The following is a 66851-nucleotide window of genomic DNA, read 5'->3' as shown; positions in this document are numbered from 1 at the left end:
TGCACGGTGAGGTTGTTGCCCCGTGTGAAGCATTTGTCACACACATGACATTTGTACCTTGGCTCAGAGTCTCCCTGATGAGGAAGGAAGGGAGAAATGAGACCAGCTCTTCACCCCAGGGTCCCCCATACTTCCACTAGTCCTTCTCAACACCAGCCCCACTCACTTCGTGTACTTTGCGGTAATGCGACTTGATAGAGCAGAGGGATCGGGCACTGAAGGTGCAGTTCTCAAAATCACACCTGTAGGCTGGCTCCTCGCTGTGGGTATCCAGGTGCTTCTGGAGGTCAATAAGATTCTTGCAGCTGCCATGAGAAATCAGGAGGGATTGGAGGACATGGGGAACACTGGAACATGAGCTGTTTTCTGGTCTCTGGTCCCCCTTACCTGTAGTCACAACAGTCACATTTAAAGGGCCGGTCCTCACTGTGACGAAAGCGCATGTGGTTGCGGAGGGAGGAAGGCAGCGGGCAGGTCATGTCACACAGAGGGCACTTATAGTGATTCACTGAGAGAAGCAGAGAGGAGGCTGTGATGTGAGAACTTGTGGAACCTTGGAGGGCAGCAGGGAGGCTGGGGGCCACAGGCCACTCACCATGGTTGCGCATGTGGTCCCGCAACAGCCGCTCTGTGGCAAATCTCTTGGAACAGTGAGAACACTGGAAGTGCTGCTCTGGGGTGGGCAGGCAGAAGAAAGGAGGGCTGTAGGGGATAGTGGAGAGGCACAGAAAGGAGAGGGGAACCATCCCAGGCAGAAGGGAACCACCCAAGGAGAAAAGGAGAGCTTAGGGAGCTATGAATGGACACAGTATCATGGAAAGAGCATGGGACTTAGAGACCTGAGTTAGAATTCCAGCTTCACCACTTACTAGCTGTGTGATCTCAGGTAAGTGATTTAACCTCTCTGAGCCTCAGTTTCCTCATCTGCAAAAAGGGGGATAAGAAGCCTACCTCATGGGGCTGTTGTGAGGATTCCCTAAGTAACTGAGACGACATACAGTAAGTACTGAATAACAATGTCTACGAATCTGAATCAGCAAAGAGACTATGGGAGGTGCCTGAGCCCAAAAAGAAGAGGGAGCCAAAAGGCAGGTCTCTTCAGTGGCCACCCCCACTAGAAACATGCCCCTAACCCATTCCACGCAGGACAGCCTGCATCCACCCCACTTCCTCTGACTACTTACGATCCAATGAGGTCTGGCGACGGATGTGATCTAAGAACTTGGTATTGTTGGCAAACATGCCCCCACAGGTTGGGCAGGCTACCACTTTCTCCTGGGTATGGCTGCGGAGGTGTTCCCGAAGTTTACTGCGGTCCTTGAAGGTGCAGGTACAGCCTGGGAAGGAAGCCCTGTCAGTCTCCAGCCACAAAACCCCAGTTTTGCCTAGGATCTGGTACCCCCGAGTCTCTCCAGCCAGCAGCCAACCTTGCCCCTGCAGGACCCCTATCCCTTTCTGTCCCAGCTCTTCAGCAACCCCAGGGTTTCCTCCAGAGGCCAGAAGTTAAGAAGTAGCCCTACCTTTCCAGCCACACAGCACCACCGGGTTGTCCTTGCCAACTGCTTCGTATTCACAGCACAGACTGTGTGCTTCCACATGCCGATAAAACCACTCAGGATTGTCGAAGGAACTCTGTGCCAGGGGCAACTTGGGGTGAGGACTGAGGGTGGGTAGAGGGACTCACCCCTATGTGCCCAAAGAATTCTTGGCTTTCTCCCAAATTAACTTGATGAGGATGGCAAATTTTGAGGAAAAGCACTACACAGAAATAGAGGAGTGGCCAGGTGTGGTGGCTAAACCCTGTAATCCCAGCACTTTGAGAGGCTGAGGCAGGAGAATCACTTGAGGCCAAGAGTTCGAGACCAGCCTGGGCAACATACCCAGACCTTGTCTCTACAAAAAATTTAGAAGTTAGCAGGGCATGGTGGTACATTCCTGTAGTCCTAGCTACTTGGGAGGCTGAGGTGGGAGGACTGCTTGAGCCCAGGAGTTCAAGGTAACAGTGAGCTATGATTGTACCACTGCACTCTAGCCTGGGCTTCAGATCAACAGCCTGTGTGTAAAAAATAAATAAATTTTAAAGAGAGCAAAAGAAATGGAAGAGAGATACTAGCAGGAATCTTGGAAATATAAGGCATCCCTGAAAGGGACAAGGCATCAGAATTAAGACCCCCAGCTTCCTTCCACCCCAATTACTGGCACTGCCTGCTGACCTCACAGTGCTCCCACAGACACAGGAAGTGGTCAGGGATATCAGGGATGACGTTCCGGCTCTGGAAGTCCAGGATGCAGGGGCCAAGGTCAGCCTGGCTTTGCAAGGCCTGCAGCCCCCACTGTTTCAGCTTGGTGTGGTAGCAGTGGAAGTAGACATGGCGGATGAGGTCAGCAGAACTGTCCAGAGAACAAAAGCCACATTCCTGCCACAAGCAGGAGAATTCTTCCTCTGTAGAAAGGGGTTTAAAAGGAAGAGTCTGACACTTTCCAAGGCTCAGGTCACCTTCCACCTGCAGCACTAAACACAGAGTGAGGAGGCTGGACTCTAATCAAATTACCAGGAGTTCATTTAGCAAATACCAGTATTTAATGACCATAAACTGTGTGCCAGGTAGAGGGACTATAACAAGTAAAAAGTGTCCCACTCCTTGCCCTCACATAGCTTTCTGTCAGGGAGAAAGCATATTCATCAAATAATCAGATCTATAAATATAAAATTGCAACCAGTGATGAGTGTTACAAAGCGGGGATATACATGGTGCTATAAAAGTATTAAACAGAGGTAATTTGACATGGTGTTCTGAGAAGCGTCTCCATGTTGAACTCTGAAGGACGATGGATGAGTATCTGTAAATAGGTGAAGAAGTGTGGTCCAGGCAGAGGTGAGAGTGTGTGCAAGGCCTATGCCAGAAACAGACAGCAGAAATGGCCGGCATGCAAGTCCTCTGACTTGAGTTTCTGCAGTTTCTGATGAAGATGCTGCCTCTTGATCTGACACCTCCCACTTCTCCTTGTAAAGTCACCAGTCCTCCTTCCCCTCATGTTTTGCTCAAGATCTGCCTTCTCCAAGAAGGCCCCATCAACTCTTCCAATCCATTTCCTATCTCTCTAGCATCCCTAAGCACTGTATTTTCAGTGCTTTATATAAGTTAACTTGTTTTGAAACACAGATACTTTAGAAAATATAATCATTCCCCAATTTTGCTTTTGTATAAATATGACTTGAATTTTGAAACTATCAGTCATGGTTCATAGTCACCAGACTTAAAACAGAATTTGGGGTGCGAGAAGGAGAGCTGCCTCCATATTTCCTGTAGAATACAGTTTTTCAGACTGTGTTGTGACCCACTAGCAGGTGATGAAATCAGTTCAGTGAACTATAAACCACATTTTGGGCCGGGCGTGGTGGCTCACGCCTGAAATCCTAGCACTTTGGGAGGCTGAGGTGGGTGGATCACCTGAGGTCGGGAGTTCGAGATCAGCCTGACCAACGTGGAGAAACCCTGTCTCTACTAAAAATACAAAATTATCTGGGTGTGATGGCGCATGCCTGTAATCCCAGTTACTCGGGAGGCTGAGGGAGGAGAATCACTTGAACTCGGGAGACAGAGATTGCAGTGAGCGGAGACTGCAGTGAGCCGAGATCACGCCATTGCACTCTAGCATGGGCAAAAAGAGGGAAACTCTGTCTCAAAAAAAAAAAAAAAAAAAAAAGCCACATTTTCTTTTTAAATAAAAGAGAATAGGATAGAACATTGCAGAAAGCATTCAGTTAAAAAAAAAAAAGTATTATTTCAAGTTTTTTTTTCTTTAACTTTGGTGTACAAGGTTGTGATACAAAATGTATTCCTTTGACACATGTTCTCAGAACCTCCTGAGGGCTGAGTCACAGGCAAAATAAAAATATAATTAAAAAAGAAAAGAAAAGGCCAGGCGCGGTGACTCACGTCTATAATCCCAGCACTTTGGGAGGCCGAGGCAGACAGATCACGAGGTCAGGAGATCGAGACCATCCTGGCTAACACAGTCAAACCCCGTCTCTACTAAAAAATACAAAAAAAAATTAGCTGGGCGTGGTGGTGGGCGCCTGTAGTCCCAGCTATTTGGGAGGCTGAGGCAGGAGAATGGCGTGAACCCGGGAGGCTGACCTTGCAGTGAGCAGAGATCCAGCCACTGCACTCCCACAAAAAAAAAAAAAAAAAAGAAAAGAAAAATGTATTCCTGCCAGATGCAGTGGCCTACGCTTACAGTCCCAGCTGCTCAGCATGCTGAGGCAGGAGGATCACTTGAGGCCATGAGTTTAAGATCAACCTGGGTAACATAGCAAGACTCTGTCTCTAAAAAAAAAAGTTGCTTTGGCCGGGCGCAGTGGCTCACGCCTGTAATTCCAACACTTTGGCAGACTGAGGCGGGCAGATCACAAGGTCAGGAGTTTGAGACCAGCCTGGCCAATATGGTGAAACCCCGTCTCTACTAAAAATACAAAAATTACCCGGGCATGGTGGCGGGCGCCTGTAATCTCCTCTACTAGGGAGGCTGAAGCAGGAGAATCACTTGAACCTGGGAGGCGAAGGTTGCAATTAGCTGAGATCATGCCATTGCACTCTAGCCTGGGCAACAAAGTAAGACTCCATCTCCAGAAAAAAAAAACTAAAAAACCCTTTTTTTTTCTTTTTCTTTTAAATCCTGCCACACTTATTAGTACTGTGACTTTGGGCAAGTTATTTTATTCCTCTGTGCCTCCGTTTCCTTATTTGTAAAATGGGCATAATAATAGTGCCTATCCCATCCTGGCTAACACAGTGAAACTCCGTCTCTACTAAAAATACAAAAAAAAAAATTAGCTGGGCATGGTGGCATGTGCCTGTAATCCCAGCTACTCAGGAGGCTGAGGCAGGAGAATTGCTTGAACCTGGGAGGTGGAGGTTGCAGTGAGCTGAGATCGCACCACCACACTCCAGCCTGGCGACAGAGTAAGACTCCATCTAAAAATAATAATAATAATAAATAAAAATAATAATAGTGCCTATCTCATAGGCTCTTTGGGAAATAGTGCTTTAATGTAGGTTTAAAAAAGTACTGGCCGGGCATGGTGGCTCACGTCTATAATCCCAGCACTTTGGGAGGCTGAGGCGGGCGGATCACCTGAGGTCAGGAGTTCAAGACCAGGCTGGCCAATCGGACATCCTGGCTAACATGGTGAAACCCTGTCTCTACTAAAAACACACAAAAAATTAGACGGGCGTGGTGGCACGCACCTGTAATCCCAGCTACTCGGGAGGCTGAGGCAGAAGAATTGCTTGAACCCAGAAGGCAGAAGTTGCAGTGAGCCGAGATCACACCACTGCACTCCAGCCTGGGCAACAAGAACAAGACTCCATCTCAAAAAAAAAATAAAGTACCCAGCAATACTTGACACACAGTAGGTACTATAGAAGAGTTCACTACTGTTATTGTTTTCAGATTGGATTTTATTAAAATCCCAGGTATTTGCTATTGATAAAAGGCATACCTAAAACATAAGTCAGACAAAGGTTAAAAAGTGTGAGATGGGGCCAGGTGTGGTGGCTCACGCCTATAATCCCATCACTTTGGCAGGCCAAGGTGGGCGGATCATGAGATCAAGAGATCGAGACCATCCTGGCCAACATGGTAAAACCCCATCTCTACTAAAAGTACAAAAATTAGTTGGGTGTGGTGGAGCGTGCCTGTAGTCCCAGCTACTCGAGAGGCTGAGGCAGGAGAATTGCTTGAACCTGGGAGGCAGAGGTTGCAGTGAGCAGAGATCGAACCACTGCACTCCAACCTGGCAACAGAGCAAGATCCGTCTCAAAAAAAATAAATAAATAAATAAAATTGGGAGGTGGGAGTGGGGTTGGACTTGGTGGCACGAGCCAATAGTCCCAGCTACTCAGGAGGCTGAGGTAGGAGGATTGCTCGAAGCCAGGAGTTTGAGATCAGTGGGCAACATAAGCAAGATCCTGTCTCTAAAAAAAATAAAAAATTTTTTTAAAAATTGGCTTGTGGTGGTGGTACATGCCTGCAGTTCTAGCTACTCGGGAGGTTGAGGCAGGAGGATCCCCTGAGTGTTGAAGGCTGCAGTGAGCTATGATCATGACACTGGACTCCAGCCTAGGTGACAAGGTGAAGCCCTGTCTCTAAAAAGTAAGATGTATTTCTGACTGGTTGCAGTAAAAGAAAAAAAAAATTGGGAATACTAGAAGAGTGAAAAAAAAAAACAAACCACACACAACGACAAAACACAGGTTGCCAGCAACTTGTACAGAATGATTTAAAAAAAAAAAAAGCACATTCATCTGTACTTAAATATACGTAAACACATGCAGAGAGATGTCAAAAATAACGTTCACTAAAGTACTGTCAGCAATTACTTCTTGATGGCAGGACGGCATATTTATTCCTTATATCCTTGTTGACTGAGTTTTCTATAAATGAGTTTACAATGTTTTCATATACAACAAAAACACAATTAGGAAAATAAACCACCATTCTCTTAGGCCGCCTTCTCCCTCTAAGGAAAAGAAAGTCAGATTTTCCACCTTTCCTTGAGCTCCTCCCCTTCCTGTGTCCTGCTCTCTTACCAAGTGGGTCATCCTCCTCTTCCTCTTCTTCCTCCTCCCCAGAGCCATGCAGGTGCTGCTGCAGGTGCTGAGTGACATGCTCGAAGAACTTTTCCATGGCTGAGCACACAAACGAGCAGGACCCCCACTCACACTGTAGCCACAGATTCTCCTTCCGGGGAACTTTCCCAGGAGGCGGCATGGCCTTCACCCTAGAGAAAGAGGAAGAAATCCACAGCTGCAAGAATTCCACCCAGGTGCTGCTGGGGGCAAAAAGCTGGGCAGGCAGCCTGCCTAGAATCAGCACGTGTTGTTCCAGTGACCCATGAGAAACCCTGCGCTTTTACAGTAAGGATGGAGTAATTCCTTAAATCCCTGGAAGATGTCTGGTGTCTGTGGAAAGGGAAAACAAAAACTAACACTATTGAGTGTGTGCCAGGCACTGAGCTAAACGCTTTAACAGACATTTTCTCACGAAGCTTCAGAGCAACCCACCAAGAAGGAATTATTCCTATATGAGGCAGAACAATGCTCAGGTTCAAACAGATGGCTTTTGAGAAGGATCAGTGTTAGCCGGGCGCGGTGGCTCACGCTTGTAATCCCGGCACTTTGGGAGGCCGAGGCGGGCAGATCACGAGGTCAGGAGATCGAGACCACAGTGAAACCCCGTCTCTACTAAAAATACAAAAAAATTAGCCGGGCGTGGTGGCGGGCGCCTGTAGTCCCAGCTACTCGGAGAGGCTGAGGCAGGAGAATGGCGTGAACCCAGGAGGCGGAGCTTGCAGTGAGCCAAGATTGCGCCACTGCACTCCAGCCTGGGCGACAGAGCAAGACTCCGTCTCAAAAAAAAAAAAAAAAGAGAAGGATCAGTGTTCAAATCCTGGCTCCACTGTCTACCACCTGCTAGCTGTATGACCTTTGTCAAGAACTTAACTCTTAACTTCTGAATACTCTCATCTGCATAATCAAGATAATATATCTGTTTTTAATTTCACACTTACTATATGTCAAGCACCACAGTAAGCATTTTATTTGCATTATGTCATTTAATTACCAACACCACCCTTTGCCATAGGTGCTTTTTTTTTTTTTTTTTTTTTGAGATTGAGTTTCTTCGCTCAGCTCCCAGGCTGGAGTGCAATGGTTCGATTTTGGCTCACTGCAACCTCCGCCTCCTGGGTTCAAGCGATTCTCCTCCCTCAGCCTCTTGAGTAGCTGGGATTACAGGCACCCACCACCATGCCTGGCTAATTTTTATATTTTTAGTAGAGGCAGGGTTTCCCCATGTTGGTCAGGCTGGTCTCAAACTCCTGACCTCAGGTGATCCACCCACCTTGGCTTCCCAAAGTGCTGGGATTATAGGCGTGAGCCACCACGCCCAGCCGGTAGGTGCTATTTTTAACCTCATTTATAGATAAACACCTGAAGTTCCAGAGGTCAACTGACTTGCTCACGGCCACACACTAGTGGTAATGGTAGGGTCATGTTGGGCTGACTCTAGTCCATATATGGTTCTACTCCATATAGCCTGCAGATGAGCCCAGAAGCTCCTTCTTATTGAATCATAAGTCCCCTGCCAGACTTTCAAAGTGCCATACAATCTGCCTTTACCTAACCTATCCAATGATTTACTCCACCACTCTGCTAATACCTTCTGTTAAAATGTAGATTCCATTTGAACATAAAAGCCGTATCTGTGTAGTTTATACTGCACCTTGGGTGTCTATACACTGCTAGGCATGCTTAGGCATGTAATAAATATTTTTTTTCTTGAGACAGAGTCTCACTCTGTCACTCAGGCTGGAGTACAGTGGCACAATCACAGATCACTGAAGCTTCGACCTCCCCAGGCTCAGGAGATCCTCCTACCTCAGCCTCCCAAGTAACTGGGACCACAGGCATGCGCCACCACATCTGTCTAATTTTTGTTTTGTTTTGTTTTTGTAGTGACAGGGTTTTGCCATGTTGCCCGGGCTGGTCTTGAATTCCTGGACTCAAGCAATCCATCTGCCTCAGACTCCCAAAGTGTTAGAATTACAGGCATGAGCCACTGCACCCAGTCTGTAATAAATATTTATTGAAGAAAGACAAACACAAAACTGAAGGTTCTCGGCCGGGCACAGTGGTGCACACCTGTAATCGCAGCATTCTGGGAGGCCAAGACAGATGGATCATCTGAGGTCAGGAGTTCGAGACCAGCGTGGCCAACATGGTGAAACCCCGTCTCTACTAAAAATACAACAATTAGCCAGGCGTGGTGGCACAAGCCTGTAATCCCAGCTATCAGGAGGCTGAGGCAGGAGAATCGCTTGAACTCAGGAGGCATAAGCTGCAATGAGCCGAGATCGAGCCACTGTACTTCAGCCTGGGCAACAGAGTAAGACTCTGTCTCAAAAAAAAAAAAAAAAAACAACAACAACACACACACACAAACAAAAAACTAAAGATTATTTTATTTTATTTTTATTTTTTGAGACAGTCTCGCTGTCGCCCAGGCTGGAATGCAGTGGCGCAATCTCAGCTCACTGCAACCTCCACCTGCCGGGTTCAAGAGATTCTCCTGCCTCAGCCTCCTGAGTAGCTGGCATTACAGGTGTGTCACCACGCCTGGCTAATTTTTGTATTTTTAGTAGAGACAGAGTTTCACCATGATGGCCAGGCTGGTCTCGAACTCCTGACCTCAGGTGATCCACCCGCCTCAGCCTCCCAGAGTGCTGGGATTACAGATGTGAGCCACCATGCCCGGCTGGTTCTCAATTTTAGATCTGCACACGAATGTAGTTATCCAGCACCTGCCTGAGAAGTTCGGATTCAGGAAGGCAGGGGTTAAGCCTAGAAATCTGCCCTTTTTACTCAGCACCCCAGTTGTGATGCAAGCAGTTCCACAAGCATACTTTGAGTAACAATAAAAGAATAAATGAAACACAGAACAGAGGGTGACATTGCAAGCAAAACTTCTGCTAGCGAGAGGACAGTAGCCGACCTTGGCTCTGTCTCCTGAGTGTCACCTTCTCCTCAGGAATTCTCACTGATTCTTGCTGACCCCACCATGTTGCTCTCTCTGGCCTACCTGAGACAGGTGGGAACTCTGAAAAAAGGCCTTTACTGAATACTAAAAGGAAAAAAACAAAAAATACAAAAAAAAAAAAAAAACAGAAGATCCTTCATGCCTCCAATACAAGCTTTTCTGAACCCACTATACCTACTGTACCTACATAGCCTTTTCTCCTCCTCAAAGAAGAATCCAGTCATCCTTAACACTCTGGGGTGCATATGGAGTTGCTGAGCTGCTCACAGACTAATAGTGAATACCTATTACAAATATTGACTGCTGGGCCGAGCACAGTGGCTCACGATCTTAGCACTTTGGGAGGCTGAGGTGAGCAAACGGCTTGAGCTCAGGAGTTTGTGACCAGCCTGGGCAACATGGCAAAACTCCATCTCTACTAAAAATACAAAAATCAGCTGGGCGCAGTGGCTTATGCCTATAATCCCAGCACTTTGGGAGGCCGAGGCGGGTGGATCACAACGTCAGGAAATTGAGACCATCCTGACCAAATACAAAAAATTAGCTGGGTGTGGTGGCACACGCCTGTAGTCCCAGCTACTAGGGAGGCTGAGGCAGGGGAATCACTTGAACCCGGGAGGCAGAGGTTGCAGTGAGCCGAGATTGCGCCATTGCACTCCAGCCTAGTGACACAGCAAGATTCCATTTCAAAAAAAAAAAAAAAATCAGCCGATGTGGTAGCATGCACCTGTAGTCCCGCTACTTGGGAGGTTCAGGTGGGAGGATGGCTTGAGCCCAGGAGGCAGAGGTTGCAAAGAGCCAAGATCACACCATTGTACTCCATCCTGGGCGGCAGACCCAGACCCTGTCAAAAAAAAAAAAAAAAAAAGGAAGAAAGAAATATTGAATATTGACTGCTTTTATAATGTTGGGGTAAGAAAAGTAGAAAAAAGCTTCAAAAGTCATAAAATCCCACACCTCCTCTGACTATTACAGCCTGAAATGGCTCTTCTCAAAGTGGTCTCAATTTTACTTCTCCAGGTCTAGGTAGGGAAACGAACATCTATTGAGAAGCTACAGAGTGTCAGCCCTGTGGTGAGTCCTCTCTACACTTCATCTGATGTAAGAGCACCCTCATTCCAATCCAAAGATCATGCTCTTTCTCCCACATGATGCTGTTCTCTGGCTTCCTCACCCATACTTCATTCCCTCATCCTCTGATTCAGTCATCTTTGTCTCTGAATACTCTACATTCTCCTAAAACTCTCTGCCTACGCAAGGTTTTTTTTTTTTGTTTTTTTTTTTTGTTTTTTTTTTTTTGAGACGGAGTCTTGCTCTGTCGCCCAGGCTAGAGTGCAGTGGTGTGATCTAGGCTCACTGCAACCTCCGCCTCCCAGGTTCAAGCGATTCTCGTGACTTAGCCTCCGAAGTATTATAGCTGGGACTATAAGCACGCACCACCACGCCCGGCTAATTTTTGTACTGTTAGTAGAGATGGGGTCTTGCCGTGTCGGTCAGGCTGGTCTCAAACTCCTGACCTCAAGTGATCCTCCCGCCTCAGCCTCACAAAGTGCTGGGATTACAGGTGTCAGCCACCGCGACAGGCCTGCCTATGCAACTTCTATTCGCCCTTCAAACCCAAAAGTCCTCTCTTTGATGACCCCCTTCCCAATTCATCCAGGTACAGCTGGCATATCCCATCTCTTGCCCACGGCATCCACACACATCTTTGCTATCAATGCAATGAAACTTGTTTCCCCTAGACTAGGAGTTTCTCAGGACAGTGGCCATCACTTATTCACTTCTCATTCTCAGATTCAGCACAGACCTTTGCACACCCCAGGTACTCAATAAGTATCAGGAGATAATCACATTCCGGGAAGCCTTCCTAAACTACCCCATCCCTGAATCTACTCTTGCTCCTTAGTTCTATGGCTGGCACAGCTGACACCATAAAACCACAACCCTATTTTTATGTTGCCATGGTCGTTTTATGTGTTCTGGTCTCGTTTACCCAATTGGACTATAAGAAGCTTCTGAGCAGAAACCATATCACACCTGCCTGTGTCCCTACACTGTGCCGAGCACAAATATTCTAAACATACACTTGCTATTAGACTGGTGGGTAAGTCCAAGGAGGCAAGCTAGCTGGCGATACAGAATGATCTGAAACCTAGACAAAACTCCCTGACTCTCTCTGACTGTCCTCCTGCCTTCTTTACTTTCTCTTTCTGTGTCGCTTGTTTCTACTCTGAGGAGATAGGAGCATGATCTTCACTCTACCCTCTTAACACGTAAGAGGGCATATATTGTAACGCAACACAATGAATGAACTGTGGTATTCAAGAAAAAGAGGGTCCTAAACGCCTAAGAACTCATAATTTGGCCAAAAATATAAGACTGACACGTGAAGACAACAACCAAAACCAAGTACGCGATGAGGGAGACCAGGACAGAGAGACACCTCCGCGGTCAGGCGAAAAGTTAGGCTCCCCTAGGCACTGGGGCCCGCATCACGCCTCGAAGGACAGGTAGAATTTGGACAGAAGGAAGGAGACCGTCTCGTTGGGCAAAACCTCTCCACTCGCAGTCCCGCAGGCTTCCCGGAATCCTTCCCGCTAAGGCGTGGCGGCGACCGAGTCTCAGCCGCAGCGAAGCCCCTAGACTAGAAAGCTGGGAGGTTCGAGTCGGGGTGAGGGGACCGGACCAGGGCAGACCAGCGTGGCCAAGCGGCAAGAATACTCGCCGAGGTGGCTCGGGAAGAGCTTGGCCTCCTGCAGCCGCTGCAGAGCACATACCCCAGCTTACCGTCTGTCGGCTCCAGGTCTCTTCAGCTCTTCTCCCACCTCAGACCATCTCCGAGAGGCGCTTGAGGGACAGTCAAGGAAAGCCAATCGTCGTTCTCGGATCCGACTGACAGCCAATGGTAGCTGTGTCTGGCGGAACCCGTGCGCACCAAAACACGGAAGGGGCGGGAACGGTGGGTGGGGCTAGGCGTCCCGGGCGGACAGAGGCGCGACCGGATACGTGCAAAAGGTAGCACATGACCGCGCCTCGATGCTCGGGGCGACGCAAAGGCGGGGAGCCTATGGGCCTGAGTTCCCCTAACTGCGCAGACTCGGCCTCCGGGACCCAACGGGCATGCGCAGGGCTCGCGCCTGGTGCCCAGTGGGGTCTCCCTCACGTGGTTCTTCGCTTTAGTTGGCTGGTTGCGTGGGCCTCGCGGAGAAAAAGGCGTGGGAGGCTGCCCAGCGCTGTCGGCCCCGCTCGGCTCAGATTGAAGGTTCTACCCTTTCCTTCAGCCTCTTAGTCTTATTATGTTTTAAATGTTGGTATTATGTGTTTCTCTTTCCCCCCAAAACTCGGCTTCCCTTCATCCATTCGCTCGTTCAGGTCAGAAAGCTAGCAGTCATCACTGATTCCTCTCACTTGTCACATCCAGTCCATTGCCAAGTTCTGTGGATTCTACCTCCTTTTAAAACAGGATATTTCAAATTCATCCCCTTTTGTTTATCTTCACCGCCTCCCCCACCTCCCCTGTCCAGTGATGACCTCCAGGCAGGATTTATACATTAGTCTAATGGGTCCCGCTGCGTGCACACTTGCTTCCTTCCAAAGCATTCTCCGCTTTGCAAAAAGCAGACCTGATCAAGTTACCACCTGCTTCAGACAATTCAAAGGCATTCTATTGCTTTCAGGGCAAAGCTCCAAAACCATACCGAGGTTTTCTAGACACTTGAGCATCTGGGCTCTCCCTGTCTGCTTTTTTTTTTTTTTTTGAGACGGAGTCTTTCTCTGTCCCCCAGGCTGGAGTGCAGTGGCGCGATCTCGGCTCACCGCAACCTCCACCTCCTGGGTTCACGCCATTCTCCTGCCTCAGCCTCCCAAGTAGCTGGGACTACAGGCGCCCGCCAACACGCCCGGCTAATTTTTTGTATTTTTAGTAGAGACGGGGTTTCACCGTGTTAGCCAGGATGGTCTCGATCTCCTGACCTCGTGATCCGCCCGCCTCGGCCTCCCAAAGTGCTGGGATTACAGGCTTGAGCCACTGCGCCCGGCCTGCTTTTTTTTTTTTTTTTTAGTCCTTCTCGACCGTATTTCTTGCTCTCCAGTCGCAAATTTCTTTCACCTTTTCCACCACACCAAGCCACCTTTTACCTCTCAAGCCGTGAACTTGTTTTCTTTACCTGGAATAATCCCTTTCTCCTCCTCCCACATTTATTTGACTGATTCCTACTAATTTTTATGGTCTCAGTGTAGATGCTTCTTTTTCCAAAAAGTCTTCCTGATAGTCCTTTCTTGTATTTAACAATACAGCTCAGTCACATTGTATTTGTCTATTTACTCTCAGTCTGCATTCTGCACTAGACTAGTTCTCCACCTTTATAACTCCATCAGTGGGCTGGGTGTCGTGGCTCACGCCTGCGATCCCAGCACTTTGGGAGGCCAAGGCGAGTGGATCACATGAGGTCAGGAGCTCAAGACCAGCCTGGTCAATATGGGGAAACCCCGTCTCTACTAAAAATACAAAAACTAGCTGGGCATCGTGGCAGAGGCCTATAATCTCAGCTACTCGGGAGGCTGAGGCAGGAGAATCGCTTGAACCCAGGAGGCAGAGGTTGCAGTGAGCTGAGATGGCACCACTGCATACCAGCCTGGGCGACAGAGCAAGACTCTGTCTCAAAACAAAACAAAAACAAAACAAAAAACCCATCACTCACTTAGCCCAGCGGCTGAAACTCAGTAAGGGTTCAAGACATACTTGTTAAATAATATACCTTAATAAAGTTCGTTAAGATTGATATTTTATTGCATTGTAGTTTTCTGTATCTTCTTTTTTTTTTTTTTTTTTTTTTTTTTGTTTGAGACAGAGTCTTGCTCTGTCGCCCAGGCTGGAGTGCAGTGGCGCGATCTCAGCTCACTGCAAGCTCCGCCTCCCGGGTTCCGGCCATTCTCCTGCCTCAGCCTCTCCGAGTAGCTGGGACTACAGGCGCCCGCCACCACGCCCGGCTAATTTTTGTTTGTATTTTTAGTAGAGACGGGGTTTCACCGTGGTCTCGATCTGCTGACCTCGTGATCCGCCCGCCTCGGCCTCCCAAAGTGCTGGGATTACAAGCGTGAGCCACCGCGCCCGGCCCTGTATCTTCTAATCTAAAAATAAACCTATATAATTTGTGTAATCAGAAAACACATTAAATGTTCAATATATATAAAATAAAATTTAAAATGCCATTAAGATAGTAAAGTCACACTTGTGCATAAATTTTGGTTTCAACAACAGTGAGTTATAACTTGGTCCCTATTTTAAAATAGGGTTTTGCCGGGCACGGTGGCTCATGCCTGTAATCCCAGCACTTTGGGAGGCTGAGGCGGGCAGATCATGAGGTCAGGAGTTCGAAACCAGCCTGGCCAACATAGCGAAACCCCATGTCTACTAAAAATACAAAAATTAGCCAGGTGTGGTGGTGGGTGCCTGTAGTGCTAGTTACTCAGGAGGCTGAGGCAGGAAAATCGCTTGAACCCGGGAGGCAGAGGTTGCAGGGAGCCAAGATCACTCCACTGCACTCCAGCCTGGGCAACAGAGAAAGACTCTGTCTCAAAAAAAAAAAAAAAAAGCGTTTTAAAAAATGTAATTCAAAAGTAACAAAATATATCTTACCAACTTTATTCATTCAAAAATGCATATAGTAGTACTTCATGAAATGCCAACCTCATTTTAATTCAGATTTACACCACTGAAAATAGCTTTTATCTTTATTTAGCAATTTTATGAAGAAAAAGTTCATTCTTCACACAGAGCTGTGTAAACTCAAACATAGGTTACAGAGCAAAAATTTCAGGATTGCTCTGGGATCCATATATATGTTTCCAAAATTTAAAGCAGTGTCATTCTGTCTAGCATAGTTTACTTCTATCTCAATCTGCTTCTCTTGAAAATAAGCCACAATTTTGGCTGGGTAATTCAGACATATCCTGAGATTTGTTCTTTAAAAGCTGCCACAAAAACTGAAAGCATAATTCATACTCATTAAAAGCTGTGGATCTCTTCTGAAAGTGTGAAATGGATTAAGTTGATGAAAATATGTTTCGTATTTTTTTCATTCATTTAAAAATTCCCTATTTTTGAAACGTGATTAGGCTCTTCTTCACTAAAATATGTGATTCCATGGAACTCTGGGCAGCTCAGCACTGGAAGCTCAATACAGATTCCAGTTACCATCTACTCAATCCCCAGGTCCTGTAGAAATCTGAATACCTGTTCTCCCATCAACAAAAGTTTCTTGTGCAATCACAAGTTCACTGTGTTTGGTTGTCGTGTCATACTGGTAGAAAAACTGTTCCTCTGTGAACCACTAAGAGTTACATTTCTTAGATTGGGGAAACAGCTTGAAAAATCTCTTTGAATTTTCATGACCTAGAATTGAACATTTCACTACATAAAAATCAACCAAATCGATGTGTACATCAATGGAGGATTGGATAAAGAAAACGTAGTGAATGTAGTGAGTGACAAAGAAAATGCAGTTTATAAACTCCAACTTGACTTTAATAAATTAAATTCCAAGCAGTCACACAGCAATGGACATCCTCATCATCTCCCAACACACACACACACAGTGGAATACTACTCAGCCATAAAAAAGAATGAAATCATGTGTTTTCCAGCAACATGGATGGAACTGGAGGCCATTATCCTCGGTGAAATAACTCAGAAACAGAAAGTCAAATATGGCATATTCTCACTTATAAGTGGGAGTTAAATAATGGGTATACATGGACATATAGAGTGGAATAAAAGACATCGGAGACTACGAAAGGTGAGAAGGTGGGAGGAGGGTGAAGGTTGAAAAACTACCTATTGGGTATGATGTTCACTATTTGGGCGATGCGTACACTAAAAAAAGCCCAGTCTTCACCTCTATGCATGCAATATATGCATGTAAGAAACCTGCACTTGTCCCCCCAGATATATAAAACTAAATTGAAAAAAAAATATCTATACCCTCCATTCTTCCCAGATATCTCATATTTGGTGAGTAGTGTGGACAGGAGCATGGGGAATAGTAACAATTTCCACATGCTATCTACCCAAAGGCATGTGCCCTAAACACCCTGAGATGTAGGTAGTCATAGAATGTCAAGGCTGAAAGTGACCTGAATGATTATCCAGGTCACCCTTATTTTAGATATGAGGAAGTTGAGGTCCCCAAAGGAGAAGTTGCCTGCTCAAGATCACTTGGTTTGTCTGTGGCAGACTCAGTTTTCTTGCTTCCTGGTCCTGCATTCTGCCCAATATCCTGTAGCAGCTTACCTGGTTCAAGTCCTGTGTAAGATCTCAAGCACGGAAACCAGGGACACAGAGTTTGCTAGGATCTATCAATCCCTGAAATTTGCCCACATTTCAGAATGAGAGAGCTTTTATTATGTTGAAACACTTCTAAGACTTCCCCCTCCCAGTTTCTTCTGAGGCAACAGTTAACACTTACTGAGCACTTCATTTACTTCTCATCCACAACCAAATGATAGCCATGATGATTGAAGTTCCCATTTTACAGATGAGAAAACTGAGGCACTTAGAGGTTACATGACTTGCCCAAGGTCACACAAGTAATTAGAAGAGCTAGGACTCAAACCCAGGCAGGCAGTCTAGTTACAGGGTCCAAGCTTTGATCTCCATTACATCCTAGAAGGAGTAGCCTGTTCCAGCAAGGGGAATGAAGACTAACCTGTACTAGTCGATTGACTTTTTTGCTACAATTTCACACTCCAGAGCCTCCTATCTCTCCCATCCTTTCTCTGCACACCCCTTCTTCCCTGCAGGAACTTTTTAGCAGATCCACAATGTGTGTCATCTACCCAACCTCATTATCTGGGCCCCTGTCTCTCATCTTCCCACACCATCCATGTCATAGCCTGGCTGCCTACTGCCTTTCAAAGGATAACCAGTTGTCCAGTTTATAAACTCCATTTGACTTTAATAAATTAAATTCCAAGCCATCACACAGCAATGGACATCATCATCATCTCCCAACACACAGAGGTGCAGCCTTGCGTGGCTCCATCATCACAGTCTTTAAATAAAGCCCCTAAAACCATCTCTCTGGGGAAGGCTTCCCACCAGGCTCCCGGCTCCCTCCTTCCCACAGAGCCACTGCTCACAGAGAAGGCATCAAGTACAAAAAACGGTAATAAAGGGGAAGGTAGGGATGAGGAGCAGGAGGGGAGGCAGGGAGGTGGGGAGTACCTGCCCCCCATCCCAGGCCGGCCCTGCTCTCTGTGAGCTGCCAACATTCTCAGAGGCAGACACTGGTGCTGGTCTGAGTGGGGACCTGAGGGAGGTGTGGGAGCCCCACCCCAAAGGGAATTACCCACCCTCCTGGGACAGAAAAGAAGGGTCACCTGGGAGAGATGCCCTCTATCATCTGTTCACGGAGGGTCTTAAGCCACACATATAAATAGAAAAGAGAATAAATAAGGGGGGAAGGGTCAGCTGAAGAGCTGAGCACGCTGGGACTCCGCTCAGGGACCAGGCTCAGCAGGAGGCAAACGCTTCTGGGGAATGCCCACACATGCCGGACAGGGCCCTCCTCTCCCTCCCAGCCACCAGTCCCTCGTCCATGTCCTCGGCAACGGGTGCCCACCTCTCATGTGCTTCCCATTCCAAGTATCCTTCCAACCGGCCCCATGGCCCAGGGTGGACAGGGCTTCCCGGAACCCAGAGGGCTTTCCTGGCCCAGGCACTGGAGATCCAGGAAGGGGTATGGAAGGGGAGGTGGGGAATGGGCTGAGAGAACTCGTGCCCTTTCAGAGCTGGGTCCTCAGAGCTGGGGGCTGGGGTTACCATTGGCCTTGGGTTTGGATTTGAAGGAAAAGCGCTTGATAAGGCGGCGAGAAAAGCTGCCGGCCTTCTTTCGGACACTGGGCGTGGCCGTTGCGTTGGAGAGGTCATCGTGTGATTGGCTCAGGCCAGCTTCCTTCTGCCTAGGCCTCCGGCGGAAGATCAGCTTAGTGCCGCTGCGCAGGAAACTCACTGCAGGGGAAGAGGGGGAAGCTGAGGCAGAGAGGGGCACGGGATGGGGTGAGACGGGGGCAGAGACACGATCGAGAATGGAGGGATAGAGGATGTGGACAGGATCAGTCCCGTGGCCCAGAAGCCAGGCTTCCTCAGGAAAGAAAGCAGAAACATACTTCTCTATAAGACTTCGTGAAAAAAAGAAAAAAGAAAACGAAAGCAGAAACAAACATGTGCTTTATCCTTCCTGAGGCAAAAATCGTGGTACTTGTGGGGATCTGTGTACACTCCTAACTCTGCCTGCAAAAGAGATATCACGGGGCTGGCTGCTTTGTGAGGACAAACTGGGATTGGGCCTCTTTCCTATGGGAAGACAAAAGCTACCAGAAGGTACTCCCAAAAGCCTATAAATCATGAAGGGAAAGGTGGGTTGACACTGACTTGTTAACCGAATTCCAGGCTGTGAGCAGGAAGTGGTGCAACTAGAAACTTCAAAGAGGTAAATTCAGAACCAGTATAATGAGCAAGGTGCTCACCCAGCAGGCTTTGGAGGTAGAAACCTCATTATCTCAAGAAGTGATGCAGGCTTAAAAAATAGATAGATCAATCCATGGTTGATAGTCTCACTGGTAGAGGAATGAAGATGTTTTAGGGTGAGCCTCTCATCTTTTAAAGTTAGAAGAACTACCACCACTGGTCACTGCCTGTCTTGCTGCCAGATGGACAACCCAAGGGTAGGATTTCTTATACTCATGGGGGAGAGGGTGCAGAATGAAAGGGAAGAATTTTTTTTTTTTTTCGAGACAGAGTCTCATTCTGTCACCCAGGCTGGAGTGCAGTGTCATAATCTGGGCTCACTGCGACCTCCACCCCCCAGGTTCAAGCGATTCTCCTGCCTCAGCCTCCTGAGTAGCTGGGATTACAGGCGCCTGCCACCATGCCTGGCTAATGTTTGTATTTTTAGTAGAGATGGGGTTTTCCCATGTTGGCCAGGCTGGTCTTGAACTCCTGACCTCGTGATCCACCCGCTTTGGCCTCCCAAAGTGCTAGGATTACAGGCATTAGCCACCCCGCCCAGCCATGGAAAAAACAATTTTTTTTGGAGACAGGGTCTCACTCTGTCACCCAGGCTGGAGTGCAGTGGCACAATCATGGCTCACTGCCTCAACCTCCTTGAACCTCAACCTCCCAGGCTCAAGGAATCCTCCCACCTCAGCCCCCTGAGTAGCTGAGATTACAGGTGTGTGCCACTATGCCCAGCCAATTTATTGTATTTTTAGTAGAGACGGGGTCTCACCATGTTGCCCAGGCTAGTCTTGAACTCCTGGACTCAGGTAATCCACCCGCCTTGGCCTCCCAAAGTGCTGGTGTGAGCCACCACACCCTGCCTGGGAATAAATTTTTATAATTTTTTTTTTAAAGGGCAGGAAAACTGGCACTTAGACTCAGGAAGAAAGAACAATGGAGGTAAAGGGAAATACTTTGGCATCCCTTCCTATCACAAGCATGTCAGATCTAGGCCAGGAACCAAGGCACCAAGATCCCCCTCTAGGCTAGCTTGGCTGAACTAGGCTAGGAACTCCGGCTATCTCTTAGGGGAGGAAGGAGAAGGCACGCTGGCTTGAGGTCTCCCAGGTCATGACGTGTATAAAAGAAGAGATGAGGGGCACCCTGCCAACGTCCCCCTACCTTTGTGATCCTTGAGGCTGCGGGTCTCCAGGGCACCAGTGGACCCTGTTTCCGACTCAATGTCATCCACAGATGGCCTCTCAGAAATATCCGAACGGGTTGTCTCGTCTGCTTCCTGGACACTTGTGGGACTAGAGAGGGCATCTAGGGGTCCTGGAGACATGGCTGGTGGGTCTGAGGGAGGTGAAGAGGGACCTCCGCTGGTCCCTGCATCATCTTGCATTGAGGCTTCCAGGGATGCCGCATAGCCCAGGGATAGTGCCAACTCGTCCTGAGCAATGGGCACCTGGCAGGAGGGACGAGTTTTAATGGGCAGGAGTGACCGACCCATTAGGGCTTTCTCCCCATCCCAGCTGCTCTCCCCAGAGCCCTGTTACCTTGGAAACACCAGAGATGATGAGAGTGCTGCGCTTGGTGGGTGTCTTCTTGGCCACCCGCCCACTGGGCTCCGTCAGCTGGCGAATCGCTGTCTCTGCTACAGGGTCCAAGCCGTTGGAAAGGTGGCTGTCCCCTGCTAGGGGTGCAGAGAATGAATAACCTGACTTCCCCTGGCTTTTTCTTGGATTGGAACTCCTCCTATCCCACCCAGAGTACTTTTTGATGCTGGGGCACGAGGGCCAACCCACACTCATGCACCCCATTCCCCACTCACGGCTGCTGCTATGGGAGGTATTGCTGGGGCCACTGCTCTCACTCAGCACAGTTGTCGTCTTCTCGGTCACCTCCACCTTGGACGGGGAGCGGGAGGGGGAGTCTGGTGGGTGGGGGAGGGTCAGTGAGCTGGGAGGTGCTTCAGAGTGGCCCCCACCCCTACTGTCTTTGTTGAGATGCAGACTTTGGGTGACTCAGAGGGCAAGAATGATTAAGGGGTGATTAATCGCAAGGGTGATTAAGATGCCATGGGGACTAAAAGACACCCCAAGAGCTAATGGGAGTGTAGGAAAGTGCCACGGGGCCTGCTGAGGGTGTGGGGAGATGCTACGAAAATATGGAGGGGGGACAGGGGGGTACTGGGGCCCCCTGAAATTGGGGCAATTCAGTGGGGCCCCTATAATGGCAGAAGTGCCATGGGGGCCCACTGAGTGGGGTAGAAATGCCACAGAGGCCTCTGGGTTTGTTGGAGGACCCCAGGGGGAGCTGGAGGGCTGAGGGTAGCAGGATGGACAATTATAGTCAGCTGGGACCAAAGACACCTGTGAAAAGCCAGAGGGGAAGCTGGAAGGTGGGAGTGCAACAGTCCTGTGTGAGGAGGGGCAGGAGGATCCAGAAGGGTGGCAGAGTGAGAGGAATTGCTGGGGAAATGGCAGGAGGTAAGGGAAAGTTTGAAAGAGACAAAGATTGGGAGGAAGATGTGGTAGGACTGGAATGGAATGTCTGAAAACAGGGGGAGTTGGAATTAAGGCTTTCTCTCCTCTTTCACTGTCCTGCCTTGGGTCTGCAGTCCCGGGCCCCTGGCTAGAGCTGGGCTCCCAGGCTCCTTCTTTTTACCTAATTTGCCGTCTATACGGGGCCGGGACTGGACGGTGGTGACTGTGGTGACAATGGTGCCATCGGGCATGATGGTCCGGTCAAGCTCAATCTTCTTGGTAGGTGTGATGCTGGGGCGTGGAGTGGAGGAGGTGGGAGTACCCAGGTTCCGGGGAGAGCCCTCCTCGTACTGAAGCTGCCCAGGGGTGGGAGAGAGAAGAGACAGAGCCTCAGAGACTGCCCATCCCCTGTGTCCTCCCACCTACCCCAGGGGTCAGCTTCTCACCTCCACTGCCATGGTGGCTGCTGGTCCCAGGGCTTTCCCTGGCCCTGGGGTGAGTGGGCACACCTGTCTTCGAGACAGTGGTCTGGAGGGGGAGCCCACAGGCAGTGTGGCCTGGCCTAGGAGTTCGGCTGGGGAAAGGGATGGCACTGTGAGCTGGGCCCATGGCCAGACCCCACTCTGCACCCACCCAGGGGTGCCCCTCCCACCCCTCACTCACTGTCTCCACAGCTGCTGCTCCTCAGCACTTTGAGGGTCAGCTCCCGGCTCTGGGGGCCCAGATCCCTGTGGGACAAGAGGAGATGGGGCAGGAAGGGGAAGATTAGCAAGCTGAACCCACACTTGAGTGATCATAGGCCAGAGGCAGAGAGCTGTGTACATAAATAAAACGGCACAAATGCTCCAATCAGATTCTCCTGGCCTCCAAATTCTCTCTCGTCCCAAGAGAAAGGGACAGGGCCTGAGTGGAAACCATGCTTCTCAGCTGTGCATTCAAATCCTCCCTGGTCCTGCTCCTCCCGTCTTGCCAGTCTCTCAGTTGCAAGCCACCCTCTTTCATTTGCTCCAGCTCTTCCCTCTGCCGAGACTACTTTCACACTCTGATGAAATCCTACTCTTGCACTAAAGTGTGGTTTAAATGCCATCTCCTCCATGAAGCCTACTCTGATCCTTATTCCCTCATGGGAATTAATTTCCCCCTCACCTAGGCACCCTGACGGCACATTATATAAACCTCAACTGGAGCGGTTGTACCATCTTCTATATGTACACCTGTCTCTGCTTCAAGCTTGTCATTGATCTAGGGGTGGGGGCTGTATCTTGGTCAAGTCTGTATCCCTAAGACCCATGCCAGGGCCTGGCATACAACAGGGGCTCACGCCAAAGACTACTGAAAACAGAGCTGATTCCTGCAAGGACTGTGCTGGAAGGTTTGATCCTCTCTGCTCTGGAGCATGGGGTCGGGGCAGGGTTACTCCTTACAGTGCCAGGTCTTCTGTCCACTCCACCTCAGATCCAGCCCTCGCGGGCTTGGTCCACTTCTGCTGCATGGGGTTGTCAAGTTCAGCTACACAGCACAGTTCCTCGGTGCCTGTGAGGAACCAGAAGTTAGAAGATGCTCAGATCAAAGATGGGAAGTCACTGCAGAATAAAGAGGCTGTACCCTTGGCAGAGGGGCAGAGAGCATCTGCAACCAACCATAGCCTTGGCAGTCCCGCAGCCACTTCTGGCTCTCACCTTCCAGCTCATTTCCCAAGTGAGATGCCCGAAGCTGCCGTAGGAATAACCGGGTAGGTCTGGGGATGGCTGGCTGAGCCTGGGGCATCATGGGTGGCTTCTCACTCGGTACCTAAGAGCAGAAGAAGGTCCAAAGAGCAAGAATCCTGACATAGCACCCTGGGAACAAGGTGCATGCAAATCTTTTGCTTTGGGTGCCAACTCACCAGGCCTCCTGGGGCAGAGCAAGCCCTGAGGTTGACCATCATGGCTGGCTGGGTGCTGACTATGGCGTCCTTGATCAGTTCCTCAATTGTGGAGAGCTCTACTTGTTCTTCACCTCTCTGCAGAGAGAAGGGAACAACAAGGAGGTGGATCCCCCACTTCTGCCTCCCTCCCTGTTCTGCCTCTTCTCTGCCAGCCCTGCCTCCTTACCTCCCTGGCCTGAAGCTTGGAAAGCACCGTTAGGCTGAGATCTGGGCGATCAGTGAAGGCCCAGGATATGAGCAGCCCCTCACCAGGGATTTCCTCCAGGTTGACTTCCAACTACAGACAGGAACAAAGTGACTGGGCTGACTTGCCCCATTTCCCCAAGGACTCCTAATTCCTGAGGACCCTCCCTTCCTGAATTCCATCCCAGAGAGGAAACAAATGGAAGAAGCCGAGCCAACGGAACCGCCCCCTGCCCAACTCGGGTTTCCCACATCCCCTTCTACCTGTGTTGGTGGCAGTGTCAGAGTGACGTGGTAGGTCTCCATGGAGACGGCAGCGGGGGACTGCTGGGTCACAGAGACTGGGAACCGCACCTCCTCAGCAGAAAGCTGGCAACGCAGCACCTGAGACCGGCGAGGTGGGTCAGATGTGGGGGAAGGGTGCTCACCCTGCTTTCAACTGCCCTATAATAGTTCAGCAGACCCCTCCCCACTTCCATTTTCCTAAGGACTTCATGTTTTCAGGATCATAAATCCCTAAAAGAATCAGATAAATGCCAAAGACTCCTCTCCCCAGAAAAATGCATACAAACACATATCCAACATTTTGCACATAACTTCAATGGGATTCTGACTTCCTGAAGCCAACCCTTAGATCCATAAGGCATTCACAGACTCCAGGTTAAGAACCTCTGGACTAAAGGGAGCCCTTGGGGTCAGTCCTTCTTGGACCCCAAAGAGGGCAGTGCCCATCAGACCCTTACCATGGTATGCTCAGATTGGTCTACGCAGGTCACATGACTGATGCTGGCTCTGGGTGGGAGTTGGGGCACCTCCTCAAAGGCGATTTGGATGGAGCTCTGAGGGAGTAATGTGGGCATAGGATCAGGTCTCTGGAGCTGCCCCCCACAGGGCTGGCCTGCTCAGTTGCTGGCTGGACTCTGCCACTGCGGAGGCCTCAGCTGCAGGCTGGCTTCTGGCCCCTCCTTGGCTCAGGGCTTTAAGACAGGAGGTAGTCCCCTCAAAGCCTCCCTCTCCAGGGGCCTGTAGCTGCTAGGAGCCACGGAGCAATGGGGAGTTAGTCCACCTTAGAGACTAGGTCACCTTAAGCTGAAGACCCTGGCTTCCTCCTGGAATACCAGGAGCTTCCTTCTTCTTCTCCCCGCAATCCCTTTCATCCCCTACCCTACCCCCTAAAAAAACAAAAAACAAACAAACAAAAAACCCTACATAGAAAAAAGTTAAGGTGCTGGTTGCCACCTATATATAATAGCTGGGCAGAGAGGGAAAGGGCTAAGCCACGGGTAAAGGTGGTAGAGCCACTTTGTTCAAAATAAGAGCTGGAGAAATGAAGCTAAGCCTTCTTCCAAATAAATAAGATGTGGAGGCTTCAAGAGTATGATGCTTCATATTCTTGGAGATGAAGACTAGCATGGCCTTGGGGATCTGTACCAGGGGGACTGGGAAGAGACACAAGCTCAGAGGACCCAAGAGTCCAGGGGCCTGGCTAATTCCTCAAGGCAGATAGCAGGATGGTATTAGCAGAAAGCTGCTTAGATCTCAAAAGAGCTGCTCCCTCATTCATCCACAGTAATGGAAGCAACCTTCCGCAGCCCCACCTGGAGAGCAGTGCGGACATAGAATTGAGGAAGGGGCACAGAATTGGCTGGCAACTCTTCCTTGGGTCTTGAGATGGAGGAAACAAATCCATAGGGTTCATTTGCCTGGCAAACCAGGGGAAGCCAACTCCTTTGCTCTGGTAGCTGTCTCATTCAAAGGCTAGGCTAAGGAAGATGGGGAGACGGATGCTTGAAACCTCAATCTCCCCACCCTCTGCAAGGGAGGCCAATGTCCAGCTGAGTCAGCTATCCTGGGGAGTTGCTTCTGACCGAGGGACAAGGTACAGGGAGAGTTGGATGAAGAGGTGGGTTCAAGGTGTAAACTGACAGATGCCATCTGGCTTTCAGCTGACCAGCTGGACAGAGGAAATAGAGCAATTTCTTGTGGCCATTTCTGTTTCCAGCATCTGGGGAACTAGTAAGGTAAAGCCTCCAAACTCATAGTGGCTGGAAATAGAGAACCCTCTGAGTAAGGAGCTGATGGACTGTGAGAGCAAGGAGAGATTGCTGGGCCAGGATGGGAGGGAGCTCCAGAAAAGAGAGACTTCTACCTCCCACCTTATCTCTGTCTCATGACCATGCTTCCTGCCCCACTTCCTGGGAGGCCAGATGCCCATGGTGCAATGGGAGGAAGTAGGCTGGACTGGTTTGTGACTGACCCTCAAGGGGCAGCTCCAAGCTCATCTACTGGTAAGGGCACTGTCAATCTGCTCTCTACCTGAACATTCCCCAACCCCCCCCATGAACCACAGGCCAGCATGGAGGATAAGGATGTGTTTGACTGTAGCAGTGAAATTACTGTGGGGTGGGGGGTGATTCAGGCTCCTTGGGGATCTGCCTGACCACACCAGGGATTTGAGGCATGAAATGTTAAATGGGTGTGGTGGCATGAGAAGCAGGCAAATTCCTTCTGCAGGTGCACCTGTCTCCCATGCCCCAACACAACCAGCACCCAGGCAAGGCGGAAGTGCCCTCAGGCACAGGGATTAGCGTTGCTATGAGAACAGCAACTTGTGCATGGGTTTGGAGCCAGAGTACCTTGCCCACAGAAATGGAGGTCTGGGGACCCAGTTGGATTTCTACAACCCCCAGCCTTAGCGGCACCCTTTTCTCTGATCCAGGAGGGGAAGAGAAGCCATAGGGTTCCCCAGTTTATGCCCACCCTCATCTGGCCTCCTAGCACGAGCAGTCAGTCCCTCCCCTGGAAGGAAAGGCTGAAGGGACCACCCAAGCGCTTGGTCCAACTCACCCCGTCCCTGCAGGCCTGCTCGTTCAGCGCTCGCACCCAAGCCCGCTGCCAGTTCTCCCGGAAAGACTTGAAGGCGAAGAGTGACGCCAGGAGGCCCCGGACTCCTGGCTCCTCGGCGGCGCCAGCCCGAGTCGCCCGCAGCCGCAGCAGCGAGCGCCACACGCCCAGCTCCCGCAGGGAACCCGCGGGTTCCCCGGCTAAGGCGGGTCCCGGGCCCCGGGCCCCGCGGGCCCGCGCCAGCCACAAGCCCCGGGCATATTGCAGCAGCCAAGCGAACACCGTGAGCAGCGAGGCGGCGAAGAGGATCAGCAAGGCCGCCCAGCCCACGTCCCGCTGCCCCCAGCCCGGATCCATGCTCCGCGCGGGCTCCGGCCCCGGTCCCGGCTGGGGCTCAGCCGCTGCCCCGGGGGAGCATGGCCCGGGCTGGCCGCGGGACGGAGGCGGGCTCCCCCGGCGCTAGGCGCGCGGGGTCGGGGGCTCTCCGCGGCTGAGTGCCCAGGACTAGTGGGTGCCACAGAGCGAGGAGAGGAGGTCCTCGGGGGTCGCGACGCCGGGGTCTCTGTCTCCGTGGTCCGGGTCCCTCCTAGCTTGGTCAGCAGTCGGACCCCAGTTAGTCGCGGGCCAGTGCCCGACTCCTCCCACCGCGCGGGCCCCGCCAGACCCGGGAGGGGACTGGTCTGCAGAGACCCTGGGGCTCGCGGGCCGGCACCGGCTCCGGGAGGGCTGCGTGCGCAGAGCTGACACTGACAACACCGCCGGCGCCCCGCCCCCACCCGCCCTTAAAGGAGCCGCACCCGCGCCGGGCGGGGCCAGGACATCCTGGCGCTCCCTCGCTGGAGGAGGGCGGGAGGGCGAGCAGCGAGCGGAGGAGGTTCCGGGGTTGAAAATAGGCGGGATCTTTGATCACCTCGCCCCATCTTGCAATCGCGGTGCTCCCACACTCAGCTCAAGGCAAGAGTAACTTCACTTACCTAAGATGCTGCCTTTGCTTTCCCCTGTGCTTGTTAGATGTCCACAGGTCGGACGCCTGTGAGGTTAAGAAGGAGGTGACCCCTGTGGAAATCACCGCCCCCTTCTCCCAACACCCCCAGACTCAGCGACTTTTAGCTTCCCATTTCCTGGGGGGAGCTAGGCCCAGGGTAAAGAGATGCAGAGCATCCCTCCCAGATAGAAGTGTCTGGCAGAGGTCCAGCTGATGTCAACAGAGAGAAAGCAGAACCTGAAGAGCTGGGAGAGGTTGAGAGTAGAACCCCGAATTTTGAATGCCCCCCACCATCATCACCCTCCTTCCTCTTGGAGCTTGGACCCAGAAACAGCCCCATTAACCTCCTTGCTCATGTAGGTTTGTTCTGGAGATTCCCAAGCCCAGGCTGTGTGTCTGTTTTTAAAAATAATGTATTTCCATAGTAACAGCTCCTGCCTATGGAGCACGTGTAGAGGGGGTGGTAATGACAGGGGAGCTGGCAATGTAGCACTGGACTATCAATAGATTCAGCCACAAGACCTTGCCACTCCAAGTATGTGATATCCCAACAAGCTCCCAAGGAATGGTGCTGTAGGTACACTGCCCAACCTCTGGCCTCAGGAGCCATCTTTTCCTAGACTCAAGGAGTTGATTCAACCTCTACAGGACTGGGGCTCATCAATGCTTGCTGAGGACAGGGGAAGGAAATACCTGCAAAAGGATTCAAAGGAATCCTGGGGGAATTCACATTCTCCCAAGAGCCCCTTCTTCATACATGTGGGAAGCTCTTTGGCACACAGTCCCTTTCTTAAAGAGGTAGGATGGAAGAGTGTTAAGTATCTTTCTCCCAAACCCAAGTAGTTGTCTGAGGAATGAGCACATGAGAATAAGAGAATAAAACAATGCCTTCTAAAGTGTGGGGTTGCAGGGCTAGACAGAAACTGACAGGTCAGCAACAGGTTTGTCTGAGCCAGAGGAGGTGGTGGGGTAGCCTGGGCCTCCCTGGATTTCCCTGTAAGGAATGATGGGGAGAGGTGGGGGTGAATGAGGTAACCTCCTGTGGCCCTGCCCATGCATTGTCACTGGACTGCCAAATCAGCGGAGATTCCTAGAGTCTGGGTTTCTAATCTCAAAGGGAGGAGAAGGCATGAAATCAAGGGAGGAGAGAACTCAGGGCCAGAACCCAGGGATGCAGGAGGAAGCTGTCAGTGGGAAGAGTAGCTAGGGTTTAGGGGAGCAGGTTATGCAGGAAGTTGTCCAGGTAGAAGATTTCCCTATGAAGACCCTCTTCCCCCAAGAATCCTTCAGGAACCCTCAGACCCCCCAGTGATCTCCATTCTCTGACTTCTTTGATTTATTCCCTCAACTTCTCCACTGAGTGCTTGGTCCTATGCTGCCAGATACTGCTTCACAATTCAGTCTTACATGAGTCTCCCTAGTTAGTCCTCCCTCTTTTTTTTTTTTTTTTTTCTTTTTTTGAGACAGAGAGTCACTGTTGCCCAGGCTGGAGTGCAGTAGCTAGATCTTGGCTCACTGCAACCTCCACCTCCCAGGTTTGAGCGATTCTCCTGCCTCAGCCTACCAAGTAGCTGGGACTATAGGCATGTGCCATCATGCCTGGCTAATTTTTGTTATTTTTAGTAGAGACAGCGTTTCACCATGTTGGCCAGGCTGATCTCGAACTCCTGACGTCAGGTGATCCTCCCGCCTCAGCCTCCCAAAGTGCTGGGATTACAGGTGAGAGCCACTGTGCCCAGCCTAGTCCTCCCTCTTTCATCCATTACTTAGACCTCTAGCACTTACCTCATTCTGCCTTCGAGTCTAGCTGATTGTTTATATGTCTGCTTTTTCCATGCATCAGGAAGCTGCCTAGGGGTGGGAACCATGTCTTAGTCATCTCTCTTCCCTCAAATTCAACCAAGATGCTCTAAATATGTTGAAGTAGACTCCCTGGGGCAAGCAACTGCAATTATATTAGTTTGTATCCTCCACAGTACTGAAGAGCTTCCTATGCACATAGTAGGGATTAACAAACTTTGTAATTTTAAGAAGTCTAACAGAAAATACTCAAGTATGCTTTGAGAATTTCTATGCCATTTCTGTCTTTTGAAATATCATTCATGCCATACCAGTGGAATGGGAAATCCTGGGGCTTGCTTTTAATTAACAACTTTTTTCTAGACTAAGAGGGGAGAGGTGGGAGGAAAAGGAAAAAGAGTGATTCAGCTGCCTGGACAGAGCCACAGATAGAGTCCTGCAAGTATCACAGCCCCAGACTGTCCAGAGGGGTCTCATTGTCTTTGTGGCACTATGAAACATTTTTGGGACAGGCTTTGTCTAGCAATCAGATTTAGTGGATTGGCCTTGCTCATTGGGAGCCACTCAGGGCTACTTAGAAGAGATGTGCATCTCAAACACTGTCTGCTCAGTCCGGGGCCACTGATAAGTCAGCTGGTCTGTGAATCCTAGGGTCCGCTTCAGCATTCAGGAAAATGCTTTGAACTTTTACCAGGAAAGGCACACAATTTCAAGTGAAGCCAAAAGTCATGTGTGTGTTTGTTTCTCCTTCTGATTAGTCTGATCATCAACTGGGCCTTTACCATCATGAGAACAAAAATACTCAGATTATCTGACAAGTATTTTAGTAACCATTTTCTGATAGTAACATGTATATGTGGATGATGAATGCTTAGTATCTCTTGTCTTTGATTACATCCTCCCACCCTCCACAGGAGGGTGGTGGTAGGGAGGGCTAATGATCTCTGGAGAAGAAAGAGACAAAGCTTCCCAATACCAGGCTGGGAAGGAAGATTTATTAGGATTGGCCTCCTAATAAAAAAGGAAATAGATACAGACTGGCTCTCAGACCTCCAGGGAGTCTCAGTATACTCGTCATCAACAAGATAACTGAATGCTGCCTCCTCTGGGATCCCACAAGCTCCTCCTTTCCACCTGCTTCTGGCGCCTCACTGTCACTGCCTGTGAAAGGTCCTTCTACTCTTATAATCTACTGAAATGATACTTCTCTTCCTCAAGACCACTTACTCTGGTCACAACTAATTGCTCCCTCCATATGCACCTATTGCCCTCAGTCCTCCTTTCAGCCTCGGCCTCATTATGTGTGATGATGCCTTCCTTGTACACAGATGTCTATGTTCCTAGCCCCATGGGGACACCCTGTGGAAGAGAAAACACTTGCCTCCTGGGAGTTTCTAGTTTAAGAGGGGCACACGTGCATACACACAACACACACACGGAAAAATAATAGCAGTGGGATAAGTACTGAAAATCTGGTGGAATACTAGCAAGTAAATTATGAAAATTTATGTATTTTATACATATCTGGTTTTTTGTTGTTGTTAATTAGAGCCATTTTCAAGTAGAAAAGCCATTTCACATCTGATTTAGTTTGTTTGTTTGTTCTGAGACAGAGTTTCCCCTCTGTTGCCCAGGCTGGGGTGCAGTGGCATGATCACGGCTCACTGCAACCTCCACATCCCAGGTTCAAGTGATCCTCCTGCCCCAGCCTCCTGAGTAGCTGAGATTACAGGCATGTGCCACCACACCCGGCTAATTTTTGTATTTTCAGTAGAGACTGGGTTTCACCGTGTTGGCCAGGCTGGTCTCCAACTCCTGACCTCAAGTGAGCCACCCACCTTCGCCTCCCAAAGTGCTGGGATTACAGACGTGAGCCACTGCACCCGGCCTCACATCTGATTTTGAGAGAAAGAAGAAACTATCTTCGGCTTAAAAAGAGTCAACATGACCCTGACTCCTGGAACATGCCATAGAGGGAAGAGTGGACAAAGCGCTAGGCTATTAGAGTCCTTTTCCTAACTCACTGGTGGTGACTTCCTCTCTGACAAATGGAAATCATTTGCCGCCTAAGAGCCTGTCGGGGAATGAAAGGTAATAAAGATGCTGGTGAACTGGCTGGGCGTAGTGGCTCACGCCTGTACTCCCAGCATTTTGGGAGGCCGAGGCGGGCAGATCACCTGAGGTCGGGAGTCCCAGACCAGCCTGACCAACATGGAGAAATCCCGTCTGTACTAAAAATACAAAATTAGCCGGGCGTGGTGGCGCATGCCTGTAATCCCAGCTACTTGGGAGGCTGAGGCAGAAGAATCGCTTGAACCTAGGAGGTGGAGGTTGCGGTGAGCTGAGATCGCACCATTGCACTCCAGCCTGGGCAACAAGAGCGAAACTCCGTCTCAAAAAAAAAAAAAAAAGCTGATGAGTTGTTGTTTGCAGGGGAACAGGCCAAGCAAAATGCACAGCGACCTGCAGGAGGCCAAGCAAAATGCATAGTGACCTACAGGAAGAAACCTGACTGGGAGTTCCTCAGACTCACAGGAAGTCAGTTGTGGGTCTGATTCCTCTCCCTCCTCAGCGCTTTCCAGAGCCTCAGCCTGGAAATCTCCATCTCCTCCTTGTGGGAGCTAGGTACAATGCAGTGATCCAGGGCCAAGCTCAAGTCCCGAGTTAAATCCAAGACCTGAGGGTACTCCCAATCCCTCAGTGAAGTGCTGCGCTGGGTTGCCGGGCAACTAACTGCTACAGCTGGGGCAGAAGGTGGGTGGCATGCTGAGAAAAAAATACCAGAATCGAGGACAAGAAAAACAGAGTGGGAAGGGCTTTTCAAGGATCTACGCTTTAGAATTGACACTATCCTTCCAAATCGTAGCTGCGTTTCCGGGAACTGAGTTGTGTTTACCTTGGCTTCCGACTATGTTGGCAACACGTTTCCTGCAAGGAACAGGGGCGGCTCCACACCCTCGTTCCTTCTCCCCACCCCCTGCCTTTCAATAGCTATCTTCCTGGAGCCAGAGGCATCCCAGATTAAGGGAGAGGTACGGGCCCTTTAAGCTTGACCTACGGAGGCGGACGGAGCTAAAACTGACGTGGAACCGGAATGTGAGCGGTGTCAGACACGTGGTACAAGGAGGCATTCATCTTGGAACCGGGCAATTGGCATTTCTGCTCTGGGTAGTACATCTTTAACATAATGTTAGGGAAGTAGCCGTTCTTGGCTGCCTTTCTTTAATTGCGTTTCCAGTACTCTCTCGGTGATTCTACTCTCGAACATAGGATGAAATTTAGAATCACACTTCTCTTCCACCCCCACCCCTCCCCCACCTCCTATGCCCATATTAAAAATGGCAGCCACCGCCTTCCGCAGTGATAGTTGTTCAGGGAACAAGATCCGGGCGGAAACAGTAGGTAGGCCGGTGCAGCGGGGCAGAACCTAGGTTGCCTTAGAGAGGTTCTCCGGTGTCCCGAGGGCGGCTCAAGTCAGAGTTGTTGGGTTTTGCTCAGATTGGTGTGGGAAGAGCCTGCCTGTGGGGAGCGGCCACTCCATACTGCTGACGCCTCAGGACTGCTGCTCAGCTTGCCCGTTACCTGAAGAGGCGGCGGAGCCGGGCCCCTGACCGGTCACCATGTGGGCCTTCTCGGAATTGCCCATGCCGCTGCTGATCAATTTGGTCGTCTCGCTGCTGGGATTTGTGGCCACAGTCACCCTCATCCCGGCCTTCCGGGGCCACTTCATTGCTGCGCGCCTCTGTGGTCAGGACCTCAACAAAACCAGCCGACAGCAGATGTGAGCAGCGGCACACGGGTCCGGGCAGGGGGCAAGGGCTAAGGAAGGAGTGGCTAGGGCAGGGGCGGGGACCGGGGTGCTTGACCACACGTGAAGACTCAGAACTAACCCAGGCAGCCTGGAACTCGGAGAGGTGATGAGCAGAACTTACTCGCACTGGGGAAAGGATGGGTAGGGACCCTTGGGTATATCTGGGACTCTGGCAGTGGTGCTTTCCTCCCTCCGCCCGCCTCACCACTTACCAAAATAAAAAACCGGGAATGAGAAGACCACTTTGGGTTATTGTAACACCTGTACTAGTGAGTGACCACACCCCCTTTCCTCTTCCCCCTCGCCCCCTTGCTGCTGGGCCACAGCCCAGAATCCCAGGGAGTGATCAGCGGTGCTGTTTTCCTTATCATCCTCTTCTGCTTCATCCCTTTCCCCTTCCTGAACTGCTTTGTGAAGGAGCAGTGTAAGGCATTCCCCCACCATGAAGTAAGTGGGTTCGTGGGGGTGATTGCCTGTGGCTGGGACCTGGGAGGTACCTGAGAGAATTGGGGTTATTTGGGCTTGTGGGGAGGGACTAAGAAATGATCAGAAAAGACAGGAATTCTTAAAAGGTGGAATGGGAGCAGGCTTGAGTCATGGACCTGCCCGAGCCTCCCCCAGTTTGTGGCCCTGATAGGTGCCCTCCTTGCCATCTGCTGCATGATCTTCCTGGGCTTTGCGGATGATGTACTGAATCTGCGCTGGCGCCATAAGCTGCTGCTACCCACAGCTGCCTCACTACCTCTCCTCATGGTCTATTTCACCAACTTTGGCAACACGACCATTGTGGTGCCCAAGCCCTTCCGCCCGATACTTGGCCTGCATCTGGACTTGGGTAGGTAGTCCTGCCACTGCTGCCCCTATGGCACCTACTTCAGGGAACCCTTCCTGGTGCTCCACATTCTCCTCCAAGTGTTCCTTTTCTGTCTCTGTGTCTTCCTAGATCCTTTCTGGTAGCCCTTCATCCTATCCTGTCCTCATCACTTTTCTAAAAATTCTTAAATCCTCCTTCCCTAGGTGGCACTACTTCTTTTCCTACCATCTCTCCCTCCAGGAATCCTGTACTATGTCTACATGGGGCTGCTGGCAGTGTTCTGTACCAATGCCATCAATATCCTAGCAGGAATTAACGGCCTAGAGGCTGGCCAGTCACTAGTCATTTCTGCTTCCATCATTGTCTTCAACCTGGTAGAGTTGGAAGGTAGGTGGGATTGGGGGTGGGGAGAGAGAAGTCTGAGTGTTAAAGACTGGCCAAGATCCCCTCTCTCAGCTAACATGAGCGACTGCTACTGCTCTCCAATAACAACTCAGTTCCTACCACTTCTTTTTTTTTTTTTTTTTGAGACAGGGTCTCCCTCTGTCACACAGGCTAGAGAGCAGTGGCGCGATCTTAGCTCACTGCAACCTCTGACTCAAACGATCCTCCTGTCCCAGCCTCCCAAGTAGCTGGGGCTACAGGCATGCACCACCACACCTGGCAAATTTTTGTATTTTTTGTAGAGACAGGGTTTCACCATGTTGCCTAGGCTGGTCTTGAACTCCTGGGCTCAAGTGATCTGCCAGCCTTGGCCTCCCGAAGTGCTGGGATTACACTCTTGAGCCACTGTGCCCAGCCAGTTCCTACCACTTCTTAGATAAACATTAAAATGCTTGATCATAGAATTACTCTTTCTTGCTTTTTTTTTTTTTTTTTTTTTGAGACGGAGTTTCGCTCTTGCCCAAGCTGGAGTACAATGGTGCGATCTCGGCTCACCGCAACCTCCGCCTCCCAGGTTCAAGCGATTCTCCTGCCTCAGCCTCCCTAGTAGCTGGGATTACAGGCATGTGCCACCACACCCAGCTAATTTTGTATTTTTAGTAGAGACGGGGTTTCTCCATGTTGGTCAGGCTGGTCTCGAACTCCTGACCTCAGGTGATCTGCCCGCTTCAGCCTCCCAAAGTGCTGGGATTACAGGCGTGAGTCACCGCATCCAGCCATGAATTACTCCTGCTTTCTAACAGCACCCAGTCCGGAGCAAAACTACTTTCTTTCACCCTCTCCCAAAATACCCAAAACAAATGCTACTACAAGCCCCTCCTAACACCCTCTTACTGAGACATTCCGTGGTTCCCAATGGTGTGTGGTTTCTGAAGTCTCCCTTTTTACAACAAGTCATTAAACCTAGCTTTGAACTATAGATGTGTTTCTGGTGGTCTTTGGCTGATGAACATCAACAAGTGTTTATTAAAGCTAAGTACTTTTTAAACACTATCTTATTTAAATCTTGTAATGGTTTTGTGTGGCAGATGTTATAATCAGCCCTGTTTTACAGATGAGAAAACAGGCTTAGAGAAGTTAAATGTGTCATGATCAAGATCGAGGTCACAAAGCTAAGAAGTAAAGTTGGCATCCAAACTTACATCAGAATGGGCTAAACCAAATTTAAGATAGTAACTAGTTTGGAAGGCTGCATGAAAGAGGTGGAATATTGGGAATTGCCTTGGGTGACATAAAAGGGGTATTGAGTTCTTAAAAGTGACTTGGGTGAGGTGTATGATACAGCTGTAAACAGAACTTAGACAAAAATAGGACCAAGGTATGCAGAGGAAGTGGGTATTAACTTTCCCTTCTTTCTTCTTTGCTTCCAAAGGTGATTGTCGGGATGATCATGTCTTTTCCCTCTACTTCATGATACCCTTTTTTTTCACTACTTTGGGATTGCTCTACCACAACTGGTAAGTAGGCCTGTGGATAAGGAGACAACTACCTGAACACATGGCAAAGATGGCCCTTATCATAACCCACCTTGTGGTGGTGAAGCTAAACCTGTGCATACCTCTATGGAGTTTTCTGTGTCTTCAGTTGGTCGCATTCTGAAATTTCTCTCTACCCAGCAGTAGTTAGGGATGAGTGCGTGGAGGCCCCAGGAATAGATGAATTCAGGGCCTTGGATCCTGCAGAGTTGCTGCACAACTGGAGTCTCCTCTGAGTCAGAACTAGGGTCAGGGCTAGTCCAGTGCCCATAGGGTGTGATGTGAGAGAAAGGATTGGTAATGCCTCTTGCCACTGGCTCGGATCCTCTCCCCCACACAGGTACCCATCACGGGTGTTTGTGGGAGATACCTTCTGTTACTTTGCTGGCATGACCTTTGCCGTGGTGGGCATCTTGGGACACTTCAGCAAGACCATGCTACTATTCTTCATGCCCCAGGTGTTCAACTTCCTCTACTCACTGCCTCAGCTCCTGCATATCATTCCCTGCCCTCGCCACCGCATACCCAGGTAGCTGCTTTGGGGCTTGAAATGGACATCATAGCCTTTTCACTTGGGATATCTAATGCCAGCCTATACATTTGCTGTGCAAAGGGAGTGGGCCCAAAGAAGGGCTATTTCCATTGAGTAGCCCTTTATAACTTACAAAGCACATTTATTTGCATAATATGATACAATGGTTCTGATAACAGTAAGCAGCAGAGCCAGAAATAGATCTCAGGTTGACTCCACATTCAATGCTCTTCCTATTAGCCACAGGGAGGAGGGTTCAAATAGTGGCCCAGTCACATGAAGCTATCTTCCCCCCGCAGACTCAATATCAAGACAGGCAAACTGGAGATGAGCTATTCCAAGTTCAAGACCAAGAGCCTCTCTTTCTTGGGCACCTTTATTTTAAAGGTAACAGGGTAACAAGGAGGTAAGGCCCTAGGCTGCCATCCTGACCTTGAGGAATGGGGAACCTAGGCCTATATCAGATCCAAGGGGAACTTGAAAGCATTAAATAGATCCACATTCCTAAAGCATAGGTATTAGCTGAGGTTCTTTTCACCTCTGGTCCCTCCAGGTGGCAGAGAACCTCCGGCTGGTGACAGTACACCAGAGTGAGACTGAGGATGGTGAATTCACTGAATGTAACAACATGACCCTCATCAATCTGCTACTTAAAATCTTTGGGCCCATACATGAGAGAAACCTCACATTGCTCCTGCTGCTGCTGCAGGTGAGGATGGGGATCAAGTTTATACCTCCTTGTCTCCCTTTCTGCGTGATTCTTACTCCAGTCCATTTCTCCTTGCAGATCCTGGGCAGTGCCATCACCTTCTCCATTCGATATCAGCTCGTTCGACTCTTCTATGATGTCTGAGTCCCTTGATCATTGTCCTTTACCTCACAGTCTCTAGGATTCGTAACTCAGGCTGACCTCTGTCTGGTCCCAGACTGCCTCCTTGCCCAGGCCTCTCTCACTCTTCATACTCCTCCAGATTTTGTTCTCAGCATTTTCCTTTCCCTGTGATCATTGGCATCCTGGGCGTTTCTTGCCCTCTGCTAACTACTGATTGGATTTTACCAGTGGCTTTCTGCAACTTGCTACTCTCTCCCTCTCCATCCTATCTTTGCAGCCTCATAGGGTGGGATACAGCAGCTTTTTTTGCAGTTATCCACACTCACATTTCAGAGTCCTGACTCTCAAGGAACTACTGGTTTTTGGGATAGAACTTGGGCCAAGGCTAGGGACACAGGCTCCACGGTGACATGTCATTTGATTGTAAATTAAGTGTTCTGATTAGTAAGAACTAAGCAGGGGGCCACATGCTCTCAATGGAGACAATAAAGCGTTGTCTTTTTCTTATTGTTCCTGTAGGTATATTTCCTATATGGGCATTTTTGGGTAGTTTGGGAGGGTTGGTGGGGGTACTTCCTCCAACAGAATGCCTATCTCTCTGCCCCATCAGACCCCGTCTAACAAGAAGTGAACAGAACTGAGACCAAACAGAACATATTGAATAAATATCCTGATACTTCAGGTGGCATGGAGGGCCACAAAATTGAAGTTATCCTGTTTCCTGGCATGGGAGCAAACTTTCAAAGAGTCACCGGGTGCAGTGGCTCATGCCTGTAATCCCAGCACTTTAGGAGGCTGAGGCAGGAGGATTGCCTGAGCCCAGGAATTCAAGACAGCCCAGGCAACAAAACGGGACTCCGTCTCTACAAAAATAAAATAATTAGCCAAGTGTGGTGGAGCACTTGTAGTACCAGCTACTCGGGAGGTTGAGCAGGGAGGATCCCTGGAGCCCAGGAGTTCGAGGCTGCAGTGAGCTGAGATCACACCACTGCACTCCAGCCTGGCTGACAGAGCGAGTGAGACCCGGTCTATTTAAAAAAAAAAAAAAAGAAAGAAAAGGGGTCTAATTTCTTCCCGTTTTCCATTCTCCCTTTGTCAGGTAGGAGAAGGGAGGAGGGAGTGACCGGACCTGGAAGGGAGGGCTGCAGCAGCTATAATGTTGACCCCTTTCCTTTAAAAATCCTACGCCGGCACAGATTTCCCAGAAGCTCTCTAGGTGGCCTCAGACTCCACCCCTTTGGTCTTCCGGTTCTGGTTTCCGACTGTAGTGTTTAAATCTCGCGCGCTTTACAAGGATTGGCTACATCAACGGGTAGTTGGCAGTCTGCGTGCTACCCCTCCTCCTCGCCTTTTCTCCCCGGGCAAAAGGTTTTCAAATTCGACCAATCAGCGGGCGCGCTCCCTCAGCCGAGCCGCCATACCCAAGGGTTAAGCGCAACCAACCGGAGGCGGGTATTGGAGAAAAGAGCCAATCAGGAGGGCGCGGAGGTGTGTCCTGGGGGCTTATAAAGGCGGCCTCGCGGCGCGCGCGCGACAGCAGTTACACTGCGGCGGGCGTCTGTTCGAGTGTTTGAGCCGTACTTCACCGGTCTACCTCGCTAGCATGTCGGGCCGCGGCAAGACTGGCGGCAAGGCCCGCGCCAAGGCCAAGTCGCGCTCGTCGCGCGCCGGCCTCCAGTTCCCAGTGGGTCGTGTACACCGGCTGCTGCGGAAGGGCCACTACGCGGAGCGCGTTGGCGCCGGCGCGCCAGTGTACCTGGCGGCAGTGCTGGAGTACCTCACCGCTGAGATCCTGGAGCTGGCGGGCAATGCGGCCCGCGACAACAAGAAGACGCGAATCATCCCCCGCCACCTGCAACTGGCCATCCGCAACGACGAGGAGCTCAACAAGCTGCTGGGCGGCGTGACGATCGCCCAGGGAGGCGTCCTGCCCAATATCCAGGCCGTGCTGCTGCCCAAGAAGACCAGCGCCACCGTGGGGCCGAAGGCGCCCTCGGGCGGCAAGAAGGCCACCCAGGCCTCCCAGGAGTACTAAGAGGGCTCGCGCCGCGGCCGGCCGCCAGGCCTCCCCATGCCACCACAAAGGCCCTTTTAAGGGCCACCACCGCCCTCATGGAAAGAGCTGAGCCACTTCAGACTGCGGGGCAAGCGGGCCGCGGCTCCCGGCTCCCTTCCCCTCCCCTCGCCCGCCTTCGCCGCCCGGCCTCGAGTCCCCGCCCGCCCCCGCTCCTGGCCCGCACCGCCTGCCGCGTCGGCCTCGGGCCCTGCCCCGTACGCTGTCCGCCCTCCGGTAGGGCTCGGGCCTTCCAGATGCGGCTTGGGCGCTCTTCGGGGACCGCCGTGGCGCGGAAGACCCGAGCCTGCCGGGGGGAGGCCGGCGGCGCCGCACCTGCCCGCTTCGGCTTTCGTGACTCAGCCGCCCCATCCCGAGTCGCTAAGGGGCTGCGGGGAGGCCGCAGCACCTTCTGGAAGACTTGGCCTTCCGCTCTGACGCAGGGCCGAGGTGGGCAGTCCAGGCCGAGAGGCCGGCGGCCCTGAAGGTGAGTGAGGCCCTCGGCAGCTGCAGCCGGGGTGTGTGGTACTCCCCCGGCGTGGTGCTTAGCCCAGGACTTTCAGACGTGGCCGCTGGCCTGGAGGCTTTGGTGGGAGAGACACGATCGCTGATTTCGGTCTGGCGCCCCCGTTGCGGCCGGGACCCAGGCCTTTCACATCAGCTCTCCCTCCATCTTCATTCATAGGTCTGCGCTGGGGCCGGGACGAAGCACTTGGTAACAGGCACATCTTCCTCCCGAGTGACTGCCTCCGGACATTTAGGGGAGGGCCGAGGCCTGCAGTTTGGCTTCACGGCTGGCTATGTGGACAGCAAGAGTCGTTTTCGCGGAAGCCGACTGGCAGCCAGGCCTGTCAGGCACCCCCCACGCCGCCCCATTTCCCTTCCAGCAAACTCAACTCGGCAATCCAAGCACCTAGATACCAGCACAAGTCGGTTAATCCCTGTCTGGACTGAGCCTCCGTTGGCTTCCGAACTGGAATTTTGCAGCTAACCCTTCCACGACTAGAACCTTAGGCATTGGGGAGTTTTAGATGGACTAATTTTATTAAAGGATTGTTTTTCTTTTTTAATGGAGCATTTGTTTTCATTTTGCAAGAGAGTTGTAGGATTAGTGACTTTGTATACTTTCTTGATAGTAGGGGTGGGAGGGGCCATGCAATATAAATAGGCTCCACTGTTAACTGAAGAAGGGGCAAACCATAGGAATTTAAGATTATGGCTGTGTTTCTTGGTGTTCCTGGGAGACAATTTATTCTGTGTGAAATGAAAACTATTGAGGCAGAAGCAGAAAGGATGTACCAGGAGAACTTTGGGCAAAAGTCCCAGCCTCTGAGGTAAGGATGAAAGGGCTTTGTGTTTGTTCATATCTTCCCGCCAACCACACACACACAAAACACCTTCAGAACTGGTTTATTAGTAGAGTTGGTTACATTCAAAGGCTGTTGCTTGGACTTCTCTAAAGAGATGAAGCCCCCACATACTGAGGAGGCGAGGCATTAATCAAGGCCCCAAGGTGAGGCAATCCCTGGAAGACTTGAACCCTGCAGTTCAGTCTCCTGGGGTAATCACTCCCCAGGTAGCAGGGGCACTGAGGCCCGGGATGTAGGCACTGGACAGCAGCAACCCAGGCATCTGTGCCCCACAGACCAGTTAATGGGCATCGTTAAGCTGCCGTGCAACATCCAGGATGTTTTTGGCTCCTTTGCTCAGCAACAAGTTGGCCAGGCTGATGCCCAAGTTCTGGGCAGCCAACTGGGGCCCTCGTGGAATGTTACGAGCAGTGATGCCTACCAACTGTGGGTCATCCTCAGGGCCATCTTCATGCTGTATGAGGGAAGGAGGTGGGATTTGGTGAGAACAAAAGAGATGATATGCACTCTTGTTTATTACTCCCTCGCCTTCCAGCTTTGGTACCTGGGCGGGGACATGGATGGTAGCCTGCATGGTCTCTTGTATGCTATCTGAGCCGTCTAGACTCCAGACTCCTCCAGTCAGATACAGCTGGGGAAGAAAACAGTTGCCTCAGCACAGTCTGAGAGGGGACTACTTAGAAACCTGGGATGCACAGGAAGAAATGTCACAGTCCTCCCTCCCTGGCTTCCCACTCATTTCCCCCCACTTACTTGCCCATCCTTCATAGCTGTATGCACGGCTACTGGCACACTGCAGCCTCCTTCCTGTAACGAGAAGTTCTTGTGAGCTGCAAGGGCTCTTAACACCACCCTGTGACCACAGACCTGAGGACATCACTGAAAAGGCAACTGTGGGCCCAGACCTGGTCCTCTCCATACACAACATTCAACAAGAATGAGTTAGCACTATATACAGAGCATTCATGTGAGAAATCTTCCCTACCACCTTTCCCAGCTCTCCAAGTCCCCAGCCCTCCACAGGTGGAGCACAGGCCCTACCAGGTGCCTCAGGAAGGCCCTTTCAGCGATGCAGCGAAGCAGAGTCTCGGGATCGTGCAGCACACCCACCAGATCCAAGATGTCCTGGTCCTTGGCTCGGACTTCCACGCCCAAGGCCCCCTGATGGAAAAACAGCCTAGGACATCAGGCCTGATCTTTCCCCAGCCAATGGTGCAAAGCATGGGACCACCTCTATCTACTTGCTCCCCAGGGCCTTTTGGACCGGTAGCATCCCAAGGCCTGCCCCTCCCTGAGAATGCTATTCTGGGGAAGCAGATGCAGAAGGTTGTGAGACTAGCTTCTTGGTTGAGAACAAAGGGAAGGGATATGTCACCATGTGGCTTCCCTGGTCAAGTATACCTGGCCCACAGCATACATGCATTCCTCAGGGTGCAGGATCTGTGGAGGCGGAACAGGTAGTCAAAAGGGTGGATATGGGGATGTCTAAAAACACCTGGCAGTGAGATGGGGGTTCCCTATCATCTAGAAAGCCTGGGTAGGCATAAGTGTGAGTCTGGCCTCTTTTTTTTTTTTTTTTTTTTTTTTTTTGTAAATTTTCTCCATGAAAGCCTAGAGTCTGGCCTCTGATTCACAATCTTCCCAGCCTATGGTGTCAGAGGTGGGGTGGTCAAGAACTGAAGACAGATGGTGCTTGACTTACAATGGGGTTACATCCTGATAAACCCATTGTTAAATTGAAAACATAAGCTGAAAATGCATTTAATACACCTAGCCTACCTTACATGTGCTCAGAACACTTAAGATTAGCCTATTATAGTTGGAAAAAATCATCTAACACCAAGCCTATTTTACAATAAAGTGTTGAATATCTCATGTAATGAATACTGTACTGAAAGTAAAAAACAGAATGGCTGTATGGGTACTAAGTACAGTTTCTTTTTTTTTTTTTTTTTTTTTTTTTTTTTTTTTTTTTTTTTTTTTTTTGAGACGGAGTCTCACTCTTTCACCCAGGCTGGAGTGCAGTGGCGCGATCTCGGCTCACTGCAAGCTCCGCCTCCCGGGTTCACGCCATTCTCCTGCCTCAGCCTCTCTGAGTAGCTGGGACTACAGGCGCCCGCCACCACGCCCGGCTAATTTTTTGTATTTTTAGTAGAGACGGGGTTTCACCGTGGTCTCGATCTCCTGACCTCGTGATCCGCCTGCCTCGGCCTCCCAAAGTGCTGGGATTACAAGCGTGAGCCACCGCGCCCGGCCTGGTACTAAGTACAGTTTCTACTGAACGTATATCACTTTCACACAATCATAAAGTCTAAAAATCCTAAATTGGGGATAACTGTAAGGCAGAAAGGAGATGCAGATGAGCTGGGGAGAGGATAGGGGCAGGCCCTACCTGCCCCACCCGGTTGTGCCAGCCCATGCGCTGCAGGCCAGCTGTTGCCAGGATGATGGCACTGAACTCCTGCTGCTCGTCCAGCTTCCGAAGCCGGGTGTTGAGGTTTCCGCGCTGTGGAGAGTTGCTAAGGACCACAGTGTCGGGCAATCTGGGGCCTCATGTGGTTCCCTCTGCCTGAGTCTGTCTTTCCCTCTCTAGCTGGCTGACTTTCAGTCATCTTCCAGCTCTCAGCTTAATGGTAACAGCTAACAGTTACATCATACTTACTACATGCCAGACACTGCTTTAAAAGTACTTTCCATATGTCAGCTCATTTCATCTTCACAACAACCTTGTGAGGAAGGTAGTATTATTATCCCCACTTTACAGATAAGGAAAATGACATAGGGAGGCTAAATAACTTGCCAAGGTTACAAGACCACTGAGAAACCTTCCCTGACCCCCCAGACTTCTGTGTTTAGATGTTCCAACTAGAAGTTTCCAGAAAATTCCCAACTTCACTTATTGGAGCACTTAGCACATACTATTTTTAAATATAGTTTTATGAAATGTACTACATATTCATTGTAAAAGTCAAAACAATATAGTAGCATATAAAAATGGAAGTACTGGCCGGGTGCGGGGCTCAAGCCTGTAATCCCAGCCCTTTGGGAGACCGAGGCTGGTGGATCACCTGAGGTCAGGAGTTTGAGACCAGCCTGACCAACATGGTGAAACCCGGTCTCTACTAAAAATACAAAAATTAGCCAGGTGTGGTGGCACCTGTAATCCCAACTACTTGGGAGGCTGAGGCAGGAAGATTGCTTGAACTCAGGAGGCAGAGGTTGCAATGAGCCTAGATTGCGCCACTGCACTCCAACCTGGGCAACAGAGCGAAACTCCGTCTCAGGAAAAAAAAAAAAAAAAAAAGTACTCCCTATCCCTCCAGAAGTAGTCACTGTTCAGTTCAGTATAACTGCATTATCCGTAAGTAAGAAGTAAACTCTACATATGCAGGGGAATGTTTATCTTGCTCACCATTATCCCCAATGCCTTGCACTCCAAACATTAGACTATAAATGAGTGGACGGATGAGTGCATGGAAAGACAGACAGGCCACTGACCCCACGGGCTGCTTGCTGGAAGCCCCTTCCACTCTCCGGACTCCCAGAGCCCTCTAGACCTTGTCTTTTTCCTTGGCTGCTGCCCCCGTCACTCTTCTAAAAGGATCCATCACTCTTCTAGAAGGATACAATACTCCTGAACTCCAGATGCCGGAACTTTCTCTGCAGCTGGGCTGCTCTCCGCAGGGAGCTGGTTCCCACCACACTGCCCAGAGAGAGGTTACAATGAGATTTTAACACTAGGCGGTCACTGTTCCTTTCCTCTTCCTCCCATCCATGCATCTTCTGGGCACATCCCACCAAGCTGCCTATCCAGGGCCCACTTACCTCTTCTCTGGCAAGGTTTCTAAGGTCTTCCCAACAAATTTGGGGTGAAAGACAACAGCATCATGAGGGTTTTCCCGCCTGGGGGAGGAGGGAAGGGCATAGAATGAGGGAAGGGCATAGAATGAGGGAAGACATTTAAGTTCAGATCACCTCTATTCTCTCTCGATTGCCAACTCACTGGTATTTCCTGAGTTTTCTGCCACCAGTCAACACTCCTCAGGGCAGAGGAGATAACCCTGAAGCAGAGGGTCAGGTCCCAAAGGGAAAGGCAAAGTTTCACATGATGCCTACCCCTGCCCAAGCCCCTTATTTGCAAGACTCTTACTTGCAGATGGCTCCGATGGTGAAGCCAGGAGGAAGCACAGTGGGCAGGTCCTTCAAGGAGTGAACAACCAGGTCCACTCTACAGAGATGGAAAAGGGGGGCAAAGAGAAAGAGTATGAGCAGCCAGCCTTCACCCCTTCTCCACCCACCTGCCTGTACTTCAGTGGTGGAGCCTAGGGCAGTTCAGGAAGCACGCCTTCCCAAGATCTCAGAAGTATGAAACCTGCTGTCCTCTCACTCTGCCTCCTGCCCTCCCTCCCTGGCCATTCTTGCAGTCCAGGCAGCCAGATGGCTGAGAACCAGACACTCTCTTTTTCTGAAGCCTGAAAAAACCCACCTATGAGCCACCTTCAGCCTCTCTGAGGATTTAAGCCCAGCAGCCTATCTGACACCCGGGGTCCCAGCAAGAGACCTAGCGTTCTAGGGTCCCAGCAAGAGACTGGGAGGGCACCACACTCTCCTATCTTTACTTACTCATTCTTCTCCAGGGCATGTTCAAGCTCCTTGGTAAACAGGCTCTTCTCTCCAATCTGCTGGGCAGAAAGAGCCTGCGTGAATCCCTTCAGGGAAGGAAAGAAGAGTGGGGACAAGAACTGGGGAGGAAGATGTTCTTACCTTAGAGAGTGCAGTATCAAGAATCTTGTCCCCTGTGGTGGACATAGCAACTGAGGAGAGAGTCAATCAATCAGGTGCTCATTATTGATCAGCATTTACTGAGCCTAGCACTGTGCTATCATTCATGATGGGGACAGAGGCACATAATCCCTGGTTCCTGCCCTCTGAGTATATACAATCGAGCAGGAAGACCAGAAACACTCATAAAAAGACCCAAAGCTCAAGATGTTAAATGCCAGGCTAACCCAGGTAGTCAGAGCTGGAGATATTCAGAGGAAAGCACCTTTGGAACTGGGAGCAGCCCAGAGGGAATCTCGGGGCAGCGGGACGGGCTTTAGCTATAGGCAAAGCCAGAAATGTTGTGTTCTCCCCTCTCGGGGTACTAGGCTTCCCATTAGCTTCCACTCCTTTCCAGAAAACTCACTGATTTCAAACTGCAGGCCAGGATACAAGGCTTTCAATGTTGCCACCACACTGTCCGTCTGTATGCGAGCAAGCTGCGGGTAGAGATTTGGATTAGTCCTGCCCTTCCCAGCCACTGCTCAGACTCTTCAGACTCTCATAGGTTAGGCAGATCCTGAGGGACTGGAATTTCCATCTGAGAATAAGAAGGGGCCTGGGAGCCCTCTGCACTCCAACAATTTTCCCAGCCTAGGGACGATCTTGCCATAGAATGTAATCTGCCATTCCCCAGGGAACTTAACGCCCAGCCACCCCATCTCCTTCATACTAGGAACTAACCCTCCGAGTCCCCCAATTTGTGATGCTGTGAGCATCATAACTGTTCTGACAAACCTCCTCCACCCGGGCTCCTGCACCCACCTGGCTCTTGCGCGTACCCACGCGAATCACTCTCATCTTTGGGCTGTTTTCTTCCTGCAGAAAAAGTCCCCAGGTCACAGTCCCCTCTGTTCCTAGTGTTCCTCAACACCTTGTCCAAGAACCAGAATCACTGGCTTGGAAGAAAGGAACTTCAGAACCTGGCCTGTGGCCAGCTGAGTCTCACAGCAGGGAAATACTCCAAGGCTGGTCCCTTTAACCTTCCTCAGTACCTTCTGCCCTCCTCAGGGATCCAGAGAAGCAGAGACCAGAGGGAGGCGATAGTAGGACCTGCTGTTGCTGCCGCTGCAGTAACCAGGACACTGAGCCCTGAAGCCCACCTTGGCCAAGGCAGTTGTCAGTGGGAGTGCTGTGCACAGCCAGGCGGGTAAAGAGATAAGGCCCATCAGCCTGGCCACAGGAAGGGTGGGGCCTGCAGCTGGCAGGGGCAGGGCAGCCAGGACCACACTGGAGAACCTGTGCTGAGTCACTGGAGGATAAGATTCATTATCTACAACAGACGAGGCACTTGAGGAAATTTCAGTGCCATCCAGATGCCACATGGAGTAGACTAGAGTCTAAGAGCAGCAAGCTGCCACCTTCTCCAGCAAGAGGCCCAGATGTCTGGCTACAAAAGAACTCAAGAGGATGAAGATCCCACAGTGGGGAAAGCTGACAGTATTAAGGGTCCCTTAATCTGGCTGGACTGCATGCATTAAGGACTGAGGTAAACAGATCTGATGTACAGTCCTGCTCAGCCTCTTGGCTGGGTGACCTTGGGTACACTGTCCCATCAGGATCTGTTTGTTCATCTATAAAATGAAGAGGTTGGACTCAGGTTTCTTCTGCCTCAGATGTTCCATAAGACTAGGAGGCTGCGCTGCCTAAAGTTTGTTCACCTAGAGTGCTGCCTCTGGTCTCACCAACATGGAAATATTGACAGGCCAGAGCCCAAGTCAAGAACTCAAGAGGACACGCCTCTTCCTCCTGCCAGAGTACCTTGGACAAAAGTATTCACTGCTAAGCAGGTAGAACTGAATTCTTCAGTCTAAGACGGAGGTCCCATTTCTCTCTCTCTCTTTTTTTTTTTTTTTTTTTTTTTTTTGAGACAGAGTCTCACTGTGTTGCTCAGGCTGGAGTGCAGTGGTGTGATCTAGGCTCACTGCAACCTCCACCCCTGGGTTCAAGCTGGACCTACAGGCATGTGCCACCATGACCAGCTAATTTTCACATTTTTAGTAGAGACAGGGTTTCACTGTGTTGGCCAGGCTGGTCTCGAACTCGTGATCCTCCTGCCCCAGCCTCCCAAAGTGCTGGGATTACAGGCGTGAGCTACCACACCTAGCCTGATCCCATTTCTTTCTACATCAGACAGTAGCCACTGTAGATACTGATACTGTCGACAGTCAACATTCCCTGATCTGGAATGTTCATCCTATGGAGTTCTTTTTTTTTTTTTTTTTGCGACAGAGTCTCCCTCTGTTGCCCAGGCTGGAGTGCAGTGGCATGTTCTCAGCTAACTACAACCACTGCCTTCCAGGTTCAAGCGATTCTCCTGACTCAGCCTCCCAAGTAGCTGGGACTACTACAGATGCACACCACCATGCCCAGCTAATTTATATTTTTATATATATATATATATTTTTTTTTTCTTTTTTTTTTTTTTGAGGTGGAGCCTCGCTCTGTCGCCCAGGCTGGAGTGCAATGGTGCGGTCTCAGCTCACTGCAACCTCCACCTCCTGGGTTCAAGCGATTCCCGTCTCAGCCTCCCAAGTAGCTGGGACTACAGGCACACGCCACCACCTCGGCTAGTTTTTTGTATTTTTAGTAGAAACGGGGTTTCACCGTGTTCCCTAGGCTGGTCTCGAACTCCTGAGCTCAGGCAATCCACCTGCCTCGGCCTCCCAAAGTGCTAGGATTACAGGCATGAGCCACTGTGCCCGGCCTAATTTTTATATTTTTAGTAGCGACGGGGTTTCACCATGTTGGCCGGGGTGCTATGGAGTTCTTTTGCACCCAGACATCTGGGGCCTCTATTGCCGGAGCAGGTGACAGCTTGCTGCCCTCAGACTGTGGTCTACTCCATGTGATCACTCCAATAAATTAACCCTGGGAGACCCTTTGCAACTTAGGCTAGGCTTGAAATTAAACGTGGCCACCAAAATTCTGGGCCACAGGGAGCCCACAGAAAGGACTCTAAGGTCCCAGAACTACTAGGTTCAAACAATTCCTTAAGTTCATTGAATGTGCACAGCATATTCAAGTCAAACTGTTTCATTAAAAAATAAAACACTGAGCACTTCTATGTTGAAGCTATTGCTTTTGCATATTGTTGTCCTCTCAAAAATCCTATCAGGTAGACAAGACAGGCATCTTTGGGACCATGTTACAGAAGCAACGGGTGGCACCAAGGGATGAGGTGACTTGCCTAGGGTCACAGAGCTAATAACCGAGAGAGAGTTGGGGCTACAATTCAGATCTTCCTACTCGTAGTCCAGTGCTCTGGAATGACTGCAAGAGCAAAGATCCCAGCCCTCACCAACTGGCTGGACAGGGGGAGATTAGCAGCGTCCCATCTCTTTCTTATCTCAGCCTGGCAGTGGCCTCCACCAGCTCTGCAGTTTGTGCACAAGCCCAGGACTCCGCAAGCAGGCTCGTAATGTAAGGGCCCACGGAGGCCTCCCACCCACGGTAGTAATTCAGTAGGTGTGTCTCAGCTGGGGACTTGGAGCGTTGGCTGTGGCTGGGAGACCACTGTAACACAAAAAGAAGACGCACTTCTAAGACGTTTGTGTGCAGTTCGGAGGCTTGGCTTATGCTCTTCCTATGAATCAAAAGTGGAACGTGTCTTCCCAAAGGGGCCGTATCTGCATCCGCCTCGGCCCAGCCTCGAATGAAAGGACCCCGTCTGTGTAGACGAACGTTCTTGGTCTGGGTCACTAAATCTAGAGCCTGGCATCCCAGACCTGATGGGAATCCCACCCAGATGCCCGCAGGAACCGGAGTTCCGTTCCAGACAATCCTTCCACTCTTAACCCAGCATCACTGCTCTGATTTCCCCATTCCTTCCGGAGGGCAACCGAGCTACTGGCCCTTTAAAAGCTACTCGGACCAAAAAAAAAAAAAAAAATAGATAGCCGTTCTGACCAATAGACGACTGAGAATGGCAACCTGGGGCCAATCGCTGCACGGCTCGTCCAGAAGCCCAAAGTGTGCTGGTCACCGGCTCAGCACTCACCGCCGTTGCAGCCGCATTGCCGTTACCAGACATGGCTCCGCTTGGAAAGTAGGCTGTGTGTGGGTGCCGCTAAGGTCCCCCGGCCCCGGGAAGCCGGGGGCTCCGGCCGGCTAGTACCGGGGACACGTGGGGCCCGAGATCGTCCTACAGTCTGACTCCTGGTCTCCGCAGGGCCTCGCGTCACTTCCGGCGCCCTCCCTCGAAGGGGAGGTCCCTTCCTCTGGGCGGGAATTGGAACATTGCGACAGAGTGGACCTCCCCATTCGACCTCTCCATTCCCCAGCTGTGACATGAGCAAGTAGTGCGGCTTGTATGGCGCTTCCTTTGCTCTGTTCAAACTGAACTTTGCTACAACCTTGAAGTAGGCATTTTTCTTTTTGATACGGGGTCTCACTGTGTCCCCAGACCAGAGTGCAGCGGCATGACCACGGGTCACTGCAGCCTTGACCTCCTGGCTCCAGCGATCCCCCCACCTCAGCCTCCCAAGCAGCTGGGACTACAGGCGCACATCACCACGTGGGACTGACTAATTTCTAGACTTTTTGTAGAGACAGCGGGGAGGTGGTCTCACTATGTTGCCCAGGCTGGTCTCGAACTCCTGGACTCAAGCAGTCATCTCGCCTTGGCCTCCCAAAGTGCTGGGATTACAGGCGTGAGCCACTGGCCCAGCCAGCATTTCAATTCTTAAAATGAGGAAACTGGTTCAGAGAGATTAAAGGTCATGCCTAAAGACAAGTCACTGAAGTGGGAGCACAAACGCTACATACTTGTAGTGAGAAAAGGGCTTCTTATTAGGAAAAGTGCTTTCCCATGAACATAATTTTTTTTTTTTTTTTTTGAGACGTTGTTTCGCTCTTGTTGCCCAGGCTGGAGTGCAATGGCACGATCTCGGCTCACTGCAACCTCCGCTTCCCGGGTTCAAGTGATTCTCCTGCCTCAGCCCAAGTAGTTGGGATTACAGGCACGCACCACCACACCCGACTAATTTTGGATTTTTAGTAGAGATGAGGTTTCTCCATGTTAGGCAGGTCTTGAACTCCTGACCTCAGGTGATTCGCCCACCTCGGCCTCCCAAAGTGCTGGGATTACAGGCGTGAGCCACCACGCCTGGCTCCCATGAACATAATTAACAATCATGATTATTAATAATCACCCAGCTGGGTGCAGTGGCTCACACCTATATTCCCAGCACTTTAGGAAGCCAAGGCAGGAGGATTGCTGGAGCCCAGGAGTTTGAGACCACCCTGGGCAACATGGTGAAAACCTCATCTCTACAAAAAATACAAAAATAGCCAGGTGTGGCGGCACACACCTGCTTGGGTGATGGGCACCAAATCTCAGAAATCACTACTAAATAACTTATTCACATAACCAAATACCAACTGTTCCCCAAAAACCCACTGAAAAAAAATACATTTCAAAAAAAAAAAAAAAACAGGTTGAGAAGGTAAGATGTGCCTTAAGTCAAACAGCACAACTAGGATTCAAACCCAGCTTAGTGGATGCAAAGTCTACTCATAGCATAGCAGCTACAATACTGCCACTGTTTTTTTCTTTTTTACTTTTTGAGACAGGGTGTCCGTCACCCAGCCTGGAGTGCAGTGGTGTGATCAAGGCTCACTGCAGCCTCAACTTCCTGGGCTCAAGCAATCCTCCCACCTCAGCCTCCTGAGTAGCTGGGACCACAGGTAAGCGCCACCAGGCTGGGCTAGTTTATTTTTATTTCTTGCACAGATGGGGTCTCACTATGTTGCCTGGGTGGCTGGTCTTGAACTCCTGGACTCAAGCGATCCTCTGACCCTCAGCCCTGCAAAGTGTTGGGATTACAGGCATGAACCACTGCGCCCAGCCCATGGCAATCCTAAATACTACCTAAACCACAATGTCAAACTTACTTCCTCCAATTAAACAACATAGAAGATGAAATTAGGTGAGGCTGTGGGGAAAACAACATACAAGCAATTTTCAGACAGGCAGCACCACCCAAATTACACAGGGACACCTAGCAACATAAACTTTAGCTGACCATTTCAGAGAGGGAAAGGTGTTTCCAGAAAGGACCTTTTATCCTGTTTATCATCTGGTATTAAGTATAGCAAGACACCAACCTACCCATTATTTAAGGTAGGTTAAGCCCAAAGCTCCCTACCAGAATCTGCCTCCTGCTTGAATATTTTGCCCAAACTACAGCCATAGAGACCAGGAAGAGGAAAGAGCAAGAGCTGTTTCCTGGAGCTGCTCCTGGAGCTCAGTCATTAGGTCTTCTGCAGAGGTTCTTCAGTAAATTGAACTGTATGCGATGCCACAGGCCCCACCCATTACCAGAACGAGACTGAGTCAACATGGTCTCCAAGAAAACCGTAGGAGGGAAGTGGAACGCCAGGAGAGCAGAGGGAAGGAAGTCCATCATGCAGTTAAGAATCACCAGGAAGTCCCCAGAAAAAAATCCTTAAGCTCCCAAATCATTATATTCTTTTATTTATAGACTCTGAGAGCAAGGACCCAAGCACAGCCTGGTGCTCTTGGATAGAGAAGAAAGCAGCTATTGTCCACACTCAGAGGTTGCTGAGGTGCCCTCCCCCACTGATCTGGAATGATCTACACTGCTAGTGAAGAGGAGGGATGGCAGGCTGGCTAAATAAGAAGGCAGGGAAAGAAAGTCCGCTTTAGTTCTGAGGGCTGTGACATTAGATGAGAGTGGAGCCCTGGGCATGTCAGCCAGCCTTCTGTGTAACGCCCGCCCAGGTCCCATTGTGTCTGTTCTCTCGGTCCTCCACTGTTGCCCACATCTTCCTCCAGGCTGCTTAAGTGCCCCTCCTGGAGTGCATGAGCAGGTCGCGTTGCAGCCCAGCCTCCAGGCTGGAGGTCAGTCTGGCTGTGGGAGGGTCGGTCAGCAGAGTCAATTTGTTGAAAACACCTCTGCCAAAGTAGTCAGCAATCACAGAAAAGCTGTCATTGGAGCACTTGAGCTGCAGGAGAAGAGGAGGGAAGGAGTACGAATCAGAATCAAAGTACTTGTTTCTTAAATGAGGAGGAGATAAGGAAACAAGCCCTCCAGTGACTCTGTGACACTAGTGGGAATGCCCTGGCCCATCTAGCCCACTCATCCCCACCTGATGCTGGAATTGATCATGGAGATCTCGTTTCTGTTCCTGGGCCCGGATCATATCCATGACCTTCCGGTTTTCAGGGAGGCAGGTGGGGCAGTCAGCATCACTTTCCGAGTAACTCTCGAAGCAGTGTTGGTGGAAGGAGTGGCCACACAGGAAGTGGACTGAGGGCAACTCCAAGGCACTGTTACAGATGCTGCACTTGGTCTTTTGGAAAATCTTAGGACTACAGGGAAGAAAGACCAGAAGTGAGTGGCAAAAGTGAGGGCAAGGCCAGGAGTCAAGGATGAGAAAGAAGGCAGCTGAAGTGCACAGGGCAAGGTCCCTGGTAAGGCCCCTGAAGGCCCTGCCCTGCTCTTCTTATTGCCTTAAGGGAGTCAAGTGATTACAACAGCCCTGGACCTGCAGTGAGTCTCAGCATGCTCCCAACAAGGCCACCTCAGCCTGGGGATTGTTTCCTCTGGCTCCATTTTCACAACTGCCACTAAATTAACCTTCAGGTCTGTACTCAGATGTGACCCTTTCAGTGAGGCCTTTCCTGGCCATCTTCTCGAAACTTGTTAACACACTTCTCCCACTCCCCTTGCTCAATTCATTTGCCACTCAGAACTTATCACCACCTAACATACTACAAACGTTTGTCTATTTGGCTGGGCACAGTGGCTCACACCTGTAATCCCAGCACTTTGGGAGGCCGAGGCAGGTGGATCACCTGACATCAGGAGTTCTAGACCAGCCTGGCCAATATGGTGAAACCCGGTCTCTACTAAAAATACAAAGATTAGCCAGGCATGGTGGCAGGCACCTGTAATCCCAGGTACTCGGGGGGCTGAGGCAGGAGAATCGCTTGAACCCAGGAGGCAGAGGTTGCAGTGAGCCGAGATCGCGCCATCACACTCCAGCCTGGGGGACAAGAGCTAGACTTCGTCTCAAAACAGAAAAAAAAAAGAAAAAAAAAAATTGCCTATTTGGCCAGGTGCGGTGGCTCACGCATGTAATCCCAGCACTTTGGGAGGCCAAGGCAGGCAGATCCCCTGAAGTCAGGAGTTCAAGACCAGCCTGGCCAACATAGTGAAACCCTGTCTCTACAAAAATACAAAAATTAGCCAGGCATGGTGGCAGGCGCCTGTAATCCCATCTACTCAGGAGGCTGAGGCAGGAGAATTGCTTGAACCCAGGAGGTAGAGGTTGCTGTGAGCTGAGATTGCGCTATTGCACTCTAGCCTGGGTGACAGAGTGAGACTCTATCTCAAAAGAAAAAAAAAAAAGTTTGCCTATTTAACATGTTTGCTGCCTGTCTCTTCTAAAACATAAAGCTCCATGAAGGCAAGGCTTTTCGTCTGTGCTGTTCAGAGTAGTGTCTGGGACATCACAGAGGCTCAGTATTTGTAGAATGAAGAAACTGTTGTTCTCTAATAAATATTTTACAGAATGTTAAGGGCACGTAAGATTTCAGAGTTGGGATTATGGCCGGGCACCGTGGCTCATCCCAGCACTTTGGGAGGTCAAGGCGGGAGGATCACTTGAGGCCAGGAGTTCGAGACCAGCCTGGCCAACATTATGAACCCCATCTCTACCAAAAATCCAAAACTTAGCTGGGCTTGGTGGCAGACGCCTGTAATCCCAGCTACTCGGGAGGCTGAGGTGGGAGGATCACTTGAGCCCAGGAGGTCAAGGCTGCAGTAAGCCGTGATCACGCTCCTGCACTCCAGCCTCAGTGACAAGATCCTGTCTCAAAAAAGAAAAACACCAGAACGGCTTCCAACCACAATATGGATGTGTTTAGAAAAGGTAGAATACAGGCATATAAAGAACAAAAAGTACCGGCTACAAAATAATATCATCCAAAGCCCAATAAATAATGATCTATGTAATAAACCATTTTTTGGAATTCCTCAATTAAAACACATCTTGAAGAATCAAAATGCTCAAAAGCACTCCATAGAATCCTCTACGGAAAGTACTTAGTAATAAATACCCTGTGAAGGGCAAGTTATCCCCTGGACTCCTCCACATATCCATGCCCCGGGTACCTGGCCTTGAGCTCTTGGATCTCCTGGCGGATACGGGTGGTCTCCTCTCGGTACCGCCGCACCCGCAGCTCATCCTGTGCAATCTGCTGGCTCTGTTTCTGTAGTTTTTGGACCAGGTAGTCCCTGATGACGGAGAGTGTGGCTGTGGAGTTGTGGGCCAGGGTCTGCACCACTGAGATTGGGGTCCAAGAGGAAACAAGACAATCAACCACGTGTGGCACTCTCTGGATAGAGTTGAAGGGCCCCTGCCACAGAGCCCAGCTGTCAGCAGCTTGTCACCCACCCATCTGTCTTCCCAAGTACCTAGAAGAGGTGGCATGAGGTTCTTGTTCTCGATATGCTTGAGGACAGCTGCCATGTACTCCTTGCAGTCCTCCTCCTTGCGAGCGAAGTAGCTGAGGGCCTGCTCCCACAAGGAGGGGTCCTGCTCCCCATGGCGCTCACACACGGTGATGACCTGCCGGTACTGCTCGTGCTGCATGTGGTAGTGCATGATCTGCTGGAACCTGCGGCCGGGGCAAGGGCACACCTCAGTGGCTGTCTCTGGAAAATGACTTGGATTCTTCCCCTTTCCCTGAAATTCCCCAAACTCTTACAGCTTCCCCTGCTCATAAAGGTAAAGGACACCATCCTGGAAGTCATGCATCTGGCACAGGACCAGGGCCTTGTCAAAGACGTCGCAGAAGCGACCACTCTTCAGCAGGGAAATGGCCTCTGCGTGAAGCTTCTCTTTGACCTGGAGAGGAAGGAGGGCAGAGCTGCTGGACAAAAGGGGAAAATCACAAGGTCTCTTGGGACAAGGCCAGTCAACTCTTTCCCTCAGTCCATTCCCTCTTCACAGAGGACCATTGAGCCCCGAGGTAAGGTATTACTGGTCTAAGGAATGCAGTGAAAGGCAGCCACCAAGATGGAAGAATGGAGACAGCATGAACTGTCTTTTCTCCTGCAACCCTGGCCAGGCCTCACCTGTGGATCCTTCTCATGGGCCCAGTTCTGCAGTCGCAGCTCAAGGAGTGTGTCGTAGATGCCCTGGGGCGAGTCTGGCTGCACTTCACTCATGTGCTCTAGGAAGGCTTTCAGCTCTCGTGGGTTATTGGCAAAGATGGGGATGAACTCCTCAGAGTTAGCCTAGGATGGCAAGGGAGGAAAAAGGAGGCTGAATGAGTGGGTGTGATATACAGGAAGCCCTTAAGGTGATTCCCACTGTCTGAAGCTCTTTTCCCTGCAGCCTCACCCTGCAGCCTGGGGCCTCCCTATCGCTGCGGCCTTCGAGGCTGGGCCGATAATCAGTACAAAGTCCCTTCAGCAACTGAGTTGTCTGCTCTGGTATGTGGTGCATGAGGATCTTGCCGTAGCGCTTCATGTTGCTCTCTGCCTGCTCAAAAGGCAGCTTGCCGATGTATCGAAGGGCTTCCTGATAATTCTGTGGAAAAGTAAAGGGGAGGGTAGTGTATACTCCTTCCTCAGCCACCAGGAAGCACTTTCGTCATTCTGGGGATGTTTTCAAAAACAACAGGGCTCTGCCCAAGTTGAGAGTCTCACCTCTACCCAGGAGGATGGGGTGGGAGGATCACCTGAGCCCAGGAATTCAAGTCCAGCCTGGGCAACATAGCGAGACCCTGTCTCTTGGGGGAAAAAGACAGAGTCTCACCTACCTTAATGTCTTCTAGCTGGATCTTCAGGTACCACTCATGATGTGCATGGTTCTCCGCCAGATACAGGGCATGGGAGTAGTAGCCAGCCTGCCGGAGGACCTTGATGGCTGTCTCCACATCAAAGTGGACTTCACTCTCACTCTTTGTCTGCCAGGGAGACATGAAATCACTTACACAGAGGTAGCTAGAGAAGGAAGAGGAAACAGGTCTCTGACTTTCAGACAGATTCCTAAGGTGATATCATAAAGTTCACACTTTGAAAATATTATGCTAGTCAGCCTGTGGGAGTTTCTGACTAAAGTTTTCCTCTGCCCCTACCATTAGAGGGACACTGCTAGGGACAGGGCTTCCCCAGTGCCACCACTCTGGGCTTAGATACCATGGGAATTTCTAGAATCATAAAACAAGAGAGGAGACGGCACAGAACTAACAGGAACAGCCACTCTTCTAAATAAGGTCAGCCCTTTCCTCTCCCTATGTCTTGCTGAAACGAACAAGTCCCAGTGGAGCCACCTCATGCTCAGTGGGGGCCTCCAGGACTTCCCCACCAACAACATCCTGCACCTTGATGAACTCCTCCAGCTTCGAGCTGTCCTTGAGCTTGGTATAGCAGTTGAGGAGCAGGGTGGTATGGTCGGCATTGGCCAGGGATTGTCGGTGCAGGGTCTGCAGGTAGGCAGTCAGGTTGTGAATGCGCTGGGCATCCAGAAACTTGCGGATCACATAGGACGGCTCCAACTTTCCAATGGTTCTAGGGAGACATGTGCACCAGATAGCATCTGAATCAGTGTACTTTTCCAGCTCATGTACACAGGAATCACTTGCAGATCTTCTCAAAATGCATATTCTATTTCAGTGGATCTGGAGTGAGGCCTGAGATTCTACATTTCTAACAAAGTCCCAGGTAATATCGGTGCTACTAGACTGTGGACCACACTGGGTAACAAGGCTCCAGAGCACTGCTTCTTAAATTTGGCTAAAAATAGGAATTCTAAACAGAACGGGGAAGAGGCTAAACAGGTTTCTTTTTATATTATTATTATTTTGTTGTTGTTTTATTGTTGTATTTTTGTTCTTTTTCATAAAAAATATTTTTTAATTTAATTAATTTTTTTTTTTTGAGATGGAGGTTCGCTCTTGTTGCCCAAGCTGGAGTGCAGTGGCACGATCTCAGCCCACCGCAACCTCCGCCTCCCAGGTTCAAGCGATTCTTCTGCCTCAGCCTCCTGAGTAGCTGAGATTACAGGCATGTGCCACCATGCCCAGCTAGTTTTGTATTTTTAGTAGAGGCAGGGTTTCTCCATGTTGGTCAGGCTAGTTTCGAACTCCCGACCTCAGGTGATCCACTCACCTCAGCCTCCCAAAGTGCTGGGATTACAGGCGTGAGCCACCACTCCCAGTCTTTTTTTATTTATTTATTTTTTTTGAGACGAAGTCTCGCTCTTTCGCCAGGCTGGAGTGCAGGGCACGATCTTGGCTCACTGCAACCTCCGCCTCCTGAGTTCAAGCTATTCTCCTGCCTCAGCCTCCCAAGTAGCTGGGACTACAGGTGCATGCCACCACGCCCAGCTAATTTTTGTATTTTTAGTAGAAACGGGGTTTCACCATGTTGGCCAGGATGGTCTATCTCTTGACCTCGTGATCTGCCCACTTTAGCCTCCCAAAGTGTTTGGATTACAGGCATGAGTCACTGCACCTGGCAATTTATTAATTATTATTATTATCTATTATTACTTTTTTGAGATGAAGTCTTGCTCTGTTGCCCAGGCTGGAGTGCAGTGGCACGATCTTGGCTCACTATAGCCTCTGCTTCCCAGGTTCAAGTGAATCTCCTGCCTCAGCTTTGCGAATAGCTGGGATTACAGGTATATGCCACCACACCCAGCTAATTTTTTTTTTTTAAGATGGGATTACAGGTGCCCGCCACCATGCCCAGCTAATTTTTGTATTTTTAGTAGAGATGGGGTTTTACCATGTTGGCCAGGCTGGTCTTGAACTCTTGACCTCAGGTGATACACCTGCCTCAGCCTCCCAAAGTGCTGAGATTACAGGCGTGAGCCACCACATCTGGCCTTGTATTTTTTTTTTTTTTTTTTAGTGGAGACAGGGTTTCACCATGTTGGCCAGGCTGGTCTCGAACTCCTAACCTCAAGTGATCCACCTGCCTTGGCCTCCCAAAGTGCTGGGATTACAGGCATGAGCCACAGCGCCCAGCCACTATTTTTAAATTTTATTTATTTATTTATTGTTAGAAATGGGGTCTTGCTATGTTGCTCAGACTGGGCTCATACAATCCTCCCACCTCGGTCTCCCAAAGGGATAGGATCACAGGCACATGCCACTGCACCCCAGCCTTAGACAGGTTTTTTTTTTTTTTTTTTGAGACAGAGTCTCACTCTGACACCCAGGCTGGAGTGCAGTGGTGTGATCTCAGCTCACTGCAAGCTCTGCCTCTGGGGTTCAGGCCATTCTCCTGCCTCAGTCTCCCAAGTAGCTGGGACTACAGGCGCCTGCCACCAAGCCCGGCTAATTTTTTGTATTTTTTAGTAGAGACGGGGTTTCACCGTGTTAGCCAGGATGGTCTCGATCTCCTGACCTCATGATCCACCCGCCTCAGCCTCTCAAAGTGCTGGGATTACAGGCGTGAGCCACTGCGCCCAGCCACCTTAGGTTTCTAAAACCCCTTCTCAAGGCAGAAAATTCCAAGTATTAGTACTGATGGAAGGAATTATGGAAGCAAGAGATGAATATCTTTTCCCCCTTAAAGAACCAGGTCAAAGTGAATATTTACAAAGGCCAAGCTAAAGGTTAAAATGAGAGGTAATCATCAGCTCAACTGCATACTGGTCATATAATATTTGACCCTAAAATTCCCTTTTCAACAAGGAATCTTGTCCTCTCATTTAAGGCATCATAGTTCTTGTAAAGAAAATTTAAAAGGCCGGGCACTGTGGCTCACACCTGTAATCCTACACTTTGGGAGGCCGAGGCAGGTGGATTGCCTGAGCTCAGGAGTTAGAGACCAACCTAGAGAACATGGTGAAACCCTGTCTCTACTAAAAATACAAAAAATTAGCCAGGCATGGCGGCGTGCGCCTGTAATCCCAGCTACTTGGGAAGCTGAGACAGGAGAATTGCTTGAACCCGAGACAGAGGTTGCAGTGAGCCGAGATCACACTATTGCACTCCAGCCTGGGTGAAAGAGCGAGAATCTGTCTCAAAAACAAACAAACAAACAAACAAAATGCTGGGTGCAGTGGCTCATGCCTGTAATCCCAGCACTTTGGGAGGCTGAAGCGGGCAGATCACCTGAGGTCAGGAGTTCACGACCAGCCTGGCTAACATGGTAAAACCCCGTTTCTACTAAAAATACAAAAAATTAGCCAGGTGTGGTGGCACGTGCCTGTAATCCCAGCTACTCGGGAGACTGAGGCAGGAGAATCATGTGAACCCGGGAGGGGAGGTTGCAGTGAGTCGAGATCGTGCCACTGCACTCCAGCTTGGGCAACAAGAGTGAAACTCCATCTCAAAAAAACACTAGCAAAAACAAATAAACAAAAAAACCAAAACCAAAAACAGTTCCTGGTAGAATTCTAGCCCCTACCTGGAGCACGGATGGGCTTTAGCTATCTAGCTGCCTGTCCCTGAATTCACAGCTATATCCCAAAGTGCCTCCAGACTGACCGGATATACTGCTGGACAGCCCCATCATGGTTGCCCTTGCTGTAGAGATGGTCTCCGTACTGCATGAAAATCTGGGCCAGCCCATCACTGTCCAGATGCTGGCTCTTGGCAAGGTTAATCGCCATTTCAAATAGGTTCTTCTTAAACAGCATCTAGAAGGGAAGAGAGATTAGAAAATTGGTAGAAGCAGTCCTGGGAAGACACTTTCCCAAAATCAGAAAGTCCCGGATTTCTGATCTGCCTAGATCCTAGACAAACCAAGAGCTACCAGATATCCCCAACATCAGTATCACCTTATTTCATAAGGTTCTCTGGAAACAAAGTGAGCCCTTAGAGTGGGCTCAGGCTCCCAGCCACTACTTCCCTCTAAAGCCCCATCCCGGGCCATTTACCTTATAATCCTACCCTAAGGAAGCTGAGTAAGGCTGTGACCCACAAGGAGGGAAACACCCTGGCCAATATGACTTGGGGAACCTGCTCCTGCAGCTGCTTCTAGGTGCCTGTGGCCAGCTCTGGGAGCCTGGTGGCCTTGCCTCCAGTTTGGTCTGTGTGTCCTTCTCCTGCAGTGCGTGGACCCGCCCATCCCGCGTCAGCACGTACAGGGAGCCCCACTCAGCAAGTACATCCACTACATCCTCAAAGACGGTGCTATAGGCTATGAACTTGTTGCACAGGTCATAGATGTTTAGAATCTGCTTGTCGGAGCTCTGTGAATCCCTGCTGGTAAACTCTGACCTGCATAAGAAAGAAAAAGCACCAGATATTTGGACATCTCTGTCTTATCTCCCCTTTATTTCCTTTCCCATGATAGCTTTGGTGCACATTTCACCCAGCACAAATCACCTCTCTGGTCCCTCTCATCCCATAACATGCAGCGCTGTGCCGGTAGTTGTAGAAAGAGAACACATAAACCTGATCTTACCCTTTAGGATCCTACAATTAACCCAAGCAACAGATTAGAAAATTAAGTACACTCAGATATCCATTCATTAGAAAATAATAATCCAATACATGGTATATGTAAAACATTGTGCCTGGAACTAAATGAAAGCAAAACAAACCAGCATCTAACAGGGAGTACTTTCATCATGCAGAAGACCCCACTTACCCCTTAAAAAAACAAAACCAAAACAAAACAAAAAACTTGCATCCTACATTTCCCAGCACTTTCTAATTTCTCCACTGCTGAATCCCTTGTTCCTCTGCCCAGCTTATTTTGACAAAAGAGTTAAAAAACAAAACAAAACAAAACAAGGCCGGGCACGGTGGCTCACGCCTGTAATCCCAGCACTTTGAGAGGACGAGGCGGGCGGATCACGAGGTCAGGAGATCGAGACCATCCTGGCTAACACGGTGAAACCCCGTCTCTACTAAAAATACAAAAAATTAGCCGGGCATGGGGGCGGGCACCTGTAGTCCCAGCTGCTTGGGAGGCTGAGGCAGGACAATGGGGTGAACCCGGGAGGCAGAGCTTGCAGTGAGCCGAGATCGCACCACTGCACTCCAGCCTGGGCAATAGAGCGAGACTCTATCTCAAACAAAACAAAACAAAACAAAACAAAAAAAGCAGGTCCAAATTCCCTGGAGCATTCTAGTATGCTCGGGCTATGTAGCAAACACCTGCAGTAAAAACACCCATTTTTCAGTAAAAAAAAACATTATAACCAACTCTAGCTATAAGTGTCACCAGCCGGGTGCCGTGGCTCACGCCTGTAATCCCAGCACTTTGGGAGGCCGAGGTGGGCAGATCACTTGAGGTCAGGAGTCTGACACCAGCCTGGCCAACATGGTGAAACTCCGTCTCTACTGAAAATACAAAAAGTAGCCGGGTATGGTGGCACATGCCTGTAATCCCAGCTACTCAGGAGGCTGAGGCAGGAGAATCACTGGAACCCAGGAGGCGGCGGCTGCAGTGAGCCGAGATCACGCCACTGCACTCCTGGGTGACAGAACGAGACTCCATCTCAAAAAAAAAAAAAAAAGACATGTTACCTACATAACACCAGAGTAGGAGTAGGAGATTGGCAGGATCCAGGCATTAGGATTTTAAAATCAGGCGGATTCTGGGGAACAAGTCCAGCCCTCTCCCTGTCCCTTCTCATTGAGTCCTTACTTGGGAGAAACCTTCCGGTCACGGGAGACAATGATAAGGTAGCCTCTAAACCAGTGGGCAATGAGCTTATGGCCCTCAAAGGCGAAGCAGGGCCCACGTTCATCAGGCTGGTACAAGTAGACACACTCATCCCCGGCCACAATGAACTGCAGGTCCTGAGAAGGGTCACTTAGGGCTGAGCAGCGCAGGCCACAACCATGGGTGTCCAACTCCACGCGAGGGTAGTCTTTTCCAGAAACTATATAGGACTGCCAGAAGTAACAAAGGGGTTAACAGGCTCCTTTGAGGAGGTAACACTAAGCCTTCACAAAGGTATTCCCATCTCCATACTGGCTCTTTTTTCCCTCTTAGCATTCTAAGTCTTTCTCTTGGCTGCTGGCCTTCTTCATTAACCATCACCCATCTATTAAATATATAACCAGAAATCACAATTTCTTTCTCTGTATATGTTATCACTATCTAGTACAGAAATTCTACAAGTAAGAGAAATGTAATAATCTACTGTTTTATCAAGAGTATTCCTGAGAGAGTAGAGTGTTGTAAATCTGGGGCACCAGGAACAAGAAAGGTAAAGATACTTGTCCAATGTCATTTAAAAAGTTAGTTAGAAATAGGCCGGTGCACCGGGCGCAGTGGCTAACGCTTGTAATCTTAGCACTTTGGGAGGCTGAGGCGGGTGGATCACGAGATCAGGAGATCGAGACCACGGTGAAACCCCGTCTCTACTAAAAATACAAAAAAAAAAAAAAAAAATTAGCCGGGCGTGGTGGCGGGTGCCTATAGTCCCAGCTACTCGGAGGCTGAGGTGGATTGCTTGGGCCCAGGTGTTCGAGACCAGCCTGGGCAACATGGTGAAACCCCATATCTAGAAAAAATACAAAAATTAGCCAGGCATGGTGACACGTGCCTGTAATCCCAGGTACTCAGGAGGCTGAGGTGGGAGGATCGCTTCAGCCCAGGAGGCAGAGGTTACAGTGAGCTGAGACAGCACCATTGCACTCCAGCCTGGGCGACACAGCAAGATCCTGTCTCAAACGAAAAAAAAAAAAAGCTAGTTAGAAATAAAATTCAAGGCCAGGTGCGGTGGCTCATGCCTGTAATCCCAGCACTTTGGATGGCCAAGTTGGGTAGATCACCTGAGGTCAGGAGTTCGAGACCAGCCTGGCCAACATGGGGAAACCCCGTCTCTACTAAAAATACAAAAATTAGCTGGACATGCTGGTGTGTGCTTGTAATCGCAGCTACTCAGGAGGCTGAGGCAGGAGAATTGCTTGAACCTGGGAGACAGAGGTTACAGTGAGTCAAGATGTTGCCACTGCACTCCAGCTTGAGCAACACAGTGAGACTCCGTCTCAAAAAAAAAAGAAAGAAAATTCACATCTTTTTACTACAAGCCCAGAGTCTAACTCTTCCCAGCTTCCTAGGCAAAGAAATAAAATACAAAGCTAGGCAAATGTTTTGAATTATATGATTAAAACTTTAACACTCCAACCTTTCCTGTCACTTCATTACCCTATCCCCCTGAACAGTGGAGAAGCCCTCCCTGCCTGCTCCTAAGAGTGGAGGCCTTGGTCATACCTGGACATTCTCTGTTGTCACAACAAACAAGTGAGTGGTCTTTCCTGCTTGGCGAAAGGCCAATCCAGTTACAGGATAGTTGCCCTTGTGCAAAATCTGGGTCTTGCTATGCCGGTCCCGGGTGATGTCTCCTTTGTTCAATGTAACACTGCCATCTGTGAAACCTGTAGGAGAACAAGAAAATTACTTCAGTGAGGCTGAAAAGATCAGGAAGCAGAGAGGGGAAAAAAGACCACTTGAGGCACTCAGAAGTGACAAGCTTTCTCCATATACCCAACCTCTCTAATGGTTAACCTGAATATTGGTACTCACTGACACACTTTCAAAGAACAAAATTAAATGCCTTCCCATTCCAAACTTTATTTTATTTATTTATTTATTTATTTATTTATTTATTTTGAGACAGAGTTTCGCTCTTATTCCCCAGGCTACAGTGCAATGGCGTGATCTTGGCTCACTGCAACCTCCACCTCCCAGGTTCAAGTGATTCTCCTGCCTCAGCCTCCCTAGTAGCTGGGATTACAGGCATGTGCCACTACGCCCAACTAATCTTGTATTTTTAGTAGAGATGGGGCTTCTCCATGTTGGTCAGGCTGGTCTCAAACTCCCGGTCTCAGGAGATCCGCCCGCCTCAGCCTCCCAAAGTGCTGGGATTACAAGCATGAGCCACCGTGCCTGGCCCCCATTCCAAACTTTAATATCTCAAAGGCCTCAGTTCAATACAAAGTGGTCTTGCGAAAACAGTAAAGATGTGAGGCAGAAGCAACTCTGAAAAAAGTCTATAACAAATCTAGGAGTGTTAGTTTTGCCTTCTGTTTACCAATGGCCATAAAGTTGAGATTTTCATGGACAGTCAAACAAGATACAACAGTTGGCTCTGTTCCTGGAATAGCAGGGAAGATTCGAGTGCAGAGTGGATTGCCACCATCTCTCTTCTCCAGGTTCCAGATCTTAACCTGTGGACAGACCTCAGAAGTGTAAATGCTAGTCATCCTCCAACAAAAAATCATTCCTAGGCTTCTGGATCTTTCCCATTTCCCTGCTGGGACTCACCAAGGGGTTGATGCCCTCTTCATCTTCTCCAACAGATGCCAGAATATTGTGCTGCTTCAGTTGGTACAGGTGTGTCACCCGTAGTTTGTAGGCCTGGAAGCCTGTAAGCTGTAGGGAACGTGGCAAGAACCAGATCTGGCCTTCCATATGTGCAGGGTAGTCAAGGAGCCTCCTTTCCAAGGAGAGATACTTATATTCAGACCAGAACTCAGATAACAATTACGTGTATATAACTCTAAAATTTTCAAGGATGTTCCCACATATCATCTCATGGAACTCCTTATCTTAAAAAGAGTGAGGCCAGGCGCAGTGACTCACGCCTGTAATCCCAGCACTTTAGGAGGCCGAGGAGGGCAGACCACCTGAGGTCAGGGGTTCGAGACCAGCCTGGCCAACATGGCAAAACCCTGTCTCTACTAAAAATACTGAAATTAGCCAGGCATAATGATGCGTGCCTGTAATCTCAGCTACTCAGGAGGTTGAGGCAGGAGAATTGCTTGAACCTGGGAGGCTGAGGTTGCAGTGTGCCCAGATCACGCCATTGCACTCCAGCCTGTGCGACAAGAGTGAAACTCCGTCTCAAAAAAATAAATAAAAATAAGTGGGCCGGGCGCGGTGGCTCACGCCTGTAATCCCAGCACTTTGGGAGGCCGAGGCGGGTGGATCACAAGGTCAGGAGTTGGAGACCAGCCTGGCCAATATGGTGAAACCCCGTCTCTACTGAAAATGTAAAAAATTAGCCGGGTATGGTGGCACGCGCCTGTAGTCCCAGCTACTCGGGAGGCTGTAGCAGGAGAATTGCTTGAACTCGGGAGACGGAGGTTACAGTGAACCCAGATCGCACCACTGCACTCCAGCCTGGGCAACAGAGTAAGACTCTGTCTCAAAAAAAAAAAAAAAAAGAAAAAGAAAAAGAAAAAGTGAAAAAGGCCAGAGTTTAGTAGCAGCAACATGACGATGAAAGCAACAAACTGCCAGGCTCATTTACCTCCTCGCCAACGATAACGGGCAGGGGAGATCATGTCACTTTACATATTCATCTTTTAAAGCCAACTTGCATTCTTTTTCTTATTGATCTCAAATTAACCTTGTCAAACTGGCATGTACACTTCTCTTACAGATAAGGAAATTAAAACCCAGAGAGGTTAAATGACTTGCCCAGGATTGCTCAGTTGATAACAAGTTAGGAAATGCACTTCCTTCTTTCTTCCCGTAGACCACAGAACAACTCTGGATGACCAGCTAAAGGAAAGAGGCGCGCGGCACGGACCCCTCCGACAAACAGATTTCATCCTAACTCGATCTCTTCGGGATCCCGGGAGGGAAAAGACAGCTCCAAACGAAGGATATCTCCAAAGACCAGGCTCCCTCGGCCTGAGTCGCAGACCGTGATGCCAGGAGGGAGGCAAAGGAACTTGGAAGCAGCGGATCCAGAAGCAGGTGTGGCCCCGGGAGCCGCCCCATCATTGCCCAGCGGCTCCTTCACCAGCTCCTTGTCGAAGAAAACGAAGCGCCGCCACTGCAGGTAGGCCGCCATTTTGGCCGAGGGCCCCCACCTCCGGGAGCTTTGTCACGTGAGCTGAGCCAGCGAATCACGTGGTCTGCAGCTTCCGGGAGCCCGCGGGCCCAGGAGCTCTTGAGTCGGGGTGACAGCTTCCCGCTGCTGGGAAAGTGGGCGGGGCCGCGCGCGGTAGTCGTCGTTCTGCAGTGTGCGAGTTTGCCGGATGTGACTGTAAGTTCGCTAGCTAAAATGCTTGAGAGCCGACCCTTCATCCCTTTGAGCATGTTTCTTCCTAAAATGCGCGGGTACTGGGAGATCAAGATGAGGGATGTCCTGTGCCTTGTGAACGGTCACCCGCCGTGCGTAAGTGAATGACGTTTTGATCTCACAGGACTGTTTTGGGGCATAAATGAAACAGTGTAAAATTAGCCGGGCGAGGTGGCGGGCGCCTGTAGTCCCAGCTACTCGGGAGGCTGAGGCAGGAGAATGGCGTGAACCCCCCAGGGGGCGGAGCCTGCAGTGAGCCGAGATCGCGCCACTGCACTCCAGCCTGGGCGACAGCGAGACTCCGTCTCAAAAAAAAAAAAAAAAAAGAAACAGTGTATGTTAAACCAGTTTTTCGGCTGTATGAGAGGAGAAATA

At 50.1% G+C, this 66851-nt stretch overlaps 6 protein-coding genes across 22 annotated transcripts in view; 2 read left to right on the top strand and 4 right to left on the bottom strand.

Annotated features, from left to right (window-relative positions):
• HINFP (histone H4 transcription factor) overlaps nucleotides 1-12463 on the bottom strand; it is a 15343-nt gene extending 2880 nt beyond the window's left edge. Inside the window, exons 1-10 of one of the 4 annotated variants that reach the window (XM_058446894.1) lie at nucleotides 12391-12449; nucleotides 10331-10447; nucleotides 6597-6787; nucleotides 2214-2443; nucleotides 1521-1632; nucleotides 1185-1337; nucleotides 596-673; nucleotides 388-508; nucleotides 167-305; nucleotides 1-74 (exon numbers count right to left, since the gene is read on the bottom strand). The exon at nucleotides 1-74 is cut by the window's left edge and continues 51 nt beyond it. In XM_058446894.1, coding sequence (XP_058302877.1) covers nucleotides 1-74; nucleotides 167-305; nucleotides 388-508; nucleotides 596-673; nucleotides 1185-1337; nucleotides 1521-1632; nucleotides 2214-2443; nucleotides 6597-6777 — 1088 coding nt within the window. In that variant the 5' untranslated portion in view covers nucleotides 6778-6787; nucleotides 10331-10447; nucleotides 12391-12449. Of the gene's footprint in view, nucleotides 75-166; nucleotides 306-387; nucleotides 509-595; nucleotides 674-869; nucleotides 925-1184; nucleotides 1338-1520; nucleotides 1633-2213; nucleotides 2444-6596; nucleotides 6788-10330; nucleotides 10448-12380 lie in introns of those variants that run through there. The other 3 variants (XM_032167681.2, XM_032167682.1, XM_058446895.1) reach the window with 3 other exon arrangements.
• Nucleotides 12464-17537: 5074 nt separating this feature from the next.
• On the bottom strand, nucleotides 17538-27303 carry C2CD2L (C2CD2 like). Of its 2 annotated transcripts, none has more exons than XM_032167678.2 (14): nucleotides 26549-27303; nucleotides 24445-24540; nucleotides 23966-24085; nucleotides 23685-23795; nucleotides 23477-23593; nucleotides 23271-23382; nucleotides 23016-23124; nucleotides 22255-22319; nucleotides 22038-22165; nucleotides 21773-21947; nucleotides 20937-21038; nucleotides 20662-20798; nucleotides 20285-20570; nucleotides 17538-18613 (listed from the first exon to the last, which is right to left on the bottom strand). In XM_032167678.2, exons 1-14 carry the CDS (start codon nucleotides 26900-26902, stop codon nucleotides 18402-18404), a joined length of 2124 nt encoding a protein of 707 aa, XP_032023569.1. In that variant the 5' UTR covers nucleotides 26903-27303; the 3' UTR covers nucleotides 17538-18401. The 2 variants fall into 2 exon arrangements, with proteins under 2 accessions (XP_032023569.1, XP_032023570.1); XM_032167679.2 differs by having other exon boundaries at nucleotides 20662-20795.
• A 4559-nt stretch (nucleotides 27304-31862) lies between these two features.
• DPAGT1 (dolichyl-phosphate N-acetylglucosaminephosphotransferase 1) lies at nucleotides 31863-37762 on the top strand. Of its 7 annotated transcripts, XM_058446897.1 has the most exons (10): nucleotides 31863-32084; nucleotides 32322-32498; nucleotides 32829-33111; nucleotides 33468-33588; nucleotides 33763-33976; nucleotides 34196-34342; nucleotides 35772-35856; nucleotides 36215-36403; nucleotides 36706-36793; nucleotides 36960-37762. In XM_058446897.1, exons 3-10 carry the CDS (start codon nucleotides 32951-32953, stop codon nucleotides 37257-37259), a joined length of 1305 nt encoding a protein of 434 aa, XP_058302880.1. In that variant the 5' UTR covers nucleotides 31863-32084; nucleotides 32322-32498; nucleotides 32829-32950; the 3' UTR covers nucleotides 37260-37762. The 7 variants fall into 7 exon arrangements, with proteins under 7 accessions (XP_058302880.1, XP_058302879.1, XP_032023562.1 ...); XM_058446896.1 differs by lacking the exon at nucleotides 31863-32084 and having other exon boundaries at nucleotides 32180-32498; XM_032167673.2 differs by lacking the exons at nucleotides 31863-32084; nucleotides 32322-32498 and having other exon boundaries at nucleotides 32666-33111; nucleotides 36960-37115; nucleotides 37194-37759.
• Nucleotides 37763-38773: 1011 nt separating this feature from the next.
• On the top strand, nucleotides 38774-40361 carry LOC116477045 (histone H2AX). The gene has a single exon (XM_058446899.1). It carries the CDS (start codon nucleotides 38842-38844, stop codon nucleotides 39271-39273), a length of 432 nt encoding a protein of 143 aa, XP_058302882.1. The 5' UTR covers nucleotides 38774-38841; the 3' UTR covers nucleotides 39274-40361.
• A 323-nt stretch (nucleotides 40362-40684) lies between these two features.
• HMBS (hydroxymethylbilane synthase) lies at nucleotides 40685-49668 on the bottom strand. Of its 6 annotated transcripts, none has more exons than XM_032167667.2 (15): nucleotides 49483-49654; nucleotides 48784-48998; nucleotides 46248-46301; nucleotides 45850-45922; nucleotides 45426-45475; nucleotides 45285-45340; nucleotides 44812-44889; nucleotides 44487-44564; nucleotides 44289-44364; nucleotides 43054-43167; nucleotides 42063-42101; nucleotides 41703-41822; nucleotides 41415-41468; nucleotides 41206-41292; nucleotides 40693-41115 (listed from the first exon to the last, which is right to left on the bottom strand). In XM_032167667.2, exons 3-15 carry the CDS (start codon nucleotides 46281-46283, stop codon nucleotides 40942-40944), a joined length of 1035 nt encoding a protein of 344 aa, XP_032023558.1. In that variant the 5' UTR covers nucleotides 46284-46301; nucleotides 48784-48998; nucleotides 49483-49654; the 3' UTR covers nucleotides 40693-40941. The 6 variants fall into 6 exon arrangements, with proteins under 6 accessions (XP_032023555.1, XP_032023558.1, XP_032023557.1 ...); XM_032167666.2 differs by having other exon boundaries at nucleotides 49416-49538; XM_032167664.2 differs by lacking the exon at nucleotides 48784-48998 and having other exon boundaries at nucleotides 40685-41115; nucleotides 49483-49668.
• Nucleotides 49669-51942: 2274 nt separating this feature from the next.
• Nucleotides 51943-66256, bottom strand: VPS11 (VPS11 core subunit of CORVET and HOPS complexes). 2 transcript variants are annotated; one of them, XM_058446891.1, is made up of 16 exons: nucleotides 66050-66256; nucleotides 64709-64848; nucleotides 64476-64611; nucleotides 63656-63819; nucleotides 62078-62325; nucleotides 60498-60699; nucleotides 59965-60116; nucleotides 56845-57031; nucleotides 56281-56427; nucleotides 55860-56048; nucleotides 55592-55753; nucleotides 55222-55361; nucleotides 54929-55131; nucleotides 54626-54797; nucleotides 52596-52818; nucleotides 51943-52451 (listed from the first exon to the last, which is right to left on the bottom strand). In XM_058446891.1, the coding sequence occupies exons 1-16, from the start codon at nucleotides 66243-66245 to the stop codon at nucleotides 52287-52289; spliced, it is 2826 nt and encodes a 941-aa protein (XP_058302874.1). In that variant the 5' UTR covers nucleotides 66246-66256; the 3' UTR covers nucleotides 51943-52286. The 2 variants fall into 2 exon arrangements, with proteins under 2 accessions (XP_058302874.1, XP_032023554.1); XM_032167663.2 differs by lacking the exon at nucleotides 66050-66256 and adding an exon at nucleotides 65867-66015 and having other exon boundaries at nucleotides 64709-64880.
• Nucleotides 66257-66851: the final 595 nt, after the last annotated feature.

The sequence above is a fragment of the Hylobates moloch genome, unplaced genomic scaffold (genome assembly GCF_009828535.3).
Source record: "Hylobates moloch isolate HMO894 unplaced genomic scaffold, HMol_V3 SCAFFOLD_11, whole genome shotgun sequence".
NCBI lineage: Eukaryota > Metazoa > Chordata > Mammalia > Primates > Hylobatidae > Hylobates > Hylobates moloch.
This window is presented reverse-complemented; position numbering and strand designations above follow the sequence as displayed.

Bases quoted from the DNA above. Each gene is read 5' to 3' on its own strand.
- C2CD2L (XM_032167678.2), bottom strand. From the start codon at position 26,902: ATGGATCCGGGCTGGGGGCAGCGGGACGTGGGCTGGGCGGCCTTGCTG. The intron at 23,594-23,684 runs GTAAGGAGGCAG...TTCTCTCTGCAG, and splicing joins CCAAGCTTCAGGCCAGGGAG to AGAGGTGAAGAACAAGTAGA. The intron at 23,383-23,476 runs GTGAGTTGGCAC...TTCTGCTCTTAG, and splicing joins GCTCTGCCCCAGGAGGCCTG to GTACCGAGTGAGAAGCCACC.
- VPS11 (XM_058446891.1), bottom strand. From the start codon at position 66,245: ATGGCGGCCTACCTGCAGTGGCGGCGCTTCGTTTTCTTCGACAAGGAG. The intron at 64,849-66,049 runs GTTTGGAGCTGT...CACATATGGAAG, and splicing joins GGTCTTTGGAGATATCCTTC to GCCAGATCTGGTTCTTGCCA. The intron at 52,452-52,595 runs GTGGGGATGAGT...CTTCTCCTGCAG, and splicing joins ATGATCAATTCCAGCATCAG to CTCAAGTGCTCCAATGACAG.
- LOC116477045 (XM_058446899.1), top strand. From the start codon at position 38,842: ATGTCGGGCCGCGGCAAGACTGGCGGCAAGGCCCGCGCCAAGGCCAAG.
- HMBS (XM_032167664.2), bottom strand. From the start codon at position 49,515: ATGTCTGGTAACGGCAATGCGGCTGCAACGGCG. The intron at 46,302-49,482 runs GTGAGTGCTGAG...CTTTTTCTGCAG, and splicing joins GCAATGCGGCTGCAACGGCG to GAAGAAAACAGCCCAAAGAT. The intron at 41,116-41,205 runs GTACCAAAGCTG...TCCCTCATACAG, and splicing joins CCATCCATGTCCCCGCCCAG to CATGAAGATGGCCCTGAGGA.
- DPAGT1 (XM_058446897.1), top strand. From the start codon at position 32,951: ATGTGGGCCTTCTCGGAATTGCCCATGCCGCTGCTGATCAATTTGGTC. The intron at 36,404-36,705 runs GTAGCTGCTTTG...TTCCCCCCGCAG, and splicing joins CCTCGCCACCGCATACCCAG to ACTCAATATCAAGACAGGCA. The intron at 36,794-36,959 runs GTAACAGGGTAA...TGGTCCCTCCAG, and splicing joins TGGGCACCTTTATTTTAAAG to GTGGCAGAGAACCTCCGGCT.